Genomic DNA, 72,089 nt, shown 5'->3' with positions numbered 1-72,089 from the left:
TTTGCTCAGGTTTGTTATCTTCTTCCTCTCCCTTGTGGTGAAATTAGGGCTCCGACTCATCTATTATGGCTCAAACTATTAGGGCTCCAACTTGATATTTGGGGCTTGATTGGGAAATGTAAGGCTCGGATGATGTGAGATTTAGGGCTTAGACATGGTGCTAGAATCTTATTGGGGGTTCAGATTGGCAGTTTAGGGCTCGGCCTCGAAATGTAGGGCTCGGTGGGGGCGAAGGGAAAATTGGGGGTCCTATGCTACTGTGATGTGTGATTTAGAGCTCAGATGTGGTATTGTGATGTGCGAGAGTAATTTTTAGGGATCATGTGCGAAATGTGATGTGCAATGGTGATTGTTAGGGTTCAAAGTAGTTGTCGTGGGGACCTCTGGGCATTTTTTTAAATTGAAGTATTGAAATGGGTGTCATGAGGACCCGTGCTTATCTTAGGGACCTCTTTTTGTTGGTCAATAATTTAAGGGAAGGCGACATAATCAAAGTGACTGTTGTGTGGGGACCTCTATTTGTCTTGAGGGTACTTTTCCAGTAAATCTTGTCTGACCTGTGCATCTCTCTCCTCTTTCCCCTTTCTTCCTTTTTTTTTTAATGAAGTCTCTGAGGGTGTAGGGACCTCCACATGCAATTGTCTCTTGTTCTTTGTTGATGTGGTCCCAAAAGTCTACGTTGCTGTTATTGTTTGCTACGGTGGGGATTTTGTGATTGAGGAGGATGACTGGGAGTATGAGGGGAGAAATGAGGGCACTATCTTTATAGATATAAGGAAGACATATTATATTAGATATGTTAGGGATATAATGACATATTTACTTTGTAAAGTACAAAAGTTGCTGTATCGTGTTTTTGGAAAAGGCTTGAGAGATGGTTTGAGAAATTTAGAAGATGATAATGGTTTTAAGGATGTCCTCTATCATTATATTCATGGCAAATATGTGAAAGTATACATTAAATACAATAGTGACAGTGAGGACGAAGATGGTGATGGAGATAGCACCCAAGTAGGAGAATGAGGAGATGATATTCAAGCTAGTACTAAGGTTAAGGATGAATGAGGGCATAATAGACAGGACGGAGAGGAGAGGGACGCAGATGCTGTTCATCGGAGTGATGGTAACATAGGTGATGTCGCAATCACTAAATTAGATTGGGAAGTAGTTGAATCCAATGATGGTGATGATGACGATGAAGGGTTGCCTGCTGAAATTTTCATAAGTGATGACGACGACGAGGAGCTTATATCATCAAGGAAAAAACAAAAAGACTTTTTGTCAGATAGATTTGCAGCTTTGCAGGTAGCTGATGAAATTCCAAACAAAGATGAAGGCCTTGCCTAGGAGACGAATTATGAAGAAAGCGTGGAGAATGCTACTTCCCAAGACGAGCTTAAAGAAGATCAATGATCTATGTGTAGAAGGAAAAGTAAGTTTCCTTCCTATGATCCATCCGTTGTCTCTCTTATTTTGTTAGTAGGTATGGAATTCCAAGATGCGAAACAATTTAGGGAAGCTGTACTGAAGAACTCCATTGCTGCATAAAGAAATATTGACCTCATTAGAAACACTAAGAACTTCGTAAAAGCTAAGTGTTCGTAGCAAAATTGTCCCGAAGATTTACGTCGCATTTGTTAGGAAGAGTGGGTCTTTCTAGATTAGATTTTATTAAGAGGAACATACTTGTTCCATTAATTTTCAAAACAAAAGGGTAACAAATGCATGGTTGTCCAAGCACTTCTTCGATCTGATCAAATTGATGTCTGAGATGAAAAGTACTGACTTTAGGATGTTGGTGAAGGAGCGTGTAGGCATCAATGTATGTAGGAATTAGTGCAAAAGATTGAAGAAAAATGTGATGAAGATACTTATTAGTCAGTATGGTAAGGAATGTGGGTAGGTGTGGGATTATGCTTGGGAGTGTAGGCTGCAAAACCCTTCGAGTAAAGTATATGTAGAGGTGGTAGAGAGGCCGCTTCCTAATAGTGGGACTAAGTTTGATAAGTTATATGTGTGTTTTGATACATACAGACGGGGATTTTTAACTGGTTGTAAATGGATTATAGGATTGATTGGTTGTTTCTTGAAGGGTTTGTGTAAGGGAGAATTGTTGACTGCGATTGGAAGAGATGCGAATAACCAAATGTTCCAACTAGCTTGGGTTGTTGTAAGGATTGAGAATAAGGACAATTGGTCTTGGTTCTTGAAAAATCTGATGGCTGACTTAGAGATAACAAACGGGGAAGGGTGGACGTTCATTAGCGGCCAACAAAAGGTAATACTTGTTTTTTGAAAAATCTAGTCAATTGTTTACTTTATGATATAAACATGTTATTTGCTTACATTTCTTGCTTTAAATTATTGTAGGGACTGGTTTCTGTAGTAGCCGAGTTGTTACCCCATGCCGAACATCGAGTGTGTGCGTGGCATATATACAAAAATTTAGCAAAGACCTACAAAGGAGATAAATTGCAGTCGCAATTTTGGTGGTTAGCAAAAAGCACAGACATGACTGACTTTAGGATAGCCAAAGAAGGATTACTTCAGTTGACAAAAGAATGTTGTGCTACACTATTCTAAACAGAACCGAAGCATTGGTACAGGGCATTCTTCAGTGAGGAATTTAAGTACGATAATATCGACAACAACATATGTAAAGCATTTAATGGGAATATAATAGATGCTAGATGCAAATCAATCATCTCAATGCTTGAAGATATATGAGTTATGGTCATGACTCGGCTACATAAACAAAGAGATGAGGCTACAAAGTGGACTAGACAATGTGGTCCTAGGATTGCCAAGAAATTTGATGAGAACTTAGCTGCAAGTAAGTATTGTCATCCCATTTGGAATGGGGATGAAGGATATGAGATAATGAAGGGTTCCGATAAGTATGTTGTTCATCTAGGTATGAGAAAGTGTTCATGTAGAGTATGTCAACTAAGTGAAATTCCTTGTGCACATGCCATATGTGCCATCCAGTTGAAGGGTCACAATGTAGATGATTACATTGATGATTGGTACAAAAAATTGAAATACCTTGCTTTGTACCAGTTCATGATGCAGCCAATCAGAAGTAGCAAATTTTAGGAGTCGACGAATCATGTATCACTTCAACCTTTGCCACTGAAGAAGAAAATGGGAAAGCCAAAACAAAGGCGAAGAATGACGAAGGGAGAGATCTCGGGTCATCAAAGAATGAGTAGGACAAGTGCAAATATGATGTGCTCTTATTACTGCGTCGCAGGGCACAATACTAAATGTTGTCAATTGAGGAAGCAACAAGAAAAGTTGAGGCCGGTTGAAGGGTCTAGTGAACGAACAGTTGGAGAAAAGCAAATAGAAGGGCCAAGTTAGTCAACTATTCTATAGTCGACAATTAGTAAGTCATGAAACTGAAGGGATTGTTCGAAGAAGGCAAGGTAGAAGATGGTTAGCTGAAGGATTGGCCCAAGTAGCTAAACGGCCAGTTCAGTCAGCCGTTTTTCAGTAGAGAAAGAAATTCCAGTAAATTCAACAATTTGTATTCAATTTTCCTTTATGTTATTATATGGCCCGATATTATATTTATGGTGTCTTTTACCTCTTTCTCAGGTTCAAAGAATGCAAGTTGGAGCTCAACTGCTAATTGAAAGGCCATCACAAGAGTCACTATAAGGGCCATCACAAGAGCCACTATAAGGGTCACCGCAAGAGCCATTAGAAGAATCACTACAAGGGTCACCACAAGTATTATCAGAATGGCCAACATAAGGTGTCATTGAAGCTGGAGGGCTACATAGAAGGACAACTAGAAGAAGGCCAAGTGAAGGAGCAGCTACAAAAAGGCTATTTAGAAGACGCCCAGTTGAAGAATTTTGAAGAAGTCCTAGCTATAGCTGAAGGGCCAAAAGAAACGCCCAAGAAATCATAGGCAAGAAGAAGAGCCAACAAAGTACAAGTTTCAAAAAGTGATGCCTCTCTTTAAACAAGAGGGACACTTAGTAAGAGGTTAAGATAATATGGCTATGGATTTTCTACAAATGAGCGTACTGGAACAGTCATTCTGAATGTAAATTTTATTGGCTACATTTAATTTAATTTATGCCAGACACTTTTGCTAACAATTTAATTGTCTTTTTGTAACTTAGGAGAAGTTCAGAGGTTCTTATCTCTTAAGGCCCAATTCAAGAATTAACGGCTGCGCCAACAAAGAAGAAAATATTAGCTGCGTCAACAAGAAAGAAGAGCACGAATTTAGTTGTAGGTCCATATGAATCAATTCAGCCTAGGACAGTTGTAGCTCATGCTAAATCAATTCAACCTGGGACATTTGTAGCTCCATTTGAATCAGTACAAATTGAGAAGGTTAAAGAAGAAGTTGCATGTCCAGTTATAAAGTGTGCAAAATTATGAGTCAAGTGAAAGACCCATCCAAAAGAGTACGAATATGGGGCATTGTGCATATTGATTGATGAGATAAGACATGATAGGATTTGTGGAGCTTAGGAGTTAGTTTTGTAAAAGATTATAATAACTTGCTATGGATGGTTTTTTTTTTTTTTTTTTTTTTTTTAGTTTGTCATTAACTCTTTGAGACTTAATTTCAATATCAATGGAACAAACTTGTCACTTGTCAAATTCTTTTGCTTTTTGTAAGATGTGGATTATGCTTTTACTTATTGCTGTTGGTGTTGGGTTTGTGGTGGTAGCTAGAGTGCTAGTGTGGCTGGTGGTGGTGAATGGTGATGCTTGGTGGTAGTGAATTTGTTGTGGGGGGTTATTTTGGGGGCTTGTGTTGCATTTGGTTCAAGTGTGTAGTGTGCACATCTTGCATTAGGTGGTGTTGGTGCAAGGCTCAGCTTGCACCAACACCTTCTGCAATCGACCCACCACTAACACAGTGGCTTTTGGGTGGTGGTGGGTCTATGGTGGTGGTCGGGTGTTGGTGTGGCTGATGGTGGTAGTTGTTGATGCTTGGGGGTTTATGCTGCACCTAGTGCAAGTGTGCAGTGTGCACATCTTACAGCAGGTGTATTGGTGCAAATTGAGTGGTGCATAGAGTGGTTTCCTGCTAAAAGGCTGTTCCTGAAGGACTTGAACAGGAAGTTCGCCCACTATGGGAAGGCATACTTGCGGGAAATTGACTTCGTCTTCCCTGGTTCCAAGTCTAGATCCATTCAATAGTATCAAAGCCATGGTTTTGTTTCTAATGGTATTCATTCCATGTGCTTAGAAAGTGAATCCAGTGCTGAGAAGAATTTTTCACGTTATGGCAGATCATCCATAAATATTAGAAGTACTTGTTTCCATTGTTGCAACTCTGTCTTTTTCCACCCCTTCAAATTTTCATGTTTCGAATGCTTCTAAGATAGACTATCTCTATGAAGTCTCTCTTAGTGACGAAACTAAGATCTTTGAAACCCAGCTTCCCTTGATGAACCCCTATTCTACTTTTGCTAAACCCGCTTCGTCATTTTCTCCCATCCGTTCTATTCACCAACTCATTCACCAGCCTCCAAAGGAAGTAAAAGAGTACGTTTAGTCTTCTAAGTTCAATCAACGTCCTATTCCTGCCACTGAAAATGAGTACTTTGTTACTCTTCAAATCCCTCTAGAGTTTCCTAGGTAATGGATTCAGCAAGGATATTTTCATGTGCATTATGGAGCTGTTCGTCTTACTCTTACTTTTCATGGTTGTAAAGACTTGCTAGTTGTGGCAAGAATTGCTCTATTGGATACTAGATTCTTAGAATACTGACATGCTTGCATTGGTGTTGTTCAAACCACTTTGAATGCTGGAACAGTCTTTGTGACTTTGTATCCAAATTTCAATATTGCCCTTTTAGACCCTCAGTTACTCTCTTTTCTAAAAGTGCAAGTTCAGCTCACTGGAGCCCCTCAAACTGCTAATTCTGTAGCAACAACACTGCACTATCAAATGGTTTACCGAGTACAGAATCATGCTCTTCACTTAAATTTCCACAATAGGAATGAAGATGCCCTATTTATTTCCATGCAAAATGACCAAGCATCCTGCATTTATGTTCCTAGACAGATCTCGAAGGAAAAGTTGGCCAAGCTCTTTCTAGAGACTTGGATTACCAACTACGAAAAATTGCATCAAGACAACAAGCCTTTCCAGTCATTAGACTCTGAGTTCATCAGAAAGAAGGTTGGAATTGTTTCGATCAAATTCGACAAGGAAAAGAAAGAAAGTCATTCTATCTTCCAAACTCTCTTTATGACTGAACCATGTGTCCTTGAGTCAATTTTCGTGCCAGATCCAAAAAAGCTTGCTAAATACTTTAAAAGTAATAGACATCATGTTCATTACTATAAGGACCAGTATGGTTATTGTTTTTGGGATCCTTTTTACCAATGCTCTTATTGTACAAATTTTCCCGATGAGGTAGACCCACTTGCAAAACCTCCATATTGGAGGAAGCATAAGAAGCCAAAAGATCCTATGTACCAAAGGTATTTGAATGGAGATTCCTCCGTTGATACTCTTGGTGAGTGTGATAAATTTTAGTTTATGGTTTCATATGCACCAACTCCACCACCAGAGTTCACTACTCCTCCCTTAGTCTCATCAACTCCACCGTTATCACCACCTCCATCTCCTCCTCAGAAAAAAAAAAACCAACCATTTCCCCGTTTTATAAGCTAATTGTAAAGTGGGCAAAGAAACATTCCTACCCACTTGAGGTTCCAACAAAAACACCACCTAGCTCTTCCATTGCCATGTTTCAAGAAACAGACTTTCCTCCTCTTGTTCAGGAAAGTTCCAAACTCTCATTTCCCGCTTTAGAAGAGTTTATTGATCTACAAGGCAGATATAGGCATGTTCCTAAGATACCTGCCTCCACTGATGTGGATGAGCATGAAAGACAGAAAAGAACTCTTGTTGCTGAAGCTGTTTTAAATTGGCAATTGGAGACTTTTCTAGCACATAACAATGCCTTTAAGGCAATTGATTCCAAGATTGGGAATGTGCAACAAGACTTGTGAAGATATGATGAAACCACTAAGAAGGGGATAAGTATACTAATGGTGCCATAAGTTGTGTATGACGCTCACTTTGGTGCCAAAAGTTTCCGTCGGATCACTTAAGTGCCAAATTGGAGGAAAAACGATCACTTTTGTGCCACCGGCGAGAAATTCCGGCCAAAATAATTACGTGGCCTTTATATTTTAAAAAAAAAAAATCGATGTGGCTTAAGATTGTCCATGATGGATAGCATAAAACAACGCCGTTTTCCTTTTTTAGTAAGAAACGACGTCGTTTCTTGCCATCCATCGTGGATTCACATAAGAAACGACGCCGCCTTGCTCCATAGAAAAAAATGATGTCGTTGCAGAGGGAGTAAATTAGGGTTCGTATACGGTTCTCCTCGACGCCGGCCGTAGCTTGCTCACCCACCGTCGTTCACCCACCACCGTTTGCTCGCCCGCCGTTGCTCGCTCGCCTGTCATCCCTCGGCCATCGCTGTAGTTGCGCCATCGTTCATGATCGTTTAAGTTTGTCATATTCTCTACGTGGATCAATTTTGCGAAAAATTTAGGGTTCCGACGGGCAAGTTAGGGCACGGAGGGCAAATTGAGGGCTCGGCTCAAGGGGAAAGTAGTGGGAAAAGTGGTGGGGATGTCACTTTTATGGGGACGGAATAGAAAAATTGATTCTTCTATCGTTCGTTCGCTTTCTGTTGTGGGGACCGAATAGAAAAACTGGGTGCGGAGGGGCTTGACTCGGATGGAAACAGTGGTGGGACCGAATTTGTTTGTTTAATTAATTGGACTGCTTTTATGGGGGACCGAATGTGAATGTGATTAAATTGAAAAATAGGTGGTGGGGACCTCACTTTGTTTATTTAATTCGGTTTCTTTTGTTTCTGTAAATGCACCGAATTGGGGAGATTTTAGTCGCATTTGTTCATTGACAACAAAACGACAAGAACTTGCATGTGAAGTTGCCGATTCTGTCATGTGTTTCCAACAAAATGACAATGATTTTTTTTTTTCATTGGGTGCAGCATTGACATGGATGCAAATCAGGTAGGCGTCATTGTTTGCTATGGTGGAGAGTTTGTTATTGACACTGAAGATTGAGAATATAGTGGTGGAAATGAAGGTACTATTTATGTCAATGTTTGGAAGCCATCATATATTGATTTTATGAGGGATTTGGTATATTTTTTACGATGCACAGTGCAAAAACTACATTACTGTGTTCATGGGAAAGAATTGAAGGATGGGTTGACATTTTTTAATGACGATAATTGTATTAAGGATATCATTTACCATTATCTTCACGGTGAAGAAGCTAAGGTATATGTTGAGTATTATAGTGAGGATGAGGATGAGGATGAGGATGGGGATGAGCAGACCACCACTGAAGGAGGAGAAGTGGGGAATCCTATTCAAGCGTGTAATCAGGTTGGGGATGAGTTTAGGTTAGATGGAGGGCAAAATGATAGGGAGATAAGTCATATTGATAGAGATGAACAAAGAGGGAGATGTCCTGAAATCTTGGATGAAGATTTGGGTGAAGATGTGGGTGATGAAGACTTCATTGGATTAGAATGGGAAATTGTTTTATCTAGTGAATCGGAAGATGAATGTTTGGTTTTAGTAAATTTCCCAAGTGACGAAGATGATGATGAACTTGCACAGTCAAGACAAAAGAAAAGGGATTTTCTGAGAAAAAAACTTGCAGCTTCAGCAAAAAGGCCCGAGCCAGTAAATAGGGATGGAGATCCAGCTGAGGGTAATAGAAGTGAAGATGAAGAAAGCTGTGGCAATGAAGTTGCTGGTTTGGAAAATGAGCTTGACAATGATGATGAAGAACCTGCTCCTCGAAGAAAAAGTAAGTACCCTTATTATGATCCGACTGTTGATAAACCTGTTTTGTCGGTGGGCATGAGATTTGATGATGCCAAATAGTTCAAGGAAGCTGTTATGAAGAACTCAATTGGTGAACAGAGGAGTGTTAAATTCATTAGACACGAAGGAGTTTATGAGAGCTAAGTGCTCACAACCTAATTGTTCGTGGAAACTCTATGCTGCGCTTAGTAAGAATGGGTCATTCCAGATTAGGTCCTTTCAGGAGGAGCATACTTGTCCAATTATCTTTAACAATAAAAGGGTAACAAGTGTGTAGTCATCAAAGCATTTTTTCAATACTATCAAAGCAATGCCCAAGATCAAGAGTCATCAATTTCAACAGTTAGTGAAGGAGCAAGTGGGGGTTAATGTGTCGAGGAATCAATGTAAGAGAGCGAAGATGAGGGTGATGAAGATATTGATGGGTGGGTATAAGGAAGAATATGCGCAGGTATGTGATTATGCTGGTGAATGTATGTTTCAAAACCCATCTAGTAGGGTATATGCAGAGGTTATGGAGAGGCCACTCCCTGATCTTGGGCCTAGATTTAATAGATTTTATGTCTGTTTTGATGCATGCAAACGGGGCTTCTTGGCTAGTTGTAGAAGAGTTATATGATTGGATGGATGCTTTCTAAAGGGTTTATGCAAGGGGGAGTTGTTGGCTGCTGTGGGGAGAGATGCTAATAATCAAATGTTCCCGATAGCTTGGGCGGTGGTAAAGATAGAGAACAATGATATTTGGTCCTGGTTCCAAAAAAATTTAATGGCTGACCTTGAGATAACCGATGGGGGAGGATGGGCATTCATGAGCGACCAACAGAAGGTAATTTCATTGTCAATTAATTCACTCCCTTTTAATATTAGTCACTTGCATATTTTTCTTGACTTGTATTTATTGGTTTGAATTTTTGTAGGGACTTATTCCTACATTGGCTGAATTAATGCCACATGCTGAGCATAGAATGTGCGCAAGGCACATATATGCAAACTGGTCAAGGAACTTCAAAGGAGATAGGCTGCAGAAGTAGTTCTGGCAGATAGCAAAGAGTACGAATATGGCTGATTTCAGATTAGCCAAACAAGGATTGTTGCAGCTGACAAAGGAAGGTTTTGATGCACTCTTCCAGACAGAAGTTAAGCACTGGTGTCGGGCCTTCTTCAGCGAAGAGTTCAAATGCGATATCATTGATAACAACCTCAGTGAAGCTTTCAATGGTAGAATTTTAGAGACCAGGTGCAAACCAATCATTAGCATGCTTGATGATATTTGAGTTATGGTTATGACTAGACTGCATAGGCAAAGAGATGATGCTACAAAATGGAGTAGAGACTGTGGCCTTAGGATTGTGAAGAGATTGGATGCAAATATTGCTACTAGTAGGTTCTGCCATCCAGTTTGGAATGGAGATAATGGATATGAGATTACTCAAAATCAGGATAAGTATCTTGTCCAACCTAGATAGAAGAAAGTGTTCATGCTGAGCCTGACAACTAAATGGAATTCCCTATGCTCATGCCATTTGTGCTATTCAGATGAAGCAAGAAAACCCAGATGATTACCTACATGATTGGTACAAAAAAAACTCATACCTTGCTTCATACCAATTCATGATGTAGCCTATCAGAAGCAGCAAATTTTGGGAGCCAACAAATCATGAAAGCCCTCTACCTTTACCGTTGAAGAAGCAAATAGGAAGGCCAAAAAAGAGACGAAGAATGCAGCAGGAAGATGCATCAAGTCAAAGGATGAGTAGGACTGGATCAAAGATGAAATGCTCCTATTGACGCAAGGAAGAGCACAATAAGAAAGGTTGTGAGCTGAAAAAGCAGCATCAACAGCAAGATGTAATGGTTGATTCAGTGCCAGGGACAAGACCTATTGAAGAGTTTCTTGTTGGGCCTATTGAAGGGAGGACAGAAGGCCCTGCTGTAATGCCTACTGAAGGGCAAATAGAAAGCCATGTTGTAAGGTAAGTATCCTCTTTGTCTTAGTAACTTTACAGTTCTTATTCGATAGTACTGTTGGTCATAATCCTAATATAGTACATTGTTGTAAGGCCTACTAAAGGGCCAGAAAAAGGCCCTGTTGTAGGCTCAAGTGCAGGGATATGGACTAGAATGGGCAGGACAACAACAACAACAACTGAGTCCACTGTTGAGCAAACAAGAAAAAAATATCCTATAAGTTGTACATCGCTGTGTTTGGTCTTTTATGGGCTAAAATTTACATTTGTTATGTGTTTCTCAGGTGAGAAGACGAGCAACTGTACAAGTTGCAGAGGTTGCTACAAGGATTATTGTTGCTGAAAATGATGCACCATAACGAACAAGAGGGGCTCTTGGAAAAAGATTAAGGCAATATGGTTATGTGATTTACACAGATGAACGTACTGGAATGACTATTTTGAATGTAAGATTTATAGGTCTCATGCATTTAATTTGTTGTATTTCAATTCATTTGGTTGACAATATCACTATGTTTTTGTAGCTTGGGAGAACTTCGGAGGTACTTATCTCTTAAGGTGGGCCAACTCAAGAATCAAGGGGGCAGCCAAAGAAGAGTGCTCCAAAGAAGAAGAAGACATCGGGTACAGCTACGAAACAGCCATCCAAAAAGAACCCAGCACCAGTTCTATCTCAACCAACGATTGGGAGCAGTAGTGATGATATGGACCAACGCATGACATGTGGTAGAACAAAAATAGCCACCGTCAAAAATAAGGAAAAGGAAAATGAGGTGACAGAAAGCCCAGCTAAAGAACTTGCACATCCAGTTCGAAAGAGTGCTCGGATTATGAATCAATTCAAAGCTTCAAGAGGAAAATGAGATCAAGGTGTTGTCAATATTGACTGATGGGAGGGTGCTGGATATGGTTTTTTTTTTTTTTCATGTGATGCTGGACATGGTCTTTTTCATGTTTTCTTTTTTTAGAGTGTGCTGGATTGATGATAGTTGTTGCCTGCAATGCCATTGTTTTTTTTTTTTAAGAGAGTGTTGAACTTTCGATGATTGGGGAGTGAAGTTAGACATGCTTGTCTTTTCTTTTGTAAACAATCAATCAATGTTAATGGCAAGTACTGGAATGACTATTCATTTTCCCTTGTGTTGGTTTCGGCTAGAATGCTAGCAAGTCAGTTATGCTGCTGTATATTTTATTTTTGCTGTTACCGCAATGTTGATGTTGCTGCACTGTTGTTGTCAGCATTGTTGGTTAAAGTTGTGGATTATAATGAATTTGTGGGGTTCTGATTATATGTGTTGCTACAAGAACACTTTGGGTGCTGGTACATCTTGTTGCACCTGGGCTGGTGTAAGAAGATGCACTAGCAACTCAACTGGTGCAAGAACAAGGTGCAAGAACAAGGTGCATTTGGAATGTGACGTTTGGCACTAACATGTTCTTTTTAAAAAAACTTGTGCAACATAAGTGATCACTTTGTAATCGCGACTGGCACTTAAATGATCACTTTTATAAAAACTTGGCACTCAAGTGATCACTATTTACAACTTATGGCACTGAAATGGTCAATTGTGAATTTGCCACCATCCTTTAATTTCGGCCATGGTTTGCAGTTGCAGCAAACTAGCAAACCAGCAAACCAGCGAACTATTACCAAATAAAAAATGCAGCAAACCATCATCAAATAAAAAAATGTAGCAAACCATTACCAAAAGCTTTCAATGCAGCAAATCATTATCAAATAAAAAATGCAGCAAACCATTACCAAAAGCTTTCAATGCAGCAAACCATTACCAAATAGAAAAATGTAGCAAACCATTACTAAAAGCTTTCAATGCAGCAAAGCATTACCAAATAAAAAATGCAGCAAATCATTACCAAACAAAAAAATGCAGCAAACCATTACTAAAAGCTTTCAATGCAGTAAACTATTACCAAATAAAAAATGCAGCAAACCATTATATTTGAAGCAAAAACTAACCAAAACAAACATTGACAATACACAACTAAACAACAAAACTTTTAAGTGCTCACAACTAATGCATTCCAAGTCCAACCTTGCATTTCTACCCATAGATTACAACAACAAAACATTCTGCTCCATACAAAAATTGCAGCAAACCAAAAAACACATTTTACTTATAAATAATCCAATACAAGTGCATATTCCACGTCTTCGATTATGGTAGACATACAAACTTCTTCTCATTACTCACTTTACATTTGAATAAACTACCCAAGAGAATAAGAACACAATCAACGCTCGATAAAAGTTTCTTTCGATTTTTAGCCTTGAAACCTCCCTCTTCAAATGGTCTACCAGAGATGTTAAACCCTTCATTTGAGCTTGCATTGAGTCGACATCCTCCAACTCGTCCATTAACATAGGTGGAGGTTGATTTCGCCTTCAAGTAACTCCAATATCACCTCTCGTTGCTCGATCGAGAGAATTTTCTATCAATCCATTTGAAATATTGGCACTTCGAGCCTTCTCTATATCTGCCGCACCCATGGAATCTTCTCCCGGGATTCAACCAAGTCCAAGATGTTCTTCTCGGACTCGGTAACCCACAATAACAGCAATACTCACCATCTAATTCGCTTTTCTTATAGGAATGTGAGCCGCTGCTGAAGCTTTTGTCCTCCATTTGCAAAAGTGAGCTGATAACTTTGGGAGAAAATCGAAGTATGTACTCGAAATGATCGAATTGGGGATTTAGGGTTTTTAACTTCCAGTTCTAATCAAAATTGGGGATTTAGGGTTTCTTATTTGGGGAAAAACGGTAAATGGCATCGTTTTGTTCTTTGTATGCTGATTGTATTCTCCGCCGATCCATGTCGGCGTCAAAAATTAATAAAAAACTGCCACGTCGGATTTCCGGCCAACCAAATTGGCGATGGCACCAAAGTGATCGTTTTTCAAAATTTTTGGCACTTAAGTGATCCGACGGAAACTTTTGGCACCAAAGTGAGCGTCGTACACAACTTATGGCACCATTAGTGTACTTATCCCCACTAAGAAGATGCTTTTAGGTTTCCAGAAGAGGTTTCATGCCTTGGAATCTGGACAACATTTAGGGTATCATCATCTTCAAAGTCCTAGAGCGGAAATAGAAAAGCTTAAAAGGAAAATCCAGATCCTTGAGGAAGGAAGACTCAATCCATTTTTGACTACTTTGCGAACAGAGCCTCTGCCTCCTCCACCACCTTAGACGTCTATCTTTGCTGCTATTACAGATGTTCCTGCCAGACAAGATAAGACAGACGTGGCTGAAATGCGAAATCGCCTCAAAGAACTGGATTGCATAAGGAAAGAAAAAGGAAAAGAGAAGATGCCCAAAGAATCCTCTCTTATTATAAGGGAGCAAGATCAAATGATGTTGTCAAACCCGTTGGAATCTTTCTTAAGAGACTTGGGTAATCAAGAACCACAACTTGATCTTGTTACTCCGCAACCTCCGCTACAGATTGATCCTGTCATTCCGACAGACCAGGTACTGTTTCTAACAGAATCAGCCTTTCCAAACATCTTTAATACTGAATCAGATTCGGTATCTCTTTCGTCTTCATCATCTTTCTCAATCCATACTAGTGATTCCTTTCCCATAGCACAAGTAACTTCATCAATATTCATGGCCGATCCTCCAGACCATGACATGGAATCAAACCCTTCTGAACCAGAAGTTGTCTAGCCAAATAATTCCTCTTAGAATGTATCCATTTCATCAAAACAATTTTTTACTATTGATGACATCCCTTATCATAAATGGCCAGAAAGACTTGAAGAATTTTATACTTAGTTAAATACCCAAGCCATTACCAATCTGGATAAGTATGATGTTCTTTTCAACTTTGTTACAAGGTTCACAGGTAACCTCAAACTTTGGTGGCAATCTGTGTCAAAACAAGATCGGCTTCACTTTTTACTCTCACCAAACTTTGGTCATGCCATTACTCTTCTATATCACTTCTTTGTGGGAAAACCTATTGATCTCATAAAGCTCAAAAGAAGAGAATTTTTTGAAAGAAGATGCTGCTCTCTTCAGAAAAAAACATCTTGATAAGCATTATCGTGAGATGCTTAAGCTCTTCTATTAAATTAGAGTTGATGCAAATTTGAAGCATGTCTTCCTGACCTCCATCCCCAAAGAATTATTTCAAACAGTAGAGAGAACCTTTCTGTTTAAACAGAGAAGAATCCAGGATGTTCCATTAGGAGAAATCTAGCAAGAAATTTATTTGTGCCTTGAAGAATTGTGTATCAAACGCTAAAATGATCTAGACTTATGTCAACGACAACAGAAAACTTGACGTAGCCTGTTCTCACCAGAGAGTAAAGATCAAATGCTCCAAAAAAGACTGTGATGGTTCTTGTGGAAAATCTTGCAGAACAAAGAAACACTTCAAAAAGCTCTAGATAAATAAATCCAAACATGGTTCTAAGCACTTCCGAAGAAAGAAGATATGACAATACTTATGCAAAACGAAAGATCGCTTAGGCCACAAAAAGTCAAATTGATACTTCATCTGCAACCAAAAGGGACATTTTGCCAAAAACTATCATTAGGCAAAAAAATGTAAGAATCATTTGATATATCATATAAAGACCGAAACTAGTATTTCTCTTGAAAATGATGATATCGAATCTTTATTTTCTGCGGATGAAGAACTATGTGAACAAACTTTTTGTGTCATCCCTTGTTACCAAACTCCTAGTGAAACTGATTCAGATTCAAATCTCGAAGATATTTTTCACATATCTCTGACTCCCTCAGAAGAAAGTACTAACATATTTTCAAGCCAAACTCATTGTTCCCATTTTCCTGTAAAAATATTCACTTCAAAGTTTGTCAGGCTAATCACTGTCACTTCTCTCATAGACATGGAGCGGCTTCTTCAATCTTAGACACTAAAGTTCTCCCTGAAGAATATTGGACTTCTTGTGTCCAATATTTCAACTCTACTTCGGGAGATTTTTCTACAAATGTGAGAACCACTCTGATAACTGTTTAGTTTTTTCCACAGTGTTCCATAACCACAAAAATCTTTGGCTCAAGTCTTCCCAACAAAGATAATAGGTTGGGACATTATGACTCAGATTTCTCAACTGCGCATCATGTTAGGGAAATCCCTTATGATGTTTTGAAGATGACAAAATAAATCAAATGCTACTAACATGTTTAATGGTTGAGTAATAGATTACGCAGATGATAGAACATGTAAATGATATTGTCAAAGTTTGAAGACTGCCATAAGACTGAACATAACACTATTTTGAAGATTTCTATTCTCTTGTGGATTTAGCCTTAGCAATGCAACAAAATGGAAATGAACAAGTCCTGGAGTTATTCCAACTCGGGTTGATTAGCACCCTATCGTCATCTTATAACTTATATCCTTGAATTCTTTTTGTCGACTTTATAATCTATATTTTTGTTGCAAAAGAAACAACGGCATCGGAGTGCTTGATAAGAGTGCTTGATAAAGTCAAAGGAAGTGACATTTTTTAGGCAGCTAAATAGCTATCATAACATGGTAGCTTATAAATAATTAATTAGGATGAGATGTTGGAGATAATTAAAATGTGTTAGATTAAAAAAATAACCTCAGACTACCGTGATGGGCTCTCTCTCTCAGCTAGAAGTGGGCCAGAGGACAAGGGCTTGTGCTTGTGAAACATGTCAAGGTTCGTGTACAAACTGCAGTCGAGCCATAAACTTTCAATTAGTACACAAAGAGTGCGTTTAGTAACATTTATGTTTTGAAGAACAATTTCTTTTAAAAAATAGTCTCATTCTATTTCTATTTTCTGGAATAATTTCTAAGTAAAAGATTGCATTTACTAACCATATGAAATTTTTATTCTCGGAATAAAAAAAGAATAGGAATGTGTTTGGTATGACTCATTTTTTTTTTGTTTCTTTTAGTTTTTTAATAATTTTTGTGGATTTTTCTTTTTTCCTCTTTTTTTCTTCTTGACCGCCAATGACCGGTGGGTAGCAGCGGGCGGTGGGCGGTGGCCGATGACCAATTGCTAGTTGGGAGGTGACGGACGGCGAGGGCAAGGGGTAGCAAGAAATAAGAAGAAAAGAAAAAAAAAACTTATTTTTAAAAATTGTTCTTGAGAATGAGAAACTACTTTTGTCTACTTCTTATTTTTGTTCCAAATTTATTCCCCGGTTACTTTTCTATTCCAAGGAATGGAAAAATTAATTGACGTTACCAAATAGATTTATGTTCTTTTTTTTAGTTCTAGAGAACAAAAGAACAAAAAAAACAAATAAATTGGAAAAAAAACAAATAGACCCTAATGTTTCAAACTTCCCCGAGAAAATGCTACAAGATATAGAATTGTTGCTCACCATCGTCACAGTCACTAAGGGTGCATTTGGCAATCGGCTAAACAATGAAAATTTCTATTATTTTGTTCTTGAGAGTAGATTTGAAACAGAAATTCATTTGGCAAAATTTTTATTTTTGGGAATAAATTTCTATTTTTTGTTTTGTTTCCGGAAGTAGATTTGAAATAAAATCGAGAAGCAAAAAAAAATTGATTCTTTGTTCTCAAGAACAATTCCAGAATCAAGCCAACCCATATTTTTTCTTTTCTTTTCTCTTCTTCTTTCCTTCTTGTTTTTCTTCCTTTTCTCTTCTTTTTCCACCACTGTCGCCACTACCATCCATTGTCACCGGAGGCTTGCCCAGCCATCAGCGAGGTCAAGCCTTGTTGGGGCCTCCCCCAGCCACCGGCGAGCCTCGCTTGGCCAGGCGAGCTCGGTCTCGCCAAATTTGGGTTAGGTCGAGCCTCGCCCAGCCTAACCAGGGCTCGACCGACAAGGCGTGGCCTTGTAGGGGTTGGTGACCCTGCTGGTGAGGTCGTCGAGGCTCGTATGGCCAATCGCCGATCATCCCAAGACCAGTGACTGGTTGAGAAAGAAAAGAAGAAAAAGAAAAAAAAAGAAATAAATTATTTAAAAATTAAAAGAAAATAATTTGGAGTAGAAATTTTGAGAATGGTGCCAAACGCAATTCTATTCGAGAATAAAAATTTTGGACAGTTACCAAATGCCTTAAAATACTTAGAAATTGTTTAGAAATTGTTTCCGGGTACAGAATAAAAAAGAATCATTTCTGATAAGAAATTGTTCCCGAAAATAGAAGCGTCACCAAACACGCCCTGATTTATCGACACCATCAGATTGCTGTCGCTATCATCTGTCAACCACCATTAGCACCATCAACATGTCACTCGAACCCCTGCCGTCATCACCACCCACGCACCAATTTCGTAATAATGGTTGTGGCGTGCGTAATCACCACCGGTCAAGCCCTGGGCTTGGCTATCCTTGATCTACAAGTGGCTTGCTCAACCGGGACTTCCTTACACTGCTATAAACGAGATCTGTTCTATATGTATACCAAATACCAGCCCTTTTCCAACCAATTCGACCCTTTGCAACAAAACAGTCGCTGCACTAAGGGATTTTACCCAATGTTTGCACATACTTAATAAATCCTCAGGTTAGAAGAGATTTAATATTGACCCCCTACATTATTAATTATGTCTTCTCAGTATTCTTACTGTTTTGAATCTTGAATTCTGGGGTTAGAATAGGTCCAGTGTTGGCTGACTGACCAAATTGACGTCCTTGGCCTATATAGTCCATCTGTCCGGTGAAAAACTTTTACCACTTCTTGCTGGTTCTCCTGTATGTCATTTCATGCATTACTAAATGAGGATTTGGGACAAGGCATGATCGAGCCATCTATCTAGGTTGATCGAGTATGATAGGACTTGCTGAATTTGTCCTAATCTGGATCGAATAGTTTAAGAGATTAAAAGTGCTATAACTTTCGTACAATGTTCATAAATTATGTACAATAATTATTTGATTGCATAACTTTTTTCCTGATTACTCGAGTACCATATAAATTTTCAATTGATTACTTGAATACCACAGCTTTTGAAAGCATCTACCACAAATGCTATGCCATGTTGGAGTCCCAGCACTTATATGAATGTCTTTGAAAAGTTATGGCACTCAAAGGGTTGAAAAGATGGTAATGTTACTCAAATAAGCGTTTTATGAAAGTTATGTCACTTATACTGTACTTATTTCTGTACTTATCTCCTGGACCTCGCATCATACCCAATTATATTAGAAGTTAGACCAATCCTAGTTATGATTTCCTAACGAAAATCGTCAGGCTGGGAAAAACTGGCTTCCTTACACAACAAGATCAAAACATTTGTCAGACCATGGGTTATAATTCTCATATGCGGTATCTCTAAATCAACTTCAGTCGAGAAGTGAGAAGATCCACGTCGGACCAGACTCGAATAAATTAAGACGCGATTAACAAGTTATGATGTATTGACGAGGCACTGACTTTCAAACGGCAATTCATCATCTTAGGATGGGCAAGTATGAACAGATTGATGAGATACGAACTGCGCACATCAATTTGAAGATCAATGGAAGTTTACACCAACTCTGTAAAAATATAAGGATGAATCACGACACATCATATATTTTACTGAAACGTTGCAACAGATAAATCAGATGTGCAGATTGATTTCGTTTCTTTCTTCTTGTAAGCAGAGAGCTTCAGACCAACGAGTCTACCCCGTCATCATCATCTGGATGTGAGGACAAGGAACGCCGTATCTCCATGTTTTCTCTCTCTCTCTCTCTCTTCTCTCGGCACGGATTTGAGGATTAAGATCTCTCAAGCTCTTACGAGTCACTAGGTTCATGCAAATTAGACTAGACTGGTCCGTCCACGGGTCAAACTGATATCGTCTGGATAATAAACTTTGTATTGTGACTTCTTCTCAAGGACAAGTCGGTCTTTATATATTTTGCCGAGTACTACTAGGTATTCAAGGATTGATATATGAAGTGACATACGTGTCCGACTCTTATTAGGCATATAGTCGGAGATGACGGTATCTTCTCACACCGTTGCTTTTGTAAATTAATTTTTCAAGTCCATATCGAACTGCAGCATGATCGCCCTTTAACTCTACCATAGTTTATGTTCTGGCTGGACTTTTCAAGGAACCCTATCATCATGGATATGGAAACTACAGAATAGCACATCAAACGCGTTCCCACTAAAGGCAAGAACGGAAGACGGCACTTTATTGTCTGACGTCATTTCCCTAAACACTCAAATCTGACCTAGTTAGTGGTTTCAAATCGGGAAAAGTGTTAAAAAAGTCTTGAACTTTTTGTATTTGTGCCAATTTAGTCTTAAACATTTTTATTTAGTGTGATTCAGTCCTTTCAGGCCAATTTTAGCCGGATTTTGTTGACTGGACGATAGCGACAACTTTAATAATATTTTACTATTCTGGAATTTTATTTGTATTTATATTTGTATTTTTATCTTTTCCTTCCCCTTCTCTAGCCAACCGGTAGCAAGGTCGACCTCGCCGGCCACCTCGCTAGTGGCTGCGAGGGCGGGGAGGCTTAACCTCGCCAGATCTAGCGAGGCGAGCCTCACCCATGGCCAACGAGGCTTGACCTCGCCGAATCGCGGCCTGGGTGGTGCCGACAAGGCTCGCCCTTGCCAAATCCGATGAGGGCGAGCCTCGCTGCCTAGTGCGAGGTCGCCCTCACGGCCACTAACGAGGTGGCTAGTGAGGTTGACCTCATTGGTTGTCACCTCTGGCCGGTTGCCGAGGTCCAGCAATCGGTCGGAGGAGGGGAAGGAAAAAGGAAAAAAGAAAAAAGAAATAAAAAAAGTTAAAATGTTATTAAAAATTGTCAACATCAGTACCGATTAGGCCACGTCAGTTGGTTGGCATCTAGTTAGTAAAATCCAGCCAAAATTAGCCGGAAAGGACTGAATTGGTACTAAGTAAAAATGTTTAGGGCTAAATTGACAAAAAAAAATGTTTAGGACTAAATTGACTCAAATACAAAAAAGTTTAAGACTTTTTTTTAATACTTTTCCCTTTCAAATCCAAGAACGACAAGAACTAAAACGAAAACGACATGAATTAGAATAAGCATTGAAGTGTGGGGACTGGAGACGATGGTGTTTGATGCGTTAAATCTACTGTATAGCTGCATTTCTTACTGGGACGAAACAGAGTAACGAAGCGGGAAACTTCTTAGACCAAAGTTTGTCTGAATCTTCGTAAGGTGGGATTGCTGGTTTTTCCTGGTGTTTAAATCGGACATCGACAATGGAAAACGTTTTAGACCCAAAAAAAAAAAAAAAGACAATGGAAAACGTTAGTTCAAACAGAGCCACGATGGGATGTGTCCAAAAAGGTTCAGTAAAGAAACAGATTAACCCTAGATTCCTCCCGACAGTTAAAAATAGAAAAGGCAGAACAGTAGAGTCACAGACATCAGAGTGATGCGAGTCTTGATGTCTGGAGAATGATGGATTTTCTAGATATTTATTTAGGAAAATAATCGAATCTTTGATCGTATTAGCTTATCTTCGCTCCTTTTTTTAAATTTTATATATTGGAATCAGCATTTTTAACCAAGTGATCATATGTTCCATCACATATGAACTTTCCTTTTTGAATCAGCATTTTCATTGTCACTTTGGTAACATGTTTATATAGGTGCTTCTTAGTTTCTCATAAACATCTTCTGAAATTCGTGAGGCCGTGCCAACTAAAAATTAAGTTAGTGAAAGTATACTCCCCCTCAAATGTAGGCTAGACTTGACCTAATAATGCAAAGTGGATATTTATAATGCAAATGACCTCATGCTTCGATAATACATACAATTTTGTGAGATCATTATTAATTATTCGAATAGGTTAAACTAGTAGATGAATGAGTGGTTTAATGTAAATCTTGATGATACAACATATACATGGAAGCATTACATGTTAATTACCAATGTTTTCGTTAGGTCTGAATTTGATATGAATGTTAGAGGGCAATTTTTATGATAAAAGCAAAATAATTTGGACAAAAGAATCTTATCCCTAAAGTATAAGGGCGGAAAGATGTAGAGATGGAAATGATTGCTTATAAACTAAAAAAGTCCATTCACTGAAAAAGAGGTTGAGGGTTGTAGTTGTAACTATAAAATTCTGAAATACCGTACTGGTATGAAAAAATGTGCCCTTAAGATTTTTAGGGAGATAGACATGTCAAGATGTGCGAAAACTAGCCTAAACACTAGACGACCACTTTTTTTTAAAAAATTATTTTAAAAAGGTCAAAGTGACTCATTAATGTCCATTTGAACTATTTGTTGAAAAATGTATAATGAGGATAAGAGGTACTACACACAAAAAAGTACACAAACCTAATTCGGACACTTCAAAAAATTAGGGACGTTGAAAGTGTGATTTCCAGATTTTTATATATGCATTAGTTCCAGTTAGGTGCCCATCATTGTTCATTTGGACATACCTAAGCTCAGTTGTATTAGTCGGGAGTGGGGCTTTAAAAGTGTCAAGAGCGAATAAGTCAATCTACATAAGAATTATGTTCAAGAGCTCATACTCACTAATAATCATGATTAAAGTATGTTTGGGTATTAGTGGAAAGATGTGTTGCTCATGGGAGATGACAACCCTCAAAGGCTGAGTCAATTCCTTCTTGTCTCATTTGTAGGTGGCACAATATTGTAATGTAGTCCTTATTAAGGATCCGCTTATTTGAAGGAAAATTGCTTTTGATCCTTATTTGAAGGAATTTTTCAGAAATTATTTTTTGGCTTTTCGTTATTTGGTGATGGAAAGTTAATTGATCTATGGAAATTTTTTTCATGGATCAAAAATTTTAAAATTAGATTAACAAAAAATAACTATTTCTTCTTATAAGAAGGAAATCACTTTTTCTAAACCACAAAATAAATGAAAACTAACCATTTTCGAAAATAATTTTCATGAAAATAATTTTCTTTATCATGAAATTTTCAGTGAAAAGATACACACTCTAATTTTAAAAGAATTAAGTCAATTACATTGAAGAAGATAATAGGACATATGCGGTAAAGGACGTGGATTTCACCTGTTTTTTACATTGCGATTGCTTTCAAAGTTGATGTGCTTTGATCATCTTTGACAAATTGCTCTTACTAATGCGTCTATCCACCAGGCATTTTTTTTTAAGCATTAATTGACTTGTGAATTGTCTGCGAGGGACAAAGATAGTGCTAACAAACTAAATAAAGATTCAATTTTTTTGAGAAAAATTTCATAATAAAAATACTTTTGAAAAATTCTTTTCTAGAAAATGTTTTCCCCTTTTCAGGTTAGGAAATTCTTTTTTTTTTTTTTTTTTTTTATTTTAAGCAAGCATATTTTCTTCCATCGTAAATAATTTTTCCATTAGCTAATCATTTTCAGCAAACCGTATGTGTGAAAATTTAAAAAAAATAATTTTTAGAAAATTCTTTCACTCAAACAAACATACCCTAAAGACAAGAAAAAAAACACACATAAACAGGTGTTTGCGAACACGGAGATTGCCTTTCACGGTTGCAAAAAGAGGGTTGGCAACCCTTGCCAAGATGAAATAAGAGGTTGTGATGAGGTTGCCACTTTCCTACGATATAATGAAGGTTGTGTGTGGCCCAAAATAAGTATAGATACTATTGTAGTAATGTGTGTGCCAGGTGATTGAAATTAAAGTTGGAACAATGTAGGTAAAACTTATTCTTCAAAATACAATGATCATGAGAAGATATCCTTGAAAACTTCTCAGCTCCAGTAACACAAACTATAAGCATAATTAAATGACAGAAATATGCCCGAATGGCAGTGGGAGTACTTTAAAATTGCTCCATTATACCCATTACAAAGTCCTATAGTCAAATTGCGCATGCTTTATTAGTTCTTTTCTGGGTATGAAATTATTTGATGGCGGGCTTGAGAATGTGGAAGTGGTAGTTATAAATGGAAAGGATCTTATCTTCCTTTATAGTGGAACGATCCAAATTTGCTAAGCATAAAAAAAATAAGGGAATCGCCCAATTCATGTCTCGTGGCATGGAGTGTGGCGTTTGTACACACACATATTGTTTATGAAAATGAAACCAACCTAAATTGATTATCAATGTCCGGTTATGTTGTACGTATATGTGTGGATATTTAACTATGTAAAAAATTGGGTATGTATAAATTTACCAACACTCAGATAAATTTTACCCATATGTGGTTGCATGTACATCTAACTAATGGTTGTGGACATTGATCACTGTGGCACAGAGAAAGAAAGTGGAAAAAATTTATAGTTTTAATACATTGATCGCTACTTTTAGGTAAATGGGTCGCCATTTTTCAAGCCGATTGACATGGGTTCGTCAACGTATGGGATAGTATTAATTGTTATAGCACATCATCTAAATGATACAAAACTAGTAAATGACATGTCACTCCTAAGTCCTTACTTGAGATGGGCTTTTTGAGCGCTTTTCCTCTCTCTCTCTCTCTCTCTCTCTCTCTCTTTTCTCTTCTTGATTTGTCTTTCTTTTTCTCAAGCGAACCCGTTAATTGTAGAAAGCCTAATTCCTAAAGCTGAACACCCCACCCCGCACGGTTTCTAAGGAAAATCTGACAGCTTTTTCTCTTGTTTGGAATTGCTTTCGGCCATTCTACAACTCCTACAACGAGAAAACGCCATTAAATACTGCCCCGCTTATTGGTCGTCACAGGAAGCCAGACATGGCAGACGGAATAATTTTTACAAGCCGTGACAGATTTGACTAGGTCAGCCCTTAATTTGTCCATAGAGCCTATAGGGACTCGCTGTATATGGTGGTACGCAGCAACTGGTTTTGAACTAGGTTAACATGAGAAAAAAGATTTTGTTAAACAATTATAACACTTACTTGACAGTGACAAGGAGAAACATGTCATTGTAGGCAAGACTTTTAAAGTTTCTAGTACAAAATTGATTGTATTTGATAATAAGGGTATAATAATACACTCTTTATATCGTTGAAGAATTGATATATTAGAGGCTTGATATTCAGTTTCTTTCTTTCTAGAAGTCATTTTAACAAAAATGAGTCTATCAAGCCAGGTTAAGAATAAATAGCCTACTTAAGAAATTAGTCTAATTGTCATATTTCTGCATCTTCTTACGAGGCCACTCATTTCATGAGTCCAATCATATGTAATCTAATAATAAACCGATGTGCTTGTATGGGACGATTAGAATTCCATAGTTAATGAAAGTTAGTCCGATGCTTGAAGTCTTGAACTCCTTGTTATTAGTAGAGGGGAAAAGAAATCTGTATATTTAGGTTTCAGTTCCTCGTGTTACCATCTCTTCACTTATTACCATCTCTTCTATATTTGCCGGTCTTTACTCAAACTATTCGGACACTGTCATTAGAAGATGCTGTACTCGTTCACCTCTTCACTTATTACCATCTCTTCTATAATTGCCAGTCTTTACTCAAACTATTTGGACATTGTCAATTTCTTGTTTCATTTTACATGGAAACATAATTAGATAGGAGGAAAAGTACCAAAAAAGTTATAAACCTATTGTATTGGTACTAATTTAGTCCTAAACATTTTTACATTGGTACCAATTTAGTCCATCCGGTCAGTTTTAGCTAGTTGGCACTAATGTGGATGCCAACCGGTGGCCGAACACTGATGTGGCAATTTTTAAAATATTTTTTTGAATTTTTTTGAATTTTTTCCTTTTTCTTTTCATTTTCCTTTTCTTTTCTCCCTTCTTCCTCTTTGGACTATTTTGGCGGTGGCTGGCGAGCCTTCGGTGAGGCTCGCTGGCCACTAGGTGAGGGCCGCAAAGCCCTCGCCTATCGCCAGCGAGGATCACAGCCCTCATCTGGCCTCTCCCAAGGCTACTGGCAAGGCAGCTTTGCTTAGATTTGGGTGAGGCCAGCCTCGCCTTGGCCTTGTCGTAGGCGAAGGCGACCTCACCGACGGCTAGTGAGGCCATGGTGGCCATCGCTAGGGCGGAGGCGAGGGCTTCCAGGCTAGAGGCTTGCCGACCATTGGCTGAGGGCCGCTAAGCCCTCGCTAACTGCCGGTGAGGGTTGCGGCCCTCACCAGGCCTTGTCACAGGTGAGGCTAGCCTTGCCTAGATCTGGGCGAAGCCGCCTCACTTGTGGCCTTGGGCGAGGTTGGGTGAGGGCCGTGACCCTTGTTGGCATTGACAAGGGCTTTGTGGCCCTCGCCTAGTGGTTGGCGAGCCTTCGGCGAGGCTTGCCAGCCGCCGCAAGGATGGTCCAAGGAGGAAGGAGGGATAAAAAAATAAAATAAAAAATAAATAAATAAAAAAGAAAAAAGAAAAAATTAATAAAAAAATCATAAAAATTATCACGTCGTGTCCGACCACCGTCCGACGTCCACGCGGCGCCAACCAGTCAAAATTGGTTAGATGGACTAAATTGGTACCGATATTAAAAGATTTAGGACTTAATTGGTTCAATTAAAAAGTTTAGGATTGAATTGACACCAATTCAACATGTTTATGACTTTTTTGGTACTTTTCCCCCTATCTAATCATGTTTCCATGTAAAATGAAACAGGAAATTGACAGTGTCCGAATAGTTTGAGTAAAGACTGGCAATTATAGAAGAGATGGTAATAAGTGAAGAGGTGAACGAGTACAGCATCTTCAATTAGTTCCCTCCTCCAGCCATTCCTCGTTGAAATCATTAGCTCCAAATATGGAAATTCACTTGAAATGGCACCAAATCCCATTAAACTAGTTGAATTGTCAGTCCATCACATTCAATTTCTTTCAAGACTTTTTTGGCGCTCTCGATTAAAATATCCCAGTTATGCGAGAAAGTTTCTCTTCCACATTTTTTTGGGTGGAACAAAAATTAATTATATAATTAAATTCCGTGAGTACTACTATTAATTTTATCACTAGCTAACATGCGCATATCAGTCCATCGCATTCAATTTCTTTCAAGACTTTTTTGGGTGGAACAAAAATTAATTGTATAATGTAATTCTGTGCGTACCACTATTAATTTTATCACCAGGTAGGTAACATGTGAATATATGCATGGACATCGGTGCTTATATATTATGCTGTATGAGCATAATACATGATCTAATTAAACGTTGGCATATTAAGTGGTATAAATATTAGGATTTTATGTTGCCTTTTAGCTTCTTGTACCCATGTTTTGCAGTTGATGATGCTTGCGCAAATTATTTTCCCCTTCATATGGATCTGTCAATTTTTTCCAGCAGAATCCTGAGCTGTTAAAAGAGAGAAAAACTTGTCATCTTGTCTTTCGTTTGGGGGGAAAAAGGAAAATACAAGCTGTTTCCGACAACTTCGGCAAAATTCTTGTCCAAATAGCATGACAAAAAGTACTTCGAATCTGCGAATCCGTTCGTTCCCTTCTATCGAGGCAGGACCCTTTCTTTTCCTTGGACGTTTGCGTAATTGATGGTAAAAAAGACTACTTTCAAGAAAATCAACTTTGATTTTATGAAGAGTGACCATTCATGCTGTCCAACATTTTGTGTTACGGAAATTTTCGGTATAAACATGGTCCTACTAGCCATAGGAGCTAGTCGAATCGATCAGACGACTAGGGCGTTTATGTTTTTAGAGAGTATGATATTTCAGACACCATATAAAAGAAATTCTTTTTGAAAGTTCTGGAAAATGACAAATGTTTACAGGGCACAAAGCCACATATTCAACCAAGCATGATGGGAATTGATTCCTCTTTAATGAGCTGAAAAGGAGAGAATCTCTAGCAGGATGAATCTCATTGGATTTTACCTCTGGCTACATGCCTGGCTGGGCTCATCCTATTTCCTAGGAAAAGGGTTTTTCGGCTTCGCCCCTCACCATAATTACATACCAACAAAGAGAAGGAGAAAAGCAGCTCGAAGAGAATTCTCTTCATTTTCTTGCCCCGAATCATTGCTTCGGCAGCTAGCTTGATGCACGACCCGACCTCTTCACGTTTGTGCCACGTGAATCGCACACATGCAGGGAACCTATGTTGTCCATGCGCGGACATGGCGTCTCTCAAATCTCATGTGATCATGTCGTCACCTTTTATACGGTCATCATCATCGTGGCATCAGAGCTTGCACATAACATGGAGTTCTTTTGGAAGTTTCCTTTTCTCTTTTCGTTGCTTTCGCCCACCTGTGATCCGGTAAGAAGGGGGAGAAGAACAGGAATGCGGACCAAAAGCACAGGTCTTTCTTTCTTTTCTTTCTTCCTGTGGTTACTATTGGTGAACAGGATGCTCCAGGGGTGAACATACTCGCGGATTTGAAAATTTTAAGAACATGAACGATCACTTCCTTCATATATTTATATTATCACGGCACATGAGCAACTGTCCTGACCCCTTGTGGAGCAACTTTTCCATTGATAGTGAACAGCGGGATAAAAAATAGTGGAGAGCTCTTCCTTTGGAGTGTTTGAACCTCTTAGAGTTGGAGCATTCGCTCCATCTCGTCGAGTCAAGATGGTAATTATGCCCATAGTGGTTTCGAATTGTACAATTGGTGTGATAGTTGGGTGTTTTATAATCCTCAGTCGTCACTTGACAATGAGATATGAAATTCACTGGAGCAAGAGAGTCATGAAAGCATACCACGGGTATATGAAAAGAAAGAAAGAAAATATATAAAAATAATTCTCGTAACTTTTTATCCCATTATCACTCTACGTCCTTTTAATTTTTAAAATACCCCGTCGCACTATAAGATGTCGGCCCAAAAAAATCAAGCAAACCCTACTTCTCAAATTTCCGACCACATGTCCTAATAATCTCCAAACTATAACCCTTAATAGTTCTAACATGGCCACAAAGTCTAATCTCTACTTCCGTCATTGGATGTTGTTGAAGTATTATCTCACATCACTTGACAACGGGTCTTACGTACTTTTTATATTCATGTGGCTCCCTCCATCTATTAGTTTAAGTTTTTGGACTATACTTTCTAATATGGTAGCAAATGTGCATCCACCCTCCATTAGTCAATTTCCACGTGCGGCCGGTGTTCGCTCAAACTATTGAGTCTCCTGTTTACTCCCTCCCTCCCTCCCTCCCTCCCTCTCTCTCTCTCCCCCTCTCTCTAGAGATGCACAAAGGGAGCTCAAGGTCTTGCTGGCAAAGGCAAGTGGCACTGAGCTACAAAGAACTCGTGATGGTAGCTGAAAGATTTTGTGGGGCTATTACCAACCGATATAAAAGCTTAAATAATTAAATGAATGTGTAGTTTTTAAAAAATATAAATATTTTAATACTCTCCCTCATGCATAGTCTGGATTTTTTTACCAAAGATTAAAATGTGGAAATATGAACAAGGAGACGCAAATAAGAGCCTAGAACAAAATGAACTAATGACCTCCTAATTAGATACTATGTATAATTAGTGAAATTTGAGGGGAGATGTAAAAGAATCAAATAATTTTTTCTAATTATTTCTAACACTCTCCTTCAAACTCAAGGTGACATAGATGTTAACTAGAGTTTGAAGAAAAGATGAAGAAAAAGCTTGGGTGGATCATTGAAGCGGTTTGGTGTGTTGAAGAGAGAACTGGTCAATGTGTGTAGGATAAGCGACAACAGACTGATGTGGCTATTGTATATTGTCGTGGCTATGATGCAAGCTATGTGGTAGGAGCCTATTGTGGTTGCTATGTATGCTATGTGACATGAGGCTGTCGTGGCTGCTTGCGACGGTAGGGATATTAGTAGTAATTGGAAAAAGAGAATGACAAGTGATATGAGGTGTGCTCTGGTTGTTCACTCTGTCGTGCATGGGCTTGCACATTGCACTCCATGCACTCAATATTTTTTCTGTGATTGTCTAGTTTTGATACCAAGATAAGAAAGTCTAACCCAAAAATTTAAGCTGATAAATGGAGGGATAATACGTTTATATAAAGAACATATAAACTCTATAAACAAGTGGTGTGGGATGTTTCAACACCCTTTCTCCCATGAAAGCTGAGTTATAAATGGCATGTGGAGTTTGATGAATGGGGTGGAAGCATGTGAAATAAACTAAGACAGAATTTGGCTTTGAACCCATGTTGGAAAGATTTTGTGGGACCACCGTTAACTGTTCAAAAAATTTATGTTATTAGATGAAAGTGTAATTTAACATTTATATATTTGGATAGTAATATAGAGACTAAAGAGATGTTTAGTTGGCTAGGGTTTTCTAAACAGAAGGGTTCTTTTTGGAGACTAGGGAATATAAAACTATGGCAGGAGCAAAAGAAAAGTGAGGATCTCGTAAGTAAGTTTAGTTAGCGTGTTAACTGATGTAAGGTGAAAATTGGTGCCGAACAAGAGAACTCATGATATAAAATTGACTTTTGAAAAATGAATGGACAGCGGTATCGGGATCGAAAGTGAGGAGTTTTTTTTTTTTTTTTTTTTTTTAATTAAGAAAAAGTCTTCTCAGGGCTGTATGATTCACTTTGAAAAATTACCAAAAAACTTATAAACTTCCGTTTGTTTTGCGAAAAATAAATGATTTGAAAATATTTATATCTTTGAAATAATTAGGCAATGAAAAATGTTTAATCACCAACAACAATTTTTATTTAAATAATTTCTTCCACGAAGAAAATATTTTTAGTTTGTTCATTTTGTAAGCGACACAGGTGATTATTTTTAGAAAAATGTTTTCAACTCATGTATTTTTTGCGAAACAGAGATATTTTTATTGTACAAATGCCAATTTAGTTCTAAAGTTTTTAATTTGATCATAAATCTTTTGACGATTTGCCAATATAGTCATTTTAGCTAAGTTTGGTCGGTAATCATTGACATGGACGTCAGCTATCCTACGTGGCACGACCACAACTCACGTGGATAACTTTTGCAATTTTTTTAATTTTTTTTTGAATTTTTCCCTTTATTTATTTATTTTCTTTACTTGCAAGGGAATCTCAGTCCTCACTTGTGGTTGACCATCCTCGAGGCTTGGCAACTGGCAGACGAAAATAGGGAAAAAAGAAAAAGAGAAAAAGGAAAGAAAATTTTGGCGCTAATTGGACTGCTATGTTGTGAAGTCTGGTCAATATTTATTGGGAGGACTACATTAGCAAATTATCAAAAGGTTTAAAACCAAATTGATCAAAATGAAAAATTTAGGTTAAAATGGCATGTGTATAATAGGCTTATGATTTTTTTTTTTTTCTGGTAATCATCCCTCATCCACTGTTACATTTCTTGTGACACGGTTTTGTTTCGAATCTCAAGCAATTCGACAAACCTCTTGAATCTCAATCAATTCAACATACCTAAAGGTAAAAAGTGCTGTCAAATTCCTGTTGGTGGGAGAAAAGAAGGAAATGGGAGGGACAGTGGAAGTATGCTTCGTTAAGTTAACACTCAGGGACACATCAGAGCACATTGTTGTGGTGAAATGGTTGCATTTTTGGGAGCCCCACTTTGGAGAGCATAGGACAGAAGGACACCAGATCCAAGCGCAAGATACCAAAAGAGACTTTACTACTTTACATGCAAATGACCAAATATATCAAGTGAAAAAGGATGGACGCTCTCATCCCACTCCCATTCATGGCCAATGAGGACAAGAATGCCCTTCCCACATGTTCCCAAAACGCGTTTGTCTTCTCTATCATCTGCCTCTTGATGGCGAGAGACCTCTTGATGAATTTGTCGATTCGAGTGGAGCATCGTGCATAGGCCAGACGAGGGAGGGTTTCACCGATTTCGAAAGGTCAAGCGAAGGGGGAGGGCAAATCTGGCCACATTGGCATTGAGGATGGTGGGTATTTTGTCCTATAGCGAGGGAGATTAGGTCGGAGATAAGAAGGGTTTTAGTATACGGGATGTTTTTTCCGCTTGAGGACAAGACAAGGGCACATGGACAGACAGAGAGGCCCTCACCTTACATGGGATGGCCTATGGTTTTTGGGGAGGCTAAGATGCTTTTTTCTCTGGTTGCCTCTCTCGAGTCTGATTGATTTAGTAGATGACTTAGTGGCTATTGTCTAAATTTAGTCTCATAGGCTTACATAAGCAGTACATTCACTTTTGGCATTGATATAAATGAAATTCACGTCGCGATCAAAATTATAAAACAAGAAAGAAAGAAAGAAAGATATAGAACGATGAAAAATCGATAAATTCTCCTCATCGCTATTGATTGTATGTAACGTCTCGGTAGCAAAAACAAGCCTGCCTAATAATTTCTTCAAGACAAAAGATGGTCCCTTTTGGTTTTTGTTCTTTCTCATGTCCAATAGGGCGGCTCACTAGCACTTCACTCCCTTGTCTTCTTCCACCAACAATTCCCTCAACACCACTCAACCCCCCAGACCACCCACTTCTTCCAAATCATCTCACCACCTTTTGTCATTCTCCTACATCGTCTCTATATAAACTCCCTCCCCATTTCCCTCTCACCACTCACATTTCCGATAGAATACCACATATTTCCTTTTATAAATAGCAAGAGCACTTCCTCTGCTCCTTTCCTTTCTTAACTAGTTTCTGCACACATATAAGCTCAACTTTAGAGCACCCTCTTCTTCAAACATCTCTCTCTCTCTCTCTCTCTCTCTCTCTCTCTCATTATGCCTTCAAGACTTTCAGAAGCCTTTAAAGACCATCCTGTCTACTTGCATCATAAGTACCTGGACTTCAGTTCGGTGAAGGAGCTGCCGGACTCCTATACATGGACTACACAGCCTGAGGACTACCCTTGTCCTAACTCACCAAGTGGCCAAGAAGTGACCGTGCCGGTGATCGATCTTCACCACCCGAATGCACTAGAACTCATAGGCCATGCGTGCAAAACTTGGGGCGCCTTCCAAGTCACCAACCATGGCATACCCAAGAGGCTCCTCGATAGCATCCAATCAGCTGGTAAGAACCTCTTCTCTCTTCCGGTGCATCAGAAGCACAAGGCTGCTCGCTCGCCCAACGGTGTCCCCGGCTATGGTGTGGCACGGATCTCTTCGTTCTTCCCCAAGCTAATGTGGTCCGAGGGCTTCACCATCATTGGATCTCCGCTTGAACATGCTCGCCAACTTTGGCCTAATGATCACGCGGAATTCTGGTATCACCACTCGTGATCATCATGCATTTGTTCTATGTTGCTTTCTTTCTCGTGTTATAACTACTTTCTCATAGCCAAATATATATATATTTCTAGAACGAGAAAACCCCGCCTTATCATCTCACAAATATAATTATGACCTAGCCATGAACGCGAGTCAAAGCTCAGGTGTACGGCTTAAATATGAAATAGTTTGCGCTGTGAGAAAGTGGACAACGTGCTAAAATTTATGTCCATTCTTTAATCAGAAGGCCAACCTTGTGCTTATAGCCAACTCTTTTATCATGTGTCTTTGCGATGGTGCTGTAGCTAAACATGAATGCCATTTCCTTCTACTACGGCAATTAGCAAGGGTTACAGTGAAAGCCCTGGACCCACGCGAAATAATTGAGTGTAGAGAATCATATACACTTGAAAAAATCGATTTCACCAGCACTTTCACTTCCTTTGGTTTTATATTCACAAAAATGATAGCATCTGCCACAGCTACTTCTATGCATTTATCCTTTTTCGTTTTTCTAATTCTGTCTTTTACTTGCTTTTGCCTTAGTGATGTAATTGAAGAGTACCAGAAGGAGATGAGAAAGCTAGCCGGGAGGTTAATGTGGTTGATGCTCGGGTCCCTGGGCATATGCAAGGGAGACATCAAGTGGGCCGGGCCAAAAGGGGACTTCGCCGGGGCGTGCAACGCGTTGCAACTGAATTCTTACCCGGCCTGTCCGGACCCGGATCGAGCCATGGGTCTCGCCCCACACACTGACTCGACCCTTCTCACCATCCTCTTCCAAAACAGCACTAGTGGCTTGCAAGTCCTCAAAGAGGGTTCTGGATGGGTCACGATACCTCCAATCCCCGGTGCACTTGTGATCAATGTGGGTGACCTCCTCCACATATTGTCCAACGGCTTGTACCCGAGTGTCCTCCACCGGGCGGTCGTCAACCGGACTTGGCATCGCCTGTCCGTGGCTTACCTCTACGGCCCTCCAAGCAATGTCCAGATCTCGCCGCTATCGCAATTGATCAACTCGAGCAATCCCCCGCTGTACCGGCCCGTGACTTGGAGCGAGTACCTCGGCACCAAGGCAAAGCATTTCAATAAGGCACTGTCGTCGGTCCGGCTTTGCGGGCCGATGAACAAATTGCAAGATGTAAATGACCAAATAGTGAAAGTGGGCTAAGCATTAGACAATGAGATGTTGAGATTACTATTGTTATTAATTGCCCTTAAATCTTGCCATACCTTTCATTTGGGTCTTGATTGATTGACAAGATGCTAACGGAGACTCGGGAAGTGTAACTTTAAGAGACACCTAAGTTCCCAAAAAAGGTTCGGAGAAGAAGATAAGTACATCAAATCAACATGAGTGGAGGATGCAGACAAAGAGGGTCACTGTCGTGTTCTTTTGTCCTTTTGCGGGAGGAGAGAGAGAGGCCAAAGGGGAATTGGCCAATTGAATATTTCAGGTATAATACGACACGCAAACCGACGCTCTCCTTTTTGCCCCGGATATGAAGGAAGATCCCCCCTCCGGTGAATAAGACACTGATCAAGATAAAGATGCATAAATCATTAGTTGAAGCTTTGGAAGATTATGGGGGAGGAAAAGACAAAAATGATAAACAAAATAAAAATAAAAATAAAGGGACCCCAAGAAAATAAAAAGGAGAAAAAGACGAGAGACTCCCCCAATCATTTCTCATAAATCGATGAAAAGTCAGAGAGAGGAACCAAGAGGCCATGATTGTGCAGAGTTAATTAAACAAAGTTAACAGATCCACCCCCAAGATTGTGTCTTTTCTGATGTATATCTGCACCTTCCATCGCTTGCTGTTGCTATTAAAATATTGAACAGCGTTGCTGGCATTGCAATTTCAAGAAGAAGAAGATGATAATGCACTGTGCAGTGTGCAAACCATGTGCCTCATGACACAGAGGAGAGGTGGGCTAATTGCAATCAGAATCCCGCCCGCCTTCAGATGGGCCGGGGCGGCTCAGTTTTGCCGTTGAGATTTGTCTCTTTCTCTGTTCCGGTGCCTGGCATTGGCAGTATATAGTAAGCTGGACCAAAAGCAGCACCCAAAAAAAAAAAAAAAATCTACAAATCTGATGTGAGATTTGGCCCTCTGCATTTCCAAAGATACGTTGATAATGTGTAAGCGTGCGTGTGAAATGTGTCTGTCTGTACAAAGAACCAGTCACTTTCGAATGACGATGTATAGGAACTGAAAAACTTGGTCGAGAACAGAATCTAGCAAAACACCTTACCCATGTAACATCCATTAGGTGTCGAAGATGAGCATGCTTTTAGGGAGAAGTACACAGTGGAAAAAAGGAGAATGATAGAATTCATCACACTTAGCGCTACTGAATAGGCCATTCGTGAAAAATTGCGGCTGCAATGACACTATCAAGAGCTGATGCTAGAGTATGCACACTGAAATCAATGAACTCCAAACAGAAAGAGCAGAAGCAATGGCGACTTGATTAGTCAAGTAAAAGTTAAGTTGCCATAAGTTGATTTTTTGAGAAAAGAGGTAGTCCGATCCAATCGTAGAACTTCAGCTGAATTTGCTAATTTTGTGGTCCTCAATACTGCTAAGTGGCCAATATAACACTGGAGAAGCCTAATGGCAACATCACACACTGCTCACAGTTTTCTTTTCAATCTATCCATCAGTCTATGATTTGTCAAAGAGTTGAGCCCATCCTTTGCAATACCAAGTACAATGATCAACCTTGGCCACATTAAGCCAGATCGCTACATTCTTGTGATTCCATGAATAGAAATCAAGCAAAATCATTTGCAATCATTGAAATTTCCCCCAGAAAGTTCTCCCTTCAAGTATCGAAATCAGTCAACAGTGCGTGATAGCAAACCAAGGATGTGAATGTTTTGTTTGAGGGTAGGTCTCTCAAGTCTCAACCCACGCACACTCGAGAGATCTACAAAAAAGATCTTGATTGTGCATTCATCATTTCCGAGCCAGAAGATTATAGTCCTTTCAGCATCTTTTCGCAACGTCTGCCCAAATTTATATTATCATTAATGTGTACAAAGTCTAGAGTCCTTTCAGCATCTTTTCACAACGTGTGCACCCAAATTTATCAAATCCTAATCAATCGGCCACACTGATATATAAACTGATAGAGATGGCTAGCCGTCAAGCATACAGCTATTCTTGAAAAGCAAAAGCAGAATCTTTGATATGGATACAATACAAGTGCCCGGTATCTCAAACTAGCAAAGTCCTTGTCTCCTCCAACTCGGCAACAGCCAATTTAGAGAGAGAGAGAGAGAGAGAGAGAGAGAGAGAGAGATTGTGCAGCAAGCTAATCTAATGGACTCCACAAAGTCACACCTCTTTCGATCTAGAATACATTCATCTGTCACCCAACAACATGTCACTGAATTATTGTGGAAGGTGTAGGGAAGATCTTTTCTTGATTTGCTATGGGCGCCTCTGTTCAGACATTATATGTATGGTCGAAATTTTTCAAGACGCTAGAATTCCCATGACCACATTTAGTTCTCATACATATGAAAGAAGCTGCTTAAACTCTAGGCTCAATGATGATATCTTGTGACGTTTCATTTGATGCATAAATATATATAAAAGGCCAATTATACTCTCGGGACAAGAAAGAACATCATATCGTCAGTCAACATTGAGAGAAAAACAGAAAATTGGTTCGGAGAGAGGCCAGTCGCTGATCACTGTACATATCAAAATGCTAAGAAGACAAGTTGGAAGCTGAATCCTAGGTAGTGTATAGCAAGTAACTGGCCAATATACCAGTACCAACTTTTACGCACAAATGAATTAAACAAGAATGGTTGGTGCATTTCTTTCACTGGACGAGACATGATCCAGTGAGGAAGCCTAGCTCAAGTTATAGATTACCATTCTCAGTTTTCAGATTATGCAGCTTAAAAACTGCAATTCCAGTGAATCATCACTTGAATGCAAAGGGAAGGACTCTTGCTTTGAAGTCATTAGCAGCGACAACACATAAAAATTCTCGGTGCCGACCATCAACGGTGGTTGTAGCGGCCATATGCTTTTCACTTGAATGTGCAAGTACCTGGCCGTTGCTTGTCAGTCTCATTTCCATTAAACTATCTGAGATGGAGAAGTTCGTTCTCTAGAGACGAGACAGACTGCGGCTCAAAACTCCGAACCCATCAATCAAAAGGCGAGCTAACTATATGCGCTATTGAAGAATCAACAGAACTTGGACAAAAAAAACCTTTATAACAGAGTTGAGGCCTGCGTGACAAACACACGGGAGGCGCAATATCTCCAAATTGCACCCCGAGATCAATAGGCTATAGCCTACAGAAAGTCTCAAAAGCCAAAGAGCTGGAGACGCTTGCGTCTACATTGACCTGTTTCCTGAAGTTGCAGATTATGGAAGTCCATTCATGCTGACTGTCCCTTAAGGTTATACTCACCAGTTCACATCATTCACACCATCACCGTACAACTCTTACACACATACAGGAAAAATCTGCGAAAGCAATAAAGGCCTTCAGTCGATCAAGCAAAACGGCTCAATGGTAAGTCTGGTAGACTCGCGCATCTATCAAACTTGGCTTATTAATGAAGCAATCGAACCGGGCGAACATTCAAACAAATCAAACTATATAAATGGAAAAGGAGAAAAGCACGCCATTCAAGTCGTTGTAGTATAGTGGTGAGTATCCCCGCCTGTCACGCGGGAGACCCGGGTTCGATCCCCGGCAACGGCGCTTTTCCGCTTTTCCTCTTTTGTCGCCGTTTAAGAATAGGGTCCGACCCGTTTTCCTTTTCCCGGGCCTGTCAAACTGGTAATAGGCCTTTTGAGAATGGAGAGAAAATGATCAAAATAGTTCTAAACTTATCATAATTATGTCAATTCAGTCCTAATTTTTTTATTAATTAAATTCTAAACATTTTGTAATTGTGTCAGTTTAGTTCTTTCAACTAAAATTGGCCGATTGCCGCTGATGTGGCCGTTGGCCAGTGCTGACATGGCCCTCAACCGGTGTCGGCGATAATTTATTTTTGATAATATTTAAATTTTTGAAATTTTTATTAATTTTTATTATCTTTTTCTCTTTTTCCCCCTTCTCCCTCCTCCTCCCTCCTTCTTCCTTTGCTCACCCGGACACTGGCAGGGCAAGCCCCCAAGCCTTCGCCATCGTTGGGCGAGCGACCCGAGTTCAATCCCCAACAATGGCGCTTTTTCGCTTTTCCGCTTTTCCTCTTTTTTTGCTGCTTAAGAATAGGGTCCGACCCATTTTCTTTTTCCCGGGCTTGTAAAACTAGCAATGGGCCTTTTAAGAATGGAGGGAAAATTACCAAAAAGATCATAAATTTATTACAATTGTGTCAATTCAGTCATAAACTTATTTTTTTAGCCAATTGAGTCATAAACCTTTTGTTATCATGTTAGTTTAGTCATTCCGGCCAAAATTTGCCAGCCGATGCTAATGTGGCCGTCGGTGATAATTAATAATATTTTACTTATTGAATTCTTTATTAATTTTTTATATCTTATTTTCAATCATGGTTGGAAGGACTAAACTGGCATGATTGCAAAATATTTATGAATCAATTGGTAAAAAAAAAAGTTCAGAACTAAATTAGTACAATTACAATAAATTTAGAACTTTTTTGGTAATTTTCCCGAGAATGGATGCCCCCATTGGGAAAAAAATTCCTCTTCAAAGTTAAATCTCAATTTAAAAAAAAAAAACTTTTTCCTTCCAAAGGGTTTGTTCTTCTCCCTATGATTTTTGGTTTGGACCTTGATCAACATGGGGAGGGTTCTCCTAAGATTGCTCGAAGATTTGTACCAATCAAAGTGTTGGGAAGAACAAGGGCAACAATTCACCAAAAACTAAATTCAATGCAACATCAATTTATCGCCCAAAACTAGACTGATCGAAACTGACTTAACCTTAGTAACAACCAGTAATATATTATGCAGAAATGAAAATGAGACAAAGATAATAACAATACAAGGATTTAGCATAGAAACCTAATGATGGAAAAACTATGGACCGCTTAAAAATTTTTGCTAATCATTAAGAATAATTGGATATACAAAGTGTTTTTCTCTAATTATATACTAAAGGCTCAACATCAACAATACAATTGTATTTTCTCACTACAAAGGTAAATTAACATAAATGGAGTAAGAAAACTTTAATTGTGATTGGAAAATTCGGATGAACTTTTCCTCACACTTATAAACAAACTACTAATCCCTTCTTGTGGGACAACCTCAACGCAAAGTAATAGAAAATCAGTCCGGTAATTTTTAGAACCAAAATTTAGGTTAGAGCCACCACCTTTATAATCTCGTAGAAAAGAATCGTCCGCTATTAGTCTGACAATTATTCAAACTCCGAAATGTTAATCGCGCATGTCACGAAGCAAAGGAAATCGCAATATGTATTTTTTTCATTTAGTTTCTCGTATGGGACACTTTTTAATAAAACGATTAAAAAATCCCTGTTAAGATTGCAACTTAGGTCGAGAATGCACATGCTGACGCGTGCATTAATTAGGACCACTTGATTAATTAAATGAGACTTACCACTCGATGACCCTACAAATCTCCCAAGTTGCATGGGGACCGTGCATTATCACGATCGATATGGACAACTGAACGACTCCTTGCACTTTATCATCTGTCCGTAATCTCGAAGTGCAGATCCTTGGGAGTTCATTGCATCTTTCTTCATAACACAATCCAACTTGCGCAGTAGGTAATCGAGACAGCGAAGAGGACCCTCTCAAGTTCATCAAATATCATCTTTACGTAGACATCAGAGAAATGGACGGGTTAGGAGATCTCGATCACGATTTGAACGAGAAAGCTCATTCAATTTTATATAACGTCACTAGGGATGCTTTTTCCGTCGTTATTAGGTTTGTGGTTTTGGTTTTTGAAGCCGGACAGGTGACAACGGATGGAACGTATTGTAACTTGAGATGTACATGGACCAGTGACGTTGATGTCGCGGTGCCAAAATCTTCAAAATTCCGATGGGATAAGGTTCAGGGAAAAGGAACTTAGATTTTCAGAAACACAAATTCGTATACTTAAAATCAAATTCACATAATAATGATGGTACGATTCTCTCTAACATGAATATGTAGTCGAGAGCGACTGCACCCCTTGAATCCGATGGATTTCAGGTGCGATAAATTTAATCTAAGTATAGGATAAACGCTAGATAGTTCCATTGGCTACCCTTGATTTTACCTTGTTTGAACCTTGGTAGCTCCTTCATCATCACAAGAAATAAAATTGGTGCATCTCAAATCTAAATTGATGAGGAGAAAGTCATGTGAAGTAGCTAGGTTGTCTTTGATGGGTAAGATTATTTAGAGATTACCTAGTCAGAAGGAGTATGTAAAGAGAACCGGTTGTACCAGCCCGGTTCCAGGCAGTTCTCAAGGGACACTGGTCTGGTTTTCGATTACATAGAATTAGAATTGGTGACGGGCGGCCCGATTTTCAATTTTAGGGTAAAAACTGGACCACCCTAATAAGATCAATTTTTTTTTTTAAATTTTATATAGAGAAATCAAAATAAACACCTTTTTCATCTTCTTCGTCCTCATCTCCAATACACGGGCAGTGAGGAAAAGAAGGTACCTTTGAAGGAAAGGACCTCGTGGCCAGACCTCCCATGAAAGAGGGGGTCTTGCCAGAAAGTCTTTGAGATGCGAGGTTGCGTAAATATGATTGACTTCCTCTCGGCTTCTGTATCCTTGCTTAAAAGTTTTGTATTTTCGTTCTCTTTGAATAATGTATAGCAGGCGGCGTGAGAATGGGGAGGATGAACATGCAGCGTCCCACAGGACCAATGAGAACTCATTCCAGGATTTGGTAGTCCGGTCCCAATTCCAGAAATTAGGAACCGGTCCTCTTGATCCTATTTCTGGTTCTTGAACTGGACCGGATTGGATCGAAACAAATCACTCCTATCAATCAATCTTAAATTTATTATACAGAAGTCAACATAGTCTTAAAGTTTTGTACTTTTGATCTAAATATTGCCAGTCGTTCTATGAGGAATATCGTCATGTTAGCGATTTCTGATGAAAATTGGTCGAAAGGGTTTTATTAGAATTTTTTGAATTTAGGATTAGAATTGACAATATAATAAAGTACATAATTGGATTGGTATTCGTATGATAGATTTTGGATTAATTGAGCAATTTCTCTGTATCGGTCATGACCCACCAATAATAACCTCACTTGCCTTTTTTTTTGTTGGTATGATTAATTTGATTGAGCTAAGGTGGTGATTGAGATCTCTCTCTCTCTCTCTCTCTCTCTCTCTATACGCCATTGGGACTCGTTTTGGGAAGTCAAACGACATGATTCATGGAGTAATTTAGTATATTTTTCCACAGCTGGAATGGTTTAAATTTCTTCTCAGTATCAATCTGTTCATCAACCTAAACTTCGGTTATCAATCAAGCTACCTCTGAAAGGCTGATAGTGATTGAGAGCTCCTTTACGAGCTTGTTCGTAGGTAGTTTAATTTTTCAGTGAAGGTAAAAATGATTGATCCGAAATGATAGCACAGGTCAATGATTCGAATTCTGCTACTTCTTCTCATATAGTGCGATTTTGCTAGTTTCTTTTGCTAAGCTATTCCACTTCTCAACCGTGGTGCGATTTGGCGACGTTCGCACGGCCTAAACTTAATTATTCAACTGGAAAGTACATGTATAATTCATAGAGGATGTTCGTTTCTAAACTGCTGGGGTTTTTCGAGCGATCATCGTTGATGAGCAAGCTCCGAGTTCTTTCAACGACACCGAAAATAAGAGAAAAAACAAATGACGACGGGATTTGCAATTTCGTATAACGAGTGTTAAACTAAATTCTTCATGTTGGAGATGGCACCGTATCCGCCATTATGCATCAAGTCTTTTCCCCATTTAATCATGTAATGAAAAACCCTTCACCCTGTAAATCGAAACAATGTGCGGATTGAAAACGAATAATTGTATACGTGTCACCGTCTAAACTCTTGCTTGTCGAAACAATATTTCCCATCGGGGTATTAGGTAGAAAGTCCTTTCTTTCTGCTCCTTCTTGCCAAAAGGGCTTGGATTTGGGATATAAATTCTCTTCCAAGTCCATCAACTGAAATGAATCAGGCCAGTTAAAGTTGGATAGGCCCAACTCGCTAGTTCAATCAGTTTCACATAAATTATTTATCCTCAGTTTATTGTCAAGCATGTCCAAGAGGAATTACATGTAGGGGTGTGCAACCGGATCAAATTTACCCGAGGATTGGACCGACCGCCTAAAAAAGAGGTTTGGGAACTATTCCCGTTGGAATTAGGAACACATTTCAAATTTTGGAAACCGTTTGAAACCAATTCAGGAACATATTTTGAGTGGATACCCACAAGAGGATCGAACTGGAATGGCATATTTTGAAATTAGCTTTATAAGTTAAAAAGCCAAAACCCAAATTTCTTTTTCCCCTAAATTCCAACCTCAATACTCCTTCATTCTTTGTCCTTCCTTGAAACTCCTCGTTAGTCTTTTCTCTTCCCCTAAATTTTTATATTTTTATGGATGAAGGGATGAATAGGGAATTGAGTTTTATAATTTATGTTTTATATTATGTGTTTGAACTTTTTTATTGTTTATAATTATAGGTGACCACATACTTATCTTACGAATTGTTGTTTTTGATAGAGAGAGATTTCTGTCGTCTATCTTTTATTTTGAACCATTTTGTTGCTCATAACTTCATATGATTTTGCTGTAAAAGATGAACCAAAAAAGGGGGGGAAAAGGTTCTCAAGTAGACCCCGTTAGATTTTGGATCCAAAAATTGGGAACCGATCATAATAACGTAGGTTTCAGATTTTAGCTATGGAGTCTACGCATCCTAAAACCGATCACCTATAAATATATGGAGAAACTTTGCCAATGCTACGTTGGAACAAGGTAATTGAACTTAGTTCCATTAATTGAGGAGAAAAGACCTTGTGATATAACCATGTAGAATCCTCGACAGGACATCTGAACGGACATGTTCATTCGAACAATATGATGAATGTGAAAGATTGTGCGCGGCACAGGATGAATCAGATTTCATTACGAAAGCGAAAGAAGACAATATTCTGGCATGACGAACTCACGAGAGTCCTCATAACATGATTATTCCACGAAGGAAAATAGAAAGGACACACCATCTGAAGCAACATCACAAGATAACACACGACGAGGAGCCATGTTACGCGCCACGACACAATTACATAGTTAACAAAGGGTTTATTGAGCTTATGATTAATCAGACGACCGAGGTTTCGATCCCGCAATAAGCCTTGACCGTGTACTCGTGCTTGCGACCCTCGTCGGAAGCGTAGAAATGGATCATCGCCACGTTGTCGAACGGCTTGTACTTGAGAGGGTGGTTCTCGTCGACGAGCTCTTGAGGCACTTGAACGATGCCGCTGAGGAACGAGAACAAGCCCAGTGTGTATCGGGTGGTGCTTGCCTTCATGGCCACTCGGTGATCGCACGAGCGGATCCTGTCATTGCTCCATCCCTGGTCGAAAGCCGATGCACAGAGACTTAGAGTCGTTGCTAATGTTAAAAACATGCATCGAATCAAATTAAATGATAAAGTAAGTGAAGGGCTGAGCAATTTACCATGAGTGCATCGCCCGCCATGACTACGAAAGCGTTGGGAGGGAGGTCGAACCCGATCCACTCGCCTTCCTTGGTCTTAATTTCCAAGCCGTTGATGCGGTTCTGGTGAAGTATGGACAAGAAGGTCTTGTCGGTGTGGCGGGGTATGGCGTTGTCGCCCTGGTCGATAGTCTCGGGTGCCCTATACTTCAAGAACCGAAGGAGATAGCTCTTGGAAGCGACGTGAGAGTCGTAGTGTTTCTCCACGCCGTAATTCTCGAATATCATCCTCACCACCATATGATCTAGCTCCGCCACTTTCATGGAGTAAGAGTAGGCGACCTCGCTTATCGCATAACCAAACCAACTTGTTAGTTAAATTACATCATTAGGCGCGCGATTCGGGAGGAAAATTCGTGCAAAACGAAGCAAATCGACGGTTAGCAAGATACCCGAAGTGGTCGTTCCCATGGGGCCACATGAGCTTGGTGAACTTGCCGACTTCTTCCGGATCGGTGGCGTTGTCGATTCCCAAGCCTTCATGGAGGGGAATGATGGAGACTTGGCCGACGTAGCCATGGTAAGGCTTGTCGTTGACGTTCTGGCTCTTGATCTCCGTGGGGAGGTCGAACAACTCGTCAGCGGCCTTGAAGGTTGCGTCGTCGAGCTCTGGGGGAACTCCGGCGTACAAAGCGATAAAGCAACCGAACTCTTCAAGGCCATGGCACATTTGTTTCATGGTGGAATCCCATGCGCTCGTCCCTTGTTTCAAGTCCTTGCCGTTGAAGTCGATGACGGGAACAACGGCGGAAATAAGAGATGCCATTGATGGTGAAGGTGTGTGAGAGACTTACTTTGCCCTTTTGACAGATATGATCTATGCGTTGATGCTTCTCGTTATTCATTACGTGTATATATACTTTCATATGGCACGCGAAGCGAACGAGCTTCATCTTTTTTTTTTTTAATTTTTCTTAAGTACACAAGCCATGTTAAATCACTATTGATTCAGTTAAATTTTTATAATTAATTAATTATTATTTTTGTTCTTTTTCCCACCGTGGCCAATGAGAACCACCTCGATTGTGGCTAGTGAGGCCTTATAGGTCCTTGCCTAGTGACTAGCGGTGGAAAAAGAAAAAGAAAATATAAAAAATTGTTTATGTCAATGCAGGACCACTGGTCATGCAACGTAAGACAACTGGCATTAACGTCAGTGATTTTCGTCCAAAATTAGCTGTGATGATTATATTGTCAAAATGTTTAGATATAAATTGACCAAATTGAAAAGTTTATAACTGAATTGGTATTCGAATTATAAGTTAACACTTTTTTTTGTGGTAATTTTCCCCATTGAAATCATATTGTGAGATTTGTCATATTTCTTTTCATATTTCTCCGTCTGTGGAAGTCACATAAAGAGTTGGTAAATGTAAAAGAAAATAATGGTAAAAAAGGTTATCACCTTACCTGATTTTTCGTTTACTTGTTCATAAGAACCTTTCATGAAACATATATACATTTATATATATATATATATATATATATATATATATATATCGGCCATGAAATATATTTTTAATAGTTTGCAAACTACCAACTTTGTTGTTAGTCTTTCTTCCCAATTCCTTAATTTATCAACTTTTATATGAATTTACCAATCTTTATGTGAATGAATTTTCAACTTTTTCTAATAAACTAGTTTTGGGTTATTAACTCTCATCTAAGCTATTATCCACATTTATTATTATTTTTTATTTGGCAAATCTTTTTGAGGTTTACCAATTTACTGTTTAACAAATGACATAAATTTATCAACTCTTATATGAATTACCAACAATTGTTTGTATGATTATCGGCTATTCTCCCATCATCTTAACAACTAATTTTCAATTACTAATTCTCATTTAAATTGATTGGTTAGCCAACACTAGTCAATAAGTTAATCAAAGAAATTTTTTTGATAAATCACTTAAATTAAAAATGGTAATATTGTGAAGAGTTGGTAAATTTAAAGCATACTTAAGAAAGATTCATAAAAATTGGTATAAGATAATAAAAATTATTAATTGAAAGAAAATAAATTTGGTAAGTTATTTAAATGGCAGTGCTAACCGTTTGTTAACATATTTAGAAAAGAGTTGGCAAGTCACTTTAATTAAGATTGGTAACTTCTAAAAAGAGTTGGAAAATTTAGACTATTACTAAAAAATACAAATAAAGAAAGTTTGCAAGTGATAAGAAAATTTGGCAAATTTTAAAAAATAAATATACTTCAGTAAGTAACGAAAAAACCAGTTGATAAACTAGTACTAAGTGTTAACTTAATGGAAGAAAAGTTGGTGAGTCATGCCAATCTAGGTTGATATTCTTGAAAAAGAGTTAGTAAACCTAAGGGCTTGCTAAGTAAGATATATAAAAATTGGAAACTCAGCAAAAAAGTTGGTAAATTAGAAAAGATGATCGAATTTTGGTATATAACTCAGATGAAAGTGAGTAACTCAAAATTAGTTGATAATTTAATTTGACAGTTAGTATGTCACTCTAATTTATATTGGTAATATAGTATAAGAGTTAGTAAATTTGAAGTCTTCATCAGTTACGCGAATAAATCTTGCTAGGTTAGTTCAAAAGCTGGCAATGCACAAACTATCAAATCAAAACTGCTGATAATACTGGTAGGTTACTAATAAGTTTTCTGGAGCAGAAAACCACTAGTCATTTTTTTTCATACCAATAATTCTTTCCTCACTTGATATTGAAGTTTACCAGACAAAAAGAGAGAGTATTATTTAGGCATGGAATAGAATTCTGTTATTACACTCACATATATGGCTCTCTACTTTTACCTCAGCAATGAATATTTATATGAAGAATGATGAATGGGATGAATGCGAATGTCTCTTGGAATTGTATTTTTCCTATTTGGTGTTTGGACTTATATTAAACAGAATATGCGCACTTGATGAGGTCTAAGGAACCAAAAGAAATGTAGTTTTCGTTATTTTCATTAGGTGCTACATTACTCGTCAGCACGTTAAATCACTAATTATGTAGGAGTCAGAGGGGGACCAAACCAATTGGGGGTCAAGATCTCGAGGTGGTCCAAATATGTAGCAAAACATCGACTAATGTAAAGGGAAATGTAATCTTAAGCAATATCATTATGTGAGCAACTTATGGACGGAGGTATGAGATCTGTAATCATATAATAAAATTCGAGTAGGACACGAGAGATTGTCAATTAGTCTGTCGTGCCCACTCAAATCAATTGCAAATTGCATTTCTCCCTCCCTCCCTCTCTCCTCAATTATTTGGGATTTAAGGATACATCTATTCGACAATTGACATTATCATTAATTTCCCGTTTGCAAGCTTGTCAATGAAGTGGGGGTAATGCAATTAGGGGACCAAAATTCAGATTATATGATCCGTGATATTGATCTTAAATTGATTATGTCATACTCGTGGTCCTTGAAGGCAACCTACGACATTTTTATATGGTGGAAGATCGATGTCGCTTGGTACCACTAGAATTTGTCAGTTTCAATGCCTGCTCCCTAGGAAAGCAAGTTCTCATCCCATCATTGCTCTAAAGTCAATTTTAAAAATTTTTGTCATACGATACAATGGGCGGGATTGTCGCAGCTCAAGTAATCCATATGTTATTGCATGTGATATGTCGGATTTCAGGAGGAAAATTGACTCGCTTTACTTCCCTTGAATCGAGGGATCCATGCTTGATAGCTTTTTAAGAGGGCTCAGATGATTATCCTCGAAAATCATGCTACGTAAATATCTTTGTTTGGTGTTTAGCAGACTTAACAAGAAAGTTAGGAATTCACCACATTTAATGGTTTATATGGAATTGAGATTATGTCTTTGGAGCTTGTAGGTGCTACGCAGTTATTGAAATGCGGTTGACATTGACATTGCATACATCATGCTTCATGTGTGTCATCATCTGAGCTAATAACAGTTAGTACAATTTTAAAATTTGGACAGTTGTCATGTAAACAAAATAAAATAATATGATTGACTTAGTAATACCACGTTAAGTGATATCACCTCTTTATATATAAGATACATTTTCTGATTTTGTTGAAACTCTTGGTATCTCTACAGGTCACTCTAGTGGTGAAATGTCTTAGAACACCTTAACTTTACTTGGGTTCCTCCTTAAATTTTAATTAAAAAATTAAATAAGAACATTGGAGTGACCCGACATGCATGCATCCCCCAGCCACGATTGACGAAGGACGAAGGGCGATGGCTCGAACACGACCCAACCCCTGTCTTAGGTCCTCATCTTCAATCCTTTCGCATGGTTCTGATGGAGTATGGAGATGAAGCTCTTGTCGGAATAGATCACAAGCGCCGTGTTCGGCTCGTTGTTCTCGGGTCATCGGTAGCTCAGAAGCCTCAAGGGATAAGTGGCTGCCTCAATACGACAGTCGCCGTACTTGTCCACCCCATAGCTTTTGTAGAGCATTCTTTCTCACCATCATCTGCTCGAGACCTCTGCTATTATTGATGAGCGTTTTCGTTGACTCATGGAGGAAATAAGAGGAGATTAAACAGAACACCAAAAGGATCGTTGAATTTTGGAGACACTGCTTAAGTCTTCTGATAATTGGAGCTATTGCGTCCATATGAATTTCGTTTCGTGTCCGTTTTAATGCGTCGCTCAATCCATCTAGCTATTTACTACTAAGTTCATTAAGCCTAATCATCACATCACCTTTATACCTGAAACTGAGATTGATTCACCGATGAATACAACGATTAATCATTACGTTATATTTGAAACTGTCTTGGCCCGAAGACCACACGAGCTCAGTAAACTTCTTGCACTCTTCCAAATCCATGGCCCGATCCAACCCCTTGATGAAAAGGAATCACCGGGATCTTCCCGACGTAATCATGCGATGGCTCATCGCACTGTGTTCTGGGCCTTAATCTCGTATGAGAGTGCAAACAAGTCTCGTATGAGATTGCAAACAAATCTATCATATCCGAAAATATTGTGTCGTGAAGATGCACTGAAACTTTGTTGTATTTTCCGACAAACCACCCGTGCTCGTCTGTGCAGCGTGGACGTTGTTGCGCATGGAGAGCCAAGCGCTTGAATCGGCTTTTCAAGTTATCAGAGGTTAAATCTACAACAGAAATTTGGCGCATGGTTTTAGGATCGCGTGCATGAGCATTGGTCACTCGCGAGGAAGACGATTACCACTTGTTGACAGTAGCTCCTTCCGGTCGACCATTCCCTCAAGACAGTCACTAAACCGTGAGGCACGTGAAAGCACAACCTTGGACACAGATCGATTGCGATGACCTTGGACTCGAAGAACTCGACAGATTCCATCTTAAGAAAAAGTGCTAGTTGTCATTTTCTATAGCTCTGGCCAAGTGGTTGTGGGCTTGGTGAAGTTCCAAGTTGAACTCAGATGAAAAGCACGGGTGAAGAAACCATTTATGACAGCCGAAGTTAGCTAGCAGCACAGAATTAATACACTTCCCATACTTATGAAAGCAACTTGTAACTTCATAGTCACAATTTCATAAACAATCATATCTAATAGCTCACTCGTTGAGGAAGCACAAATTATGACACACTCCACACTCCACACTTTAAACTTTATTTATTCTCTTTCGGTTCAGAGTTCGCCTCTCCTTCTGCGCCAACCATAGAGAGTCGATTTCAGACTCCGCAGTAGGCTTTGGTCATGGTATGCTTGGCTCTCTCACGGACGTCGACCGTGTCGTAGAAACGGAGCAGGCCCACGTGATCGAACGGCTTATATTGCATTGGATGCTCGTCGTCGATAAGCTCTTCCGGGGTCTCTATCAGTCCGCCCCGGAACGAGAACAGTCCAAGTGCATACCTTGCCTCGTTCCCTTTCATCACCACTCTGTGATAACCAGGCCTTACTCGGTTATTGCTCCATGCCTGTCCAACCAAAACATTACAATTTTTTGTTTTTCAAAGAATATCTCAATATTTGATCTACCAGGCTGTCACATCATTCCAGTAAAATGAATAAAATTCCTCCATTTGTCTAATTTATCTCATAAAGAATATCTTAATATTTCAGGATTTTTAGGACCTCAAGAATCACGATATTCCTATTCATCTAAATCAAACACCGCACGGAAGTATTCTCATTTTGAAAAAACGAAGGAGAGCTCATAGCACGTTTATCACATGGTAATTCTGGATTGTTAATTTGCATTTTACTCGCCACGAGAGCATTTTTATCTATGAGCTAAAAATTGGAATACTGTAAGGACTAAGGAGTAACGCCCCATTACCATGCATGCGTCCCCAGCCAAGACAAGGAACGAAGAAGGCGAGGGCTCAAACCCTATCCACTCTCCGTCCTTGTTTCTCAACTCCAATCCTCTCACATGGTTCTGATGGAGAATGGAGATGAAGCTCTTGTCCGTGTGAGTCACGAACGCCAAGTTCGCCTCGTCGTTCTCGGGCCTTCGGTAATTCAGGAACCTCAACAGATAAGTGGTGGCTCCGAGGTGAGACTCGCAATGCTTTTCCACACCGTAGCTCTCGAACAACATCCTCACCACCGTCTGCTCCAATTCCGCAACTGTCTTCGCGTAGAGTTGAGCGTTTTCGCTGATCAAATATCACAGTACAGAGAATTAGTTAACTACGTAAACCGTTGCTCGATGATTGAGGATGGCTGTCCATGTATTTTCTTTTCTTTCATTACGCCACTGCGTACACTCCTAAGAAATGACGAAGATGATGAATTTTGAGAAAATCATGATCGGATTGTGGCACATGACCACTACATCTTATTAAACGCTTCAATAGTCGAAAAGCTAAATGTTAGCCGAAACATGGAGTCTAATTGATATTTTCTCGTACCAGAAACGATCGTTGCCCGATGGCCACATGAGCTTGGTGAACTTCTGGCACTCTCCCAAATCTGTGGCCCTGTCGATCCCCAAGCCTTCGTGAAGAGGGATCGCGGCGATCTTCCCAACATAGCCGAACGCAGGCTTATCGCTCGTGTTCTGGATTTTGGTTTCATACGGAAGCTTAAACAGCTCTACCAGGTCGGACAAGATCACCTCTCGAAGATGCGGTGACAGCTTGTCGTACTTCGCAACAAACCAGCCGTGCTCTTCGAGCGCGAGCCGGACGTCGTTGCACGTGGTGACCCAAGAACTCGACTGAGGTTTCGAGTTCTCCAAGGTTAAATCAATGGTGGGAATTGGCATCGTTTGAGAACCCATGAATTTTAGACTTCGGATCTCTCTCTAAATCTCCTGAATTGAACGTCGTGCTATATATGGATTCACTTGATGACTCGACTAGTTATTGCGCATATATATTGCACGGTCTAATGATTCTACCATCCACGGCAGAAGGGACAAAGTAGGCGATTAGCTACGAGGCTAACGAATATCCTGGGGTTTTGCGTGCGTGTATGTGTCTTGTCACAAAACAACTTGCGAATAGAAAATACGATGGTTGACGTATGTGATGTACCGTCCCTTTAAATATGCCGATAAATAATTTTTTTTTACATGGTCCATATGGTCCAAGCTTACATATTAATCATTTAAGTCCATAATGAGACCCACATAATTAACCATTCACATGATATTGATGTATATGATTTATAGATTATGCAATAACGTCTTATCGATGAGATACGAGGGAAATTACTAAAAAAATCTTAAATCTATTGTACTTATTCCAATTTAATTATAATCTCGTCCCACCACATTATCTCGAAGAGTTCTTCTCAATAAATTAATCTCAATGGTTGAAATTCAACCTGATTGATCTAGGAGATTTAAATCCCAATTTGATTGTAGTATTGCATTTGGTGTGAGTATATGGCTTTTTTGACAATGACGAAACAAGTCACTGTTTGGGAAAGTTTTGTTCTTCCAACCCTATACAAGTAATCCAATCACGCAAGAAGAAAATCATAACTTTGCCCATGATCAACTTGTCTAAAAGTGGATCACGTACTTCTCCCATGATGGTTGCTTGGGATCCTCCACCTCTGGGATGGATCAAACTGCAAATGGATGGAGCATCTAAAGGTAATCCAGGACTTGTCGAAGCTGGAGGATTATTTCAAAATGAAGGGGGTGACTGGCTTGGCGGTTTTACCTCATTTCTTGGAATTTATTCATTTGTACAAGTAGAACTATGGGCACTATGGTTGGGACTTACTATTGCAAAGCAACAAGGTTTCCTTAAGTTTATTCATGAGATGGATTCCAAGATTAGCATAGAACTTGTCAACCAAGAGAGAATAATGGACAATACTGAACTAGCACTTCTTAAGGATGTCAGGAAAATTTTGAGCTCTCATTTTGAGTTTAAAATTTATCATGTTTTTTGGGAGCCTACAAATATGCTTGTCAATTTTGGTATAGAGAAGTGTTAGATACTATACTCTACTTGCAGCCTCCTAGAGAATTAGCTTATGTTTTATTCAGTAATAAAGTTTGGATTGTAGATTTTATATATTAATTTTTCTGTACCTTATTTTTATCCAAGAAAAAAAAGTTTACATGCCACTTTCAGGTCAGGCATTACTGATGCTGAGCTTCGCCCATGGGTTGCCTTCGGGGCTCACTAATGCTGAGCTTAATTCGGTCCATTGGAGGGTGAACCCAAATGTGTCGGTTCGGCACAATCCTAAATGGCGATCTGGGTTCTCATTCCCCTTTTGGGATTTGATAAGATCTTCTGAATTTCTCTTTCTCGACCCCCCTGCTTTTGATTAGCATCTCGATAGCGGTGGGGTACTCTTGAGAGATGAGCATTTTTGGGAAATAATTCTAAAACATTATATACTAGTGCACCTTTTGCCTTTTTGCAGCAGGGATTTGATATCTTGACATTAATTTCTTTAGGATTTCGTGATTATCTAAGAGGAACTCAAGTAACTATCATATTCCATTCCTCTTTTCTTTTCTAACAACCTATTTTTGGGGTGATCGATTCTCGGTCCGGTTCCAAAGTGGAATTGGGAATTGGACCGGGAGAACCGAATTCTCAAAATTGGAAACCGTGGACCAGACTGTTTGGACCTAAGATCGGGAACTGAATTGGACCGTTGCTTCTAATCCGGTCCGATCTGGTCCAATAGAACCAAGCACTTTTTTTTTTCACTAAAGAGTGGCCGTGCTTTAGACTGATCAATCCAATTCAATTTCCGGGTGATGCAATAGAATTAGTCACATATGTTCCCACATGCAAAAATTCAAAATCCACTTGTCTGAGCATCAATCTTAACCATAAAGGTCATAAATAATATGGCTAAAGGTTTGCTTGGTTTGGATTTTATAAACAATTTCTCTTATGGTCTTTGAGTATTTAGTTGATGTGGGACTCTTGGAGGTTTGGACCTAAGACCGGGAACTAAACTGGACAGTCGGTTCTAATCCGGTCGGATCCGGTCTAATAGAACCAAGCACTTATTTTTTCGGTTATTTTAATTCTTATTTGGTGGATATCTTGATTAGTTTAGATATAATCTCATAATTGTTTATCTTGAAAAACACAAAAAAAAAAAAAAAAAAATCAAAAATCAATTCTTGCATCGGAGTGTTTTAGTTTAGTAAATTAAGATTGCATTTTTAGGGTTGCATTTTTAGATAATTTTGGAAATAGATTAGGATTGATTTTTTTATAGATAGGTCTTAGATATTGTTTGCACATTTAGATAATCTTATTTTCTCTTAAAAAATATTTTTCTAAGATAGGATAGGGTTTAAGTTAAATTAATCCCTAAAACATATTAGAAAATTATTCATTATAGATAGTTTAATTAATGTTTTTTTATTAATTCCGAATTTTAATAAAAAAATACAAAAATATTAGGTGCATGTCAATTAGTTTGCATATTAGATTCATTTAATTAGAAATAGCTTGTTAGTAAAATTAGGTCATATAGTTTAAATGCATGATTTATGATAAAGTTCTAGTTAAAAGAAAAATCCAAAAAATACTTGCTTTAGTGTGTGGAATTCATTTGGTACAATTTATTTTATTCAATGTTTAATAATGATTGAGCATCCGTGTGATCACCCTTATTGCATAATAGTAATTTAGGTTAAAATAAATCTAAACTGCCTGCAAAATCATTTTTGAAAATTAAAAAGAAATGGTACCGAAAAGGCATTAGAGTAATCTAGTGTAACCAAGTTCCCGTACCCTTAGTCTCTGGTTCGTAGGAGTAAAATAATTATCATATTATTTTACTTAGATGTCTAATCGACCTACTAAAAACTTATTAGTGGCGACTCCTAGATAATAATCATTTGCATGTTAAATATTTGAACCTTAAGTCACGAATTGATATGGGCTTGGGAGAGCCCGAGCTAAGTTCAAAGACTTAGTAGTCTATTAACCTAAACTTAGGTGGTGCACCCAAAATTTAGGTCGTGACACTTACCAAATGTATTTCTATCTCGGGAATATAAATTTTAGGAAGTTACAAAACGCGTTCTTTTGCTAAAAAAATTATTCCTAAGAATAGAATCAGAAAAAAAAAAACATTTATGATAAAAAATTGTTTTTCAGAACATAATCATTACCAAACGCGCCCTTAGTAACCCAAAACTAGTTATCAACTTAATCAAGGTTAAGTTGGTACTTTACTCAAACGGATGTTAGTAATTTCTTATAATGGTTGATAAACTTAAGATGCTGGTAAGAGAAGGTTTCTTTTTGTTAGAGATAAAAAAAAAAAGTTTGTAATATAAAAAATCCAAATAAACATCAGTTATTAACTCAAATGAGAATTGCTAAGGCGAAAATAGCTGGTAACTTAATTGAAGAAAAGTAGCTAACTACTCTAACTAAGATAGATAATTTCTAAGAAGAGTTGGGTAAATTTAACATTTTGATAAATAAGGAAAATAAAAGTTAGCAATTCAATAGAAGAGTTTATAAATTATTTTTAAAAAAATGGTGGTCATTGACTCAAACGAGATTTGATATACCAAAATTAGTTGGTAATCTAGTGAGGGAAACGCCGATAATTCACATAAATAAAGATCAATAAATCCAATTAAAAAATTGATAATTTTAAGGCGTTTGTAAAAAAGACAAATAAAAATTGATAACGGCATATGATAAATTAAAAAATCAAATAAACATTAGCAAATAACTCAAATAAGAGTCAGTAATTTCATTGGAAGAAAGTTGGTAAGTCATTCAAGTAAAGATTGATAAATTAAAAAAAGGCATTGGCAAGAAAGATAAATTAAAGTTGATAAATTGCATGTGGTAAAACTTTCATAAAGGTATGGATAAATTACCAATGATTTATCGGGAAATTAGGTGACATGTAGATATTTTTTTATGAAATTTTTTTGGCATTTTCAACTTCGTCAAATATTCACCGGCATGGATTACAAAGAGTTAAACCTATATTATGCGCGTAAATGACAGGCGGTCCATCTGCAAACAAAATCTTTTGAAAAAAAAATTAAACAAACGATAACCCAATGATAGATAAATAAATAAAGGGATATGTGCAACACAAGTCCTAAAACTTATAAGGAAAGTGCAATTGAATCCTAAAACTTACAAAAAGTGTAATCGAGTCCTAAAACTTATCATATCGATTCAATTGAGTCATAAAGTTAACACCGTCAAACTCAGTAATGGAAAACACAGACGTGGCGCTGATGCGGCATTTTAAATGATTTTTTATTATACACGTGGATTTTAACATTATTTTTATTCTTGTTTAAATTATATTTAAAAAAAGAAAAGGAAAAGCTAAATTTATTTCCAAAAACAAAACTGTGCAAAAAAAAAAAAAAAAAGGCACCGATGGTGCTTCCGCCGTCGCCTATCACCGGCCCTGGGCGGGGTGGCTTGCCCTCGACCGGGTGAGGCCTCGTCGGCCCCAGGTGAGGGCTGGCCACCCCCGCTAGGTCGGGCGAGGATGCCCTAATCTGGGCACGCCGGCCCTCGCTTGGGGTCGGCGATGCTCGCCCAGATTTGGGTGTCCCTGACGCTGGATCGGGTGGAGTCGTCGGTGGTGGTTGGGCGACGATGGTAGTCCGGTGCAATGATGGCGTCGGGGGCAGCGGTAGGACGTTGGGGAACGGTAGCAGCCCAAAGATCGCAAAGGGTCACCGCTGGTTTGGCTTTGGGGACGGCGTTGGGGCTATGGCGACATGGCGGCAGCAATCCGGTGCAGCGACGGCGACGGAACCCCTGCCCTCCGGAACCCACTCACTCAGATTTGGATAGTGTTGGGGCACGGCGTCGGGAGTGTAACGGAGTTGAATCGAAACGCCCAGATCTAGGCGAGCATCCCCGACCCTAGGCGATGGCCGGTGAGGCCTCCCCGCAGGATGGCGAGGTCGCCGGCCCCCGTGAGGGCCGGCGTGCCTAGAACTAGGCGTCCTCGTCCGACCCGGCGGGGTGGTCGGGCCTCGCTTGGGGCCGGCGAGGCCTCACTCGGCCTCGCCCAAGGTCGGCGACAGTCGCCGGCCCCTCTCGGCGATGGGCGGCGGCCGCGATGGAAATGCCTGCCATTTTCTTTTTTTTTTAATAGTTTTGTTTTTTAAATAAATTTTAGCTTTTCATTTTTAGTTTTTAAATCTAATTTTTAAATTTTTTTTAATAAAAATAATTTAAAAAAGCCACGTGGAAAATAGAAATTTATTTAAAATATAATATCAGCGCCACATTCGCATTTTCTGTTAGTAAATCTGACGGTGTTAAATTTAGGACTCAATTGAACCAATTTGATAAGTTTTAGGACTTGATTGCACTTTTTGTAAATTTTAGGACTTAATTGCACTTTCCTTGTAAGTTTTAGGACTTGTGTTGCACATATCCTATAAATAAATAAATAAAAGGATGTACGATGGCCACATGAGAGCTGTGAACTTCTCGCAAGCTTCAAGTTTCTCAGCACCATCGATGTTCAGACCTTCAAGCAAAGCGGTTCTGGGGACTCTGGCTATTAACCATTCGAGTGCGTGCTGTTGGGGTTTCGAACCTTGGTCTCATAAGGGAGATTGAAGAGCTCCTTCGCGGCACTGAAGATTGGATCGCAAAGCTGTCGAGGGAAACCCTCGCACTCAGCTACAAAGCACCCGTGATGCTCGAGGGCCTGCACAATCTCACCGCAAGCTCTGGTCCAGGGCTTCGTCCCGGGTTACATACTTTCCTATGAGAAAACTATCACTGGAACTTTGGACGCCATTTCTACTTTCTGTCTCCACTATACAATCTCATCACAAGCTCGTTATCCTTTTTAAAGGGGAGTTGATGAAGTGTTGTTGTTTACTAGACAGCATTTTGCTATTGCATCTCTTTACTTTCGAGGCATACAAGTGTCTCGAGCAAACCGACAAATGATACCGACGTGGTCTTGGCGATATATCCTTGCATGGTCGCCAAAAACATTCGCATCGGTCACCGAAACCTCCAACGTATCTCTGAAGATGAAAACTTAGGGTGTGTTTGTTTTGCGAAAAACAATTTTCGGAAAAACGTTTTCCTCATTTTCCAGTGTTTGGTTCATTTAGGAAAATGAGTCAACGGAAAATGTTTTCCTTCCAAAGCTTAAATTCAGGAAAACGATTTCCCTTTTGAAAGAATCGGAAAACGATTTTCAAAATGTTTTAAGGTCCTTGCTTGATGAAAATTTATTATTAAAAAGAATTTCTAATTAAAAATTTTGAATTTGTTATTATTATATCTTTTCTTTTCTTTCTTCTTTTTTTTTTTTCTTGTTTTCTCTTTTCTTTCTTTGCCTGTGAACGTAAAACCTAACTCCTCCTCCCTCTCTCCCTTCTCCTTCGCCCCCTCCTTTTCGTCACCGCCGCCTCCTCCAATCCTAGCCCATCCTACGCTCCTGTTGGCTTCACTCCCTCCTCTTCCTCTTCGCCGGCGTCTTCTACACCTTCAATCATTTTTCAAATGCAATCCAAACACCAGAAAATATTTTCAATCACGTATCACCAAATAAAGGAAAATTAACCGTTTTCCTGGAAAATGGTTTCCCAAAAAACATTTTCCAAAAACGTTACGTTTTCCGTGAAACAAACACACCCTTAAAGTGAATCCAGACGCATCCATGATAGCTCTTAATAGATTTTTCGATATACCCGTGCCTTTAAAAACATTTACTGTTTGCATAAAAAAATATCTAATTATTAGTTATTATCGACAAGTGATTGACAATGTGAAGGAAGAAAAAAAAAGTGAAATCGACAATTTCGGATGCAACCCTCAAGATAATGGAGTCGAAGAAACCATTAACGTATTGGAGTTTATGTAGACGTTGATAATCGTTCAGAAGTGACAAAAGTGGACTTTACAACCGTAGATGTGACCATCAAATAGTAGCCATGAAAAGGGAAAAGAGTAGAGAATATATTATTTAGGCATGTTTGGTCATTTGCAGAGGAAGCCAGTTGAATGGACTTAAGATTAGTCGATATTATATGCTATTGATGACTTGGGTGTAAATATTGGCACATATCAACAAGTGGCGAATGATTGCCCATTATTATACCAAAGTTGTAGATGAGTGTGTTGACTGAGGAGCAAGATGATCCATTCAAAAGATTGTACCAAGGTGTGTCACGACCCACCCCTCGATAGGGAGGAAAATAGGTTTAGGGGTATTATTTAAAAGACAGGCATACAGCCCTAATTTTAGACTACCCTAAATTTAGACGTGGGCTCTCTAAAGTCCATACCTCACGCGACGTTGGATATTCAAATTGATGCTATAATTTTTTTTTAATGATGAGCTGTTACTAGCCTATTAGATTGGCTAGAAACTAAGCAAAGTATGGGAGCATATTTCACTTCTTATGTGATCAAAAAATTTAAAGTCGGGGACTTGATTACACTAATTAAACAGTTAGTGCCCATTCAGTACCTAATTTTGGTCATTTGAAAAAGATTTTTTTTAGGCAAGTTTAGATTGATTTTTTACCTATCAACTAACACGTGAGATAACCATACGGGTGTGTAATTATTATTATTTTTTTTTGGTAAGGTAAGTGGTATTATAGCTTTGAACAAATTTACAAGAACACTCGACCGGCTCCTAATCTTGCACTCTCGATACAAATGTAGGGAGAGTGGAAGGGAGCACAATCAAGAAACAATAAAAGAAGAACAACACGGACTAAACAGAGCAAGGACCGAAGGTCCAAGAGAGACAACAAAGAGCTAAGACTAGCAAAGACTCTCCGCTGCCAGAAGAGAAGCCAACATCCGGATACTGAAGAGGCAGGATGTTGAAGGACGCCGATCTAAGCATGCTCCTGTCGATCGCTGAAGATAGCTGGGTGGAAGCCCCAACTCCGCTGGAGACGTCTATTCCTCGGGATATCAGGGATATTAGAAAAAGTTGCAGCTTTGTCCTTCACACTTTTGATAATGTGATTTTTTATTGAAGTAAGGACGACCGACTCTCCATGGAAGATAACAACATTCCTTTTCTTCCAAATGATATAGCACATAGTAGCAAAAGAATGTCGTGCTATACTATGAAAAAATTCTTTGCCTTTGAGGAACCGCATAGCCCAGAGGAGGTTATCCTTCCAAGGCCTAGGACGCCAGGGAAGATTGCAGCGAGTGGCCCAAAAGTAAGCGACAGAAGCCGTTAGATGGCAATCAAAAAATAAGTGGTTAGTGGAATCAGGGACCTCATTGCAAAAAGCACAGGTGATGTAGTCAATTCTTCCATATGATAGAAGGAGTAGCTACGTGGGTAGACGATTTTTAGCAATCAACCAGAGAATGAATTGGAACTTGAGAGTAATGTCACCTGCTGAAATTAGAGAAGCCCAATGAGCAAGGGGTCTCTTCCTTCTGAGGCGGTCCCATGCGGACCCAATGGTGAAGCGACCCGAAGGGTGCCATCTTCAGGAAAAGCAATCCGGAGAGAAGTTAGGTGCCGGAGAAGAGAGACCCCAGCTCAGTAGAAGGAGGCGCGTAGAACAACCCAAGGGCGAAAGAAGATCCGCCACCACTGCATTTCCTGGAAGCTCGGATCTTCGGATGATTGGTTCCGGAAATAGGATGTGAAGAAGCCCTTTCGGATGCCAGTGGTCATACCATAGGAAAACTGAGAGGCCATTCCCAATTTTCCAAAGGAAGGATAGGCGAGACTCGCTTCTTAATTGCAAAATCTTCTTCCAAGCCCAAGAACAAACTGTGGGAGTGGTGGCGATCCAAAAGTTTTGCCACTTTAAGAAGTTGGAATGAATCCAACGACACCACAAAGATACCTTATCCATGAAAAGGATCCATATATACTTCATCATGGCTACTTTGTTATAGTCTCTTAATTTTTGGATGCCGAGACCTCCTTCATTTTTTGGCAAACAAATGTCTTCCCAAGAGACCTTTGCCCCTCCCTTACCGAGATCAGCACATTTCCATAAGAATTGGCGCAACACTTGTTCAATGTCGTTTAGGACCGAGATTGGTAAGGTGAAAACACTCGACCAGAAAGCCTGAATTGAATGTAGGACTAACTTGATTAGTTGAAGTCTACCAGCATGAGAGAGTAGGCGATAGGCCCATGACTTGGCTCTAGAAGTAATCCGCTCAATCAAGGCAATACAGTCAGTCTTCCGAAGCCTGGAGGAAATAATAGGTATTCCAAGGTAACGCACCGGGAGTGAACCTTCATGAAATCCAAAGGCTAGCAATATGTAGTTACGGATAGTCTCAGAGCCTCCTGAAATGAAGACTTCGCTCTTGTTCTTGTTTGGAAGTAATCCACTCCAAGAGGAGAATAAGTCGAGTCATTTCTTCAGCAATGTGATGGAACCCCAATCTGCCTGGCTAAACAGGAAAACATCATCTGCGAAGAACATGTGAGAAAGCCTAACCGGTTTGCATCGCCAGAAATAGTTGAAATTTGTATGGGATGTGTGAGCACTCAATATTCCCAAAAATACCTCCATTACTAGGGTAAAGAGGTCAGGGGACATGGGGTTGCCCTGGTGAAGGCCCCTCCCGCTTGAGAAGAATCCATGCGGCTCACCATTAATCGAGATCGAGTACTTGGGGGTCCGGACGCACACCATAATCAGCTTGATCATAAATTGAGGGAATCCAAAGGCTAAGAGTGTTAGCTGAAGGAAGTCCCAGTCGACAGTATCGTAGGCCTTTTGGAAATCCACCTTAACAGCACATTTGGGGAGATAGGGTTGCAGGTGGAAGCCAGCAAAAAGTTCCTGGGCAATCAGAATATTATCTCTGATCATCCTACCTTTTACAAAGGCATTCTGCGCCGGATCTACCACATCTCCCAAGACCCAGGCTAGGCGATTTGATAAGATTTTCGTGATAACCTTATAGATGGTATTGTAGCATGCGATTGGTCTGTAGTTCGTGACCGCACACGCATTTGGCACTTTTGGAACTAAGGTGATGATAGTATTATTTACCTCCTTGAGTAGTCGCCCGGAGGAAAAAAATTCCTTGACCGCGTTGAGGACAGATGGGCCAACTATGTCCCAATTACTCTTGAAGAATTCCACTATGAACCCATCAGGGCTTGGAGCTTTACCTCTCGGGAGAGAGAAAGAGTCAGTGATCAACTCCCCTACCACGTTTGTAACCGATAAAATCCTATTACGGAGCTCTCTCTTCTTGACCGAGAGGTGGAAAAATCTTGTATTACTATCGCCTTCTTTAAGCCACCGAATTATGGACTTTTGCCTGTAAAAGGATTCTTCATCACGGCGCAAGTCCATGAAGTTACGGCGTCGTGTTTGCTTGAGCTTAGCCAACTGTGGGTTCTACGGATCAAGGACCAGTTCAGTCTGTACCAACCGAAGGCTCTCCCTACGGGTGCGCAATTATTAACATAACAATCAACAATTAAAATGACATCGAATAAATTGCATGGAAAAGCAAGCATTTAGCACTAAGAAATAAATAAACGCTAGTCCTAAGCAAAGGGAGGCCATAATCAGTGCACAGTCAAGGGTCTTTGTCTCCAAGAACCATTCAAACCGTATTATAAAGTTCTAGGCTTGTTCACTTTTAAGCACAATATTTTTATAAGGGATTTTCTCACACTTTAAGAGAACACTACCCAAAAACTATATATAGCTTTTTCTGATTTTAGAAAAAAAAAAAAATCGGAATTTTTTTATTAATTTTTTTAAAATGTATTTTCTTTAAAATTTTAATCCAAAAAAACCCGGGCCAGGCCTTGGGACCCAGTCTAAATGAGGGTAGAAGCCTGGTCACACGAATTTGGGCACACGGACAGAAGATGGGCCATAAGAGCAAGCCTTTTGAGAAAAGGACCAAGCGAAGTCCGAGTTGCCAAAACAGGAGGAGACCCCAACTCACCCATGACAAGCCCTAGCCCAGATTCCCCTAATTCAAACTGGCCCAAACTCCCTATAGCCCAAACCGGCCCGAATTTACCAAATCTCAGCTAAGTTCAAGCCCATAAATCTCCTTTAAACCCAAAGTCCAACGAGCCCACAGCCACATCTTCTCACATTTCCCTTCTCAGACGCTTGCACTGCCCCTCTTTATCATTAGTCCCTCTCAGAACCCTCTTTCAATCAGACTCAAGAAATGAGACGCTAGAAGAAAATCAACAACCCATCTTCATCTAAAACAAGACATCCACGACATGAGCGGAAACCTCCTCGCCACTCCGAGTGTTCGCCAAACTATCCCTGTCTCGGCTATCATCAAAATATCACCATTGTTCATCCATTCGATGCTCATACCATTGCTTTATAGAAACGCCCTGAACATGGATATATAGAATGGGACGTAACATGAGTTCAATGCAAACATCATCTGAGATTCGGTAATATGCATAACAGAGACCCTCGCTCATTCTCCTCACCAATGTTCATCAAGAGGAAGAACATAACAAAATAAAAGTTCAGTAAGGTACTCAGCAACCCCACTATGTGTGAATTTTAGGCTTAATATACGACCACTCAATCTATTTCATACAAATCATAGCCAAATTAACCAAAACTATTTTAGATTGACTCTCAGAGTCATTTTGTCAAACATGTGGGGGGCGTCAAATGAAAGGAAACCGCGGACGAGAAAAGGTCTCAAAACCGGATCAAAGGTCAACATGAACCAGCAAGGAATGCTCAACATCAACGAAGGACAGCATAAGCAAAACCCGAAACGCACGCCACGGGTCAGTAGCTCGTGCAAAACATGAGAGAACAGGGCAAAAGCAGGGCACAAAAAGGAAGGGTCGGCCGAGGGTCCCTACCCGGCTCGGAGGCGGCGAAATGATGGCGAGCTCGAGACAAATCGAGCTATGGCCGATCGCCTCGATGTCCCTGAGCCAAGATCCTCGGGGCAAGGGAAGTTCGGGGCGAGAAGACACTTACCGAAGATGTGGGTGCCGGAAAGCAAGGTTGGGATGACGAGGATAGCGACTGGGGGTCCTCGAACGGGACTTCGGCGTGGCGAAGCGATCGGAGAACTCCTCGCTCTTAGTCGTTCTCTCAATTTCTCTTGCTGTCCGATTTCTCCCTTTCTAGCTCTCTCTCTCTCCAGTTCCCTCTCTCCAGCTTCTCTAAATCCAACCCCTCTGAAAACGACGGACACCCAACACACCCCCCCGGCCGTCTTGGCTGCTCTCCTCTCTCCCTTTCAAGCCACGACGCCAGTTGCTGCCTCACCAGTCGTCCCGTCCTCGGTCCTTCCCCTTCGTCGTCCAGCCAACGTACTGTATATTTACGTTGAGCTGTCGTCCAACGGCAGGGAGAGAAGGAAGAGAGAAGAAGAGGCCGGGCCGGGAAAAAGGAAAAGAACAAGTGAGCTGAGCTGGCCCAGGCAGGGAGAAAGAAAAGGGCAAAAAGAAGGAGCCGGGCCAAGGCTGGCCCTAGCCCAGCCCGGCTGCGCTTTCCTTTTTTAATTTTTTTAAATTTTTTCAAATTTTTTAATAATTAATACTACTAATGTAAATTTTCCTAATGTCTATATGTAATAAAATATAATGGAAATTATTTTTTGCTGGGTTAGGAATTAATCGCCAATTTTCTATGCAAATGAAACCCTAAATGAATAGCTAAAATTTAAGTGCCAACAAGATTTAGATATGTGTAGACCCATTAAGGAAGATTGTGAATAATAGCTAGACAAACATGGAGAGATCGAGGTGCTTTTTTGAAGGAGCAACCACTTTGAAGAAAAGACTCGCCAATGTAGGAATATGAGATTGAATTTCCTAAGGTGCGGAAGTACATTTACAATCATGAAGGAACTGCTTCCAAACGGTTATAGTAGAAAGCCTATAAATACCAAGTTCTCATCAACTAGAATACCCCTAAAAATCAAATTAAAATGTAATATTTTAATTATCTTTATTTTCCTGCACTTTATTTTTCCTTAGCTATAACTTTTTGATTTATGTCGTCAATTAAATTTCAACTCGTATCTCTATCTTGATGCTTTGTTGTCGATTAAATTTCAGTGTGTATCTCTATCATAGGTGTTGCATTGTCAATTTACTTTCAGCACAGTTTGTGGATGTGTCTCACCATGGAAGTGGTTGTATTTTCAAGCTTTGTTATTGATTGAATTCCGATATGGTTTGTACGTACAATTTGGTTTAAAGTTCAAAATAAAGGTTTACAGTTATTTCTTGTTCGCCTGAAAATTTTCTTGTGTGGAGTCACCCTAGAACCCATTTCCTCTCATCAAAAGCCAAATAATGATTTTCGGTGAATGATATTTTTGTCATTAATTAAATTTCAATGAAACACTTACTTTCATTTGTTTTACAATGAATTTTTTTTTTTTTTTTTGCTTTGCAATCCATTTCCTTTCTCAATTTATACCCAATTTTACTTTTTCACACCGATTACGTCCAAATTCCAATACCCATTTGAAGTAGAAATGATCATTTGGCAAAATTGTTGAGGATAGGCTTAAAGGTCGGGTTTAATTTATTGCCCAAACCCACTCATATTATAAAATTTATAAGGAATTTTAACATGAAATTAATCACCACCTAAATAGGCCTCCATGGACGTGACTGCTAGAGAGCATTTCTATATTTGCACTATTCACGGATTTTCCATCAATATGGACATTTTTTTTTGCCTTTTGGTCCGAATCAATATAGACAATTAGACATGCAAATAATAACACAATAAGAGGTCATTTGGCGTGATAAAAAGCGTTCACCAAAGTCAACTTCATCTTAAAAAACTCAAATGCCTGGCATACAAAGAAAACATCGTTTGAAGATAAAACTCTTACTAGGCAGGTCACTAAGATAGAGCCCCTAAATTTATAGCACTTGTGGGTTGAGATTTTTTACTTTTCATCGTTCCTTTTCCCACCAAAAAGTTTAAATGGAGAGTCAAAAAGAGGAAGTTCTCTCCTAAATCCTAATTTGCTTAACCTTATCCACATCAATGCACATGAACTCAAATGGTTGTTGAGATTAGACTGAAAATTGCCAACTAATTATGTTATTATGAAAATTTGATTGATGCCATATATGTCCATAGCATATTTAGATTTTCATCAATTCTATGCATTGTCCTTTTAAAGTGGTAACTGATAGTCTGACGCCATTGCCTCATAAAAAGTAAATACAACCTAAAGCTTAATGGAATACTAAATCAAATAAACCTGTATCAAGCACCATTGAAGGAAACTTTGATGGGTTCTTAGTTGTCACCTGCATACACTCTAAGATGGATTTCACAAGTGGATTTTCATGGTATGCTAATTAAATGTGAAGATAACTCTCTCAATGGAAACCAGGCTGGGCAAGGTTAGGCCCAAGCAAAAGGTGCACATTCTTGGCTATCTCATGTGAAACTCCTACCCAAACTCACCTTGGCCCGAGGGGCAGGGCGATTGAGCCAGCGGCTGTGGATAACCTTTACTTGGTAGGAATTCTAAACGGACACTATATATATTTCAAATTTTAGAAAATGATTGTAAAAAGTTATTTGTAGTGGCCTATATACAGTATTTATACTGTAAAAAAAAAAAGTGTTTGGATTGATGACAAGTAAGGTCACACATGATAACACTCTTATTCTTTTGTTTTTCTGTTCTTTTGCTTCCTGAAATATATTAAAAAAAAGAAATTCATTTGATAACATCAATTAATTTTTTTATTTTCCGGAATAGAAAAGTGGCCAGAAAAAGATTTGGAACAAAAACAATAAATAAAAAAACACTTTAAAAACAATTTCTAGAAATAAATCATTTTTTTCTTTTCTTATTCTTCCTTGCCCCTTGCCAGCGGCTAGTGGAGGAGAAAAAGAGAGGAAAAAGAGAAAAAAAAATTATAAAATTATAAAAGTCTATGATACAAAAAAAATTATGGGTTGCACCAAATTTATACTTGTTCTTTTTTTTCAATAGAATTTTTGTATATTTATCAAACACATTATTTTACTTAGAAATTATTTCTCGAAATAAAAATATTACCAAACGCACGATAAAGTGTTTACTTCGTAAGATTTTAGTGGGGTTGGGGAATGAAAAAAGGGAAAGAAAAATAGAAAACCAAAAAGGGATAAAAAGGGAAAGATCAATCATCTTGTCCGTAAGATTCACCACTTACCACAACTTTCTTCGTACTTAACGTGAAGATTTTATTTTTAGCCAAGCAATACAAAGATATATGCTGCAAGATCACGAACTAGGCTGACTTGTAATTCATTGACTATGCTCTGCCTCTTTTTAGCTTCACAATACGACTAGACCCCACAATAAGCTTTGATGAGGCATTGAGACTTAGTGCGACCCTGGCTCTTGTCGTAGAAACGAAGGAAATCAAGATGATTGAATGATTTGAACTGTTGAGGGTGGTCTTGATCTATAAGTTCCTTTGGTATCTCTATTGTCCCTGTATTATACGAGAGACACCGAGTGCATACCTCACCAACCCGTCTTCTCTTACGTTGGTTCGATGGTAACACGCTTTGATTCTTCCGTTGCTCCATCCCTTAGTAATCATTATACATATAAATAAATCAGACAGTATAGTGTTCTCTACTAATGATATTGTTCTTTATATATTCTGATTCTACTTAGCCATCTAAGAAGTGAAGAAAATAATGGGTTACCTAGCGTCAGAATTCGAGTATGATTTCATGTCATGTATTTCATTTCAAAAATATATTTATACTACCTAACTTTGTGCCATAGAATCCCTATGTTTCTATTCTTGATCTGAAGTGCATTATATTTCAAGCACATTATTAATTACACAACGGGGCTCGACTACTACTCTGGGGAAAACAATAGATAAGAGACTCACCATGCATGCATCACCGGCCATGACCATGAAAGATGAAGGCGAGGGCTGGAAGACGACCCATTCTCCATCCTTTGTCATCACCTCCAAGCCCCTGACATCGTTCGGATAGAGAATGGACAGGAAGGTTTTGTCCGTGTAGGCGATCGGGTTGATGTTACCCTCGTCCTCGCCAGGTTTCTTGTACTTCAAGATGCGCAGGAGGTATGTCGTGGACTCGAAGTGAGAGTTACAATATTTCCCCACGCCGTAGCCTTCAAACACCATCCTCGTCACCACTTTCTCCACTTTAGCTATCTCCTTTGCGTAGGAATGAGCAGTTTTGCTATAGCAAAATGGAAAAAATATTTTCTAATAAGAAAGATATACAAAAAATCGACTTCCTTAGCAAAGACATAATACCTACTACATTGTCATAATCGTGAAGCTTTCATTGCAATTCTATGGAAGCATTTGAAGAGGCAAAATTGTTTTGTTCCATGCACCAAATATGGATATTTTGAGAAGAATTTAAAAAAAAAAAAAAGAGTCTTAAATCAATTGCAATTGTATCAAATTATTCCTATTTTTTTTTTTTTTTTTTGCAATTGTATCAATTTATTTCTAAATTATTTTTATTTATCAATTGAATCTTAGACCTTTTACATATATGTCAATTTAGTTCATTTGACCAATTTTGACCAGCTGGCACTAATATTGACAATTTTCTATAATATTTTCATATTTTTCAAATATTAAATTTTGACCACCTGCATTGATATTGACAATTTATTTTTATTTTCATACTCTCTCTCTCTCTCTCTCTCTCTCTCTCTCTCTCTCCTTGCCAACATTTTTAATAGTTTGTAAATTAGCAATTTTCCACTAACTTACCAACTTTGATTTACATAGGTTATTAAGGATTCAAATTTATTAACTCTCGTATAAAATAACCAACCTAATTAGAGAGGGACTTGCTAACAAATTAATTAACTCTCGTATAAAATAACCAACCTTATTAGAGAGGGACTTGCTAACTTTTATCGGATTAAGTTACGAAGTATTTTTCTAGTTACTAACTCTTATTTCAGTTACTTACCAATGTTTAATTATTTTGTTTTATATATTATCAATTTTTTTAATCTAATTACCGACTTTTATTTACCACGGTTAGCAACACCTTGCATTTACTCTCTTTCTAAAGATCTATCATCTAAATTTTCACCAATTTTTTTGCTTACCGATGTTCATTTGATTTTTTTAAAAAATAATTTAACAACTTTTCTTTTCGTTTACAAATAAGATTGGATATTAATTGGTAACCTAATTGAAACGTTAGCCCGAAAAAAAAAAAACGCTTTTCCTACCACATATAGATGGAGAAGCTGCGACGCGTTCCCTGTATTAAACATCCAGAGAGGAAAACCCAAAGAAAAATGAGGAGAAAAGGGTGTACCAGAAGCGAGCGTTCCCAGATGGCCACATGAGAGCTGTGAACTTCTCAAAAGCTTCAAGTTTCTCAGCACCATCGATGTTCAGACCTTCAAGCAAAGGAGTTCCAGGACATTTGGCTATGTAACCATTCGAGTAGGCGCTACTGGGGCTCCGAACCTTGGTCTCTTGAGGGAGATCGAAGAGCTCCTTTGCGACGCCGAAGATTGGATCGCGGAACTCTCCAGGGAAATCCTCGTACTCGGCTACGAAGCACCCGTGATGCTCAAGGGCTTGCACAATCTCTGTTAAGTATAAAGGAACAAAATATGCTGCAGAAAAACGGAAACAGAAGACTTGGCAATACAGCGAAAGCAGAGGACTTGGCGATACAGCAAATGACTTGGATCACCAAGTCATAGTCATAGGGTTAAATCAACGGCAAAGATCTTATAAGGAAGACCAGCCTGGATCGACAATCAATGAATGAGATGCTCAAAGAATCAATGACTCGGATCGCTAAGTCATAAGCGTAGTCAATTAGGTTTTTCTGTTAAAGTAGTTGCTGTATTCGGTTTTCCCTTGTAACCGAGTTCTGTTACATACTCTGATATAAATACTCTGCTTTGCTTTACTTAAAGATGCGATGGGGAAATCATATAGATAGAATACAAAGAAGGTGAGAGAATAGAGAAAAGTGAATCAAGATCATCAGCGAATGCTGAAGCAATCCCTGTATTGAAGAGAGAGTTTCGAAGAATGGTTGACAGCTCAAGTCCAAAGTGCTGAAGCAAATCAAGTAAGATTGATCTTAGAAGATAGAACAGAAGAAGTGTATTCATTTTTTCTACCTTTCAATTGTACTGAGTTACAATGATACAATCACCATATTGAAATACAAATGATCTTCAGAGTCGACCGCTTGATCTTGTTTGAGTTCTTCATCTTTCTCAATCTCATCGCAAGCTCTGGTCCAGGACTTCGTCCCAGGGTTCCATACTTTCCTGAGAGAAAACTATCACCGGAACTTCGGATGCCATTTCTACTTTCTATCTCCACCGGACAATCTCATCACAAGCTCGTTATCCTTTCTAAAAGGGAGATGATGAAGTGCTTTCGGTAACTAGACAGCATTTTGCTATTGCATCTTTTATTTTCAAGGCATCCAAGTCCGCGAGCAAACCGACAAATGGTGCCAGCCTAGTCTGGGCCAAGTATACGTGCATGGTCGCCAAAAACATTTGTATCGGTCACCGAAATCGTCCAACGTGTCTCTGAAGATGAAAACTAAAGGTGAATCCAGACACATCCAGAATAACTCTTAATAGATCATTCAATATACCCATCCCTCTAAAAAAAACACGGATCTTCATTTGTAGAAAATGAATAACATAACAAGTTTTTTTTTTTTTTAAATGGTTGTTTTTATTGCATACAAAAATGAATGAATGAAAAATATTTTTATTGTTTGTAAAAATATTAAGACATAAATTGTTGTTGGTAATGCAAACATTTTTCATTGGCTAGATAATTTTAAGTGATAGAAGCATTTATTTTCAAGAAAATATTTTTCAAATCATTCATATTTCACAAAATAAATGAAACCTTATATGTCATATGATTATCTTTTCAGGAAATTTCCAAATGAACAATTTCAACGAAATCTTTCAATTTCTTATTTTACTATCAAAAGACATCGATAGAAATCATGTTGCGATAGTTACATCTCATCTCGTGATGGAGATGGCTCACCATTTAAGCAATTGTTTGATTGCGTTCATGAAGCAAAGACCCGTTACGTTAGTTGTATGCAAACCGTCAGATAGGCAGATTAGGTCGAAATTAGGTGGATTGAAATGAATTTGATCTAAATTGATTTTAAAAGGCGGATTAGGTCGAAATTAGGTGGATTGAAAATGAATTTGATCTAAATTGATTTTAACTCATATTGACTCATTTTTTTATATGCAAATATAATTTTAGTGACTTATATCCAACCCAAACCCGACCCATCTCTGATGCAATCCGGACTCCAATTCTTAGCAATTTTTTTTTTCCTTCTGAATATGAAAAATAGCATACTAAAAAAACACACTACTTAATTATAACCAAAGAAACATAAAAAATAAAAATTGACAAGTGAGATATTACTAATGATATATCAGAGTAAAATCAGAGCATACATATATCAAGTCCATGAAAGAATCCGATTTGAATTCGAAGAAAATAGCTACAGACCAAAGTACAAAAAAACGAACCGCAATCTAAAATATTTCCAGCAGTGGAATCATTCATCGATTCATCCCCTAGAATCACTGGCTCAAGATTCGTAAATGTGAGACCCACACACACACAGAGGTACAAACGAAACAAGCTCCGTCGATCGCGTCCAGTGCAAATGAACGAGTGAGTAATCGACCAATGAAGCTCGGAAAGCGATCCATCACTGCTTCGACTAAGCTAAACACTCGCATCACAGAACCCACGCACGACGATTTCAATTTCTTCGAATTCTCTGGAAGCGGAACTAAAACCATCTCATCGATCCAAGTCCATTCAGACTCACTTTTAGTTGACCCTTGTTTCTTACAACTCATTTGAACACATTTATAAATCCATTTAGTAGTATGATTACCTTTTGTTATATATTTCTTGATAGTAATCATTAGACAATTCTCTCCACTTTCATCAAAAACAGTTTATCTCAAAATTCATTGCGAAAATCAAAGATCATGTGGTCGAAAGGTTTGAACGTGCGAAGAGTACTGTTACATTATCTTAGGTATTTGATCGAAAGAAAGCCTGGTCCAATGGAAAACCCAATAGGCCAATCCAGAAGATGGGGATAGCGGAGAGTAGGGGTGATCGGTTCCCAATCATCAAAATTGGGAACCGGGGACCAGACCGATTGGTCCTAGTACCGAGAACCGAACCAGACTGATCATCCAGTCCAGTCCATGGAACCGGTCAAATATTTTAAGAAGTGGAGAGCAGTGCGTTTGACCCAAAAAAAGAGAGCAGTGGACGATGTCTCCCTCTGTTTCATTTATTTTCCTTCCTAACAAGTCCCTATCGCATTAAAGGCATTTACTTTCATTTAATCTCTCTTTTCTCTACGCAAACCCCCTTCCCCTCCTTCCACAAAAATCACCACTGCGTTTGGAAATAGCCTTGCAAAGCCCTTTTGAGCCTCTAAAGGTCCTTAGCCAAATGCTAGTGTGTTTGGCATCTATATTCAAAAACTCATTTGTCAAATGCTAGCATTTCCAAGTCCTTTAGCTCAAGACTCCCTCTCACTTGCTTTGGCTTTCTGGCTTTCTCGGCATGCAATAGACCTCAATTAATGAATTTTTCAAATTTTCAATCTTATCCTCGCTTACTAATTATAATTCCATATTTTCCCCTTTCTAACATAAAAACCCTTAGATCTGTCTCTTTTCTCTCACCTTTCTTCCCTTACGTACACGCCGCTCATCATTTGCCTTGCATCTCACTGGGACATATCTCTCGTTTGATTGATGGCTGATGTCGATAGCCTAGTGGACGGTCATACTATTGCTCTGGATATGTTGTCGTGAGGCCTGTCGAGATCGTGCGACCTTGGTGTCATCGCACCTTGGGTGACAACTTCGGAGCCCTCCCTTGGGCTCCAAAATAATCCTCACAAATCTTCCTCATCCCAAATCCAACGATTATGGGAGCTCTGAAGAAATGAAATGTCATCTTCACGAAACACCTGAAGTAGAAGTGCAAGTGCAACTTCTATCACGACGGCTTTCTCTCTCTCTCTGCAACTCCACCGGCAAGGTACCTTCACTTTCACTACTACTCTCTACCGTTGATGTCCAACTCAACTTGATCGGCAATTTAGTTAC

The 72,089-nt window shown here is 39.0% G+C and overlaps 4 protein-coding genes and 1 non-coding gene across 5 annotated transcripts; 2 read left to right on the top strand and 3 right to left on the bottom strand.

The window, feature by feature from the left end:
- Positions 1-32,216: 32,216 nt before the first annotated feature.
- Positions 32,217-34,076, top strand: LOC104449488 (gibberellin 3-beta-dioxygenase 1). The gene is made up of 2 exons (XM_010063659.3): positions 32,217-32,847; positions 33,398-34,076. Exons 1-2 carry the CDS (start codon positions 32,363-32,365, stop codon positions 34,023-34,025), a joined length of 1,113 nt encoding a protein of 370 aa, XP_010061961.2. The 5' UTR covers positions 32,217-32,362; the 3' UTR covers positions 34,026-34,076.
- A 3,450-nt stretch (positions 34,077-37,526) lies between these two features.
- TRNAD-GUC lies at positions 37,527-37,598 on the top strand. The gene has a single exon. It is a non-coding gene; the product is annotated as a tRNA-Asp (tRNA).
- A 5,355-nt stretch (positions 37,599-42,953) lies between these two features.
- Positions 42,954-44,396, bottom strand: LOC104449487 (probable inactive 2-oxoglutarate-dependent dioxygenase AOP2). The gene is made up of 3 exons (XM_010063658.3): positions 43,966-44,396; positions 43,535-43,859; positions 42,954-43,430 (listed from the first exon to the last, which is right to left on the bottom strand). The coding sequence occupies exons 1-3, from the start codon at positions 44,337-44,339 to the stop codon at positions 43,173-43,175; spliced, it is 957 nt and encodes a 318-aa protein (XP_010061960.1). The 5' UTR covers positions 44,340-44,396; the 3' UTR covers positions 42,954-43,172.
- A 4,585-nt stretch (positions 44,397-48,981) lies between these two features.
- LOC104449486 (2-oxoglutarate-dependent dioxygenase AOP3) lies at positions 48,982-50,891 on the bottom strand. Its single transcript, XM_010063657.3, has 3 exons — positions 50,406-50,891; positions 49,829-50,150; positions 48,982-49,466 (listed from the first exon to the last, which is right to left on the bottom strand). The coding sequence occupies exons 1-3, from the start codon at positions 50,774-50,776 to the stop codon at positions 49,218-49,220; spliced, it is 942 nt and encodes a 313-aa protein (XP_010061959.2). The 5' UTR covers positions 50,777-50,891; the 3' UTR covers positions 48,982-49,217.
- A 15,064-nt stretch (positions 50,892-65,955) lies between these two features.
- LOC104449484 (2-oxoglutarate-dependent dioxygenase AOP2) lies at positions 65,956-69,163 on the bottom strand. Its single transcript, XM_010063656.3, has 3 exons — positions 68,240-69,163; positions 66,808-67,129; positions 65,956-66,492 (listed from the first exon to the last, which is right to left on the bottom strand). Exons 1-3 carry the CDS (start codon positions 68,266-68,268, stop codon positions 66,385-66,387), a joined length of 459 nt encoding a protein of 152 aa, XP_010061958.2. The 5' UTR covers positions 68,269-69,163; the 3' UTR covers positions 65,956-66,384.
- Between the last annotated feature and the right edge of the window lie 2,926 nt (positions 69,164-72,089).

This window comes from Eucalyptus grandis, chromosome 6 (genome assembly GCF_016545825.1).
Source record: "Eucalyptus grandis isolate ANBG69807.140 chromosome 6, ASM1654582v1, whole genome shotgun sequence".
Classification (NCBI taxonomy): domain Eukaryota; kingdom Viridiplantae; phylum Streptophyta; class Magnoliopsida; order Myrtales; family Myrtaceae; genus Eucalyptus; species Eucalyptus grandis.
This window is presented reverse-complemented; position numbering and strand designations above follow the sequence as displayed.

Coding starts and splice junctions, on each gene's coding strand:
- LOC104449484 (XM_010063656.3), bottom strand. CDS start 68,268: ATGTGGCCATCTGGGAACGCTCGCTTCTG. Junction 67,130..68,239: donor TCTGGGAACGCTCGCTTCTG/GTACACCCTTTT, acceptor ATTTTGCTATAG/CAAAACTGCTCATTCCTACG. Junction 66,493..66,807: donor TGGCCGGTGATGCATGCATG/GTGAGTCTCTTA, acceptor ATGATTACTAAG/GGATGGAGCAACGGAAGAAT.
- LOC104449486 (XM_010063657.3), bottom strand. CDS start 50,776: ATGGGTTCTCAAACGATGCCAATTCCCACCATTGATTTAACCTTGGAG. Junction 50,151..50,405: donor TCGGGCAACGATCGTTTCTG/GTACGAGAAAAT, acceptor ATATTTGATCAG/CGAAAACGCTCAACTCTACG. Junction 49,467..49,828: donor TGGCTGGGGACGCATGCATG/GTAATGGGGCGT, acceptor TTGGTTGGACAG/GCATGGAGCAATAACCGAGT.
- LOC104449487 (XM_010063658.3), bottom strand. CDS start 44,339: ATGGCATCTCTTATTTCCGCCGTTGTTCCCGTCATCGACTTCAACGGC. Junction 43,860..43,965: donor CATGGGAACGACCACTTCGG/GTATCTTGCTAA, acceptor TTATGCGATAAG/CGAGGTCGCCTACTCTTACT. Junction 43,431..43,534: donor TGGCGGGCGATGCACTCATG/GTAAATTGCTCA, acceptor GCTTTCGACCAG/GGATGGAGCAATGACAGGAT.
- LOC104449488 (XM_010063659.3), top strand. CDS start 32,363: ATGCCTTCAAGACTTTCAGAAGCCTTTAAAGACCATCCTGTCTACTTG. Junction 32,848..33,397: donor AATGATCACGCGGAATTCTG/GTATCACCACTC, acceptor CTTTTGCCTTAG/TGATGTAATTGAAGAGTACC.